Source organism: Herpailurus yagouaroundi, unplaced genomic scaffold, assembly GCF_014898765.1.
Source record: "Herpailurus yagouaroundi ecotype Mexico unplaced genomic scaffold, PumYag 141, whole genome shotgun sequence".
NCBI lineage: Eukaryota > Metazoa > Chordata > Mammalia > Carnivora > Felidae > Herpailurus > Herpailurus yagouaroundi.
Window position 1 is genome coordinate 26,600,284 of NW_024412396.1, and position 69,672 is coordinate 26,669,955.

General features: G+C 40.1%; 6 protein-coding genes and 1 non-coding gene across 13 annotated transcripts in view; 2 read left to right on the top strand and 5 right to left on the bottom strand.

Moving 5' to 3' along the window:
* Window positions 1–4,442: 4,442 nt before the first annotated feature.
* Window positions 4,443–6,257, bottom strand: RPS29 (ribosomal protein S29). The gene is made up of 3 exons (XM_040477060.1): window positions 6,122–6,257; window positions 5,787–5,886; window positions 4,443–4,578 (listed from the first exon to the last, which is right to left on the bottom strand). The coding sequence occupies exons 1-3, from the start codon at window positions 6,181–6,183 to the stop codon at window positions 4,570–4,572; spliced, it is 171 nt and encodes a 56-aa protein (XP_040332994.1). The 5' UTR covers window positions 6,184–6,257; the 3' UTR covers window positions 4,443–4,569.
* Window positions 6,258–14,221: 7,964 nt separating this feature from the next.
* On the top strand, window positions 14,222–23,647 carry LRR1 (leucine rich repeat protein 1). 2 transcript variants are annotated; one of them, XM_040477061.1, is made up of 4 exons: window positions 14,227–14,877; window positions 18,201–18,299; window positions 20,735–21,456; window positions 23,211–23,647. In XM_040477061.1, the coding sequence occupies exons 1-4, from the start codon at window positions 14,575–14,577 to the stop codon at window positions 23,449–23,451; spliced, it is 1,365 nt and encodes a 454-aa protein (XP_040332995.1). In that variant the 5' UTR covers window positions 14,227–14,574; the 3' UTR covers window positions 23,452–23,647. The 2 variants fall into 2 exon arrangements, with proteins under 2 accessions (XP_040332996.1, XP_040332995.1); XM_040477062.1 differs by lacking the exon at window positions 18,201–18,299 and having other exon boundaries at window positions 14,222–14,877.
* A 2,913-nt stretch (window positions 23,648–26,560) lies between these two features.
* Window positions 26,561–27,833, bottom strand: RPL36AL (ribosomal protein L36a like). Its single transcript, XM_040477071.1, has 2 exons — window positions 27,732–27,833; window positions 26,561–26,992 (listed from the first exon to the last, which is right to left on the bottom strand). Exon 2 carries the CDS (start codon window positions 26,959–26,961, stop codon window positions 26,641–26,643), a length of 321 nt encoding a protein of 106 aa, XP_040333005.1. The 5' UTR covers window positions 26,962–26,992; window positions 27,732–27,833; the 3' UTR covers window positions 26,561–26,640.
* Window positions 27,834–27,915: 82 nt separating this feature from the next.
* MGAT2 (alpha-1,6-mannosyl-glycoprotein 2-beta-N-acetylglucosaminyltransferase) lies at window positions 27,916–30,650 on the top strand. Its single transcript, XM_040477070.1, has 2 exons — window positions 27,916–28,087; window positions 28,378–30,650. The coding sequence occupies exon 2, from the start codon at window positions 28,432–28,434 to the stop codon at window positions 29,770–29,772; it is 1,341 nt and encodes a 446-aa protein (XP_040333004.1). The 5' UTR covers window positions 27,916–28,087; window positions 28,378–28,431; the 3' UTR covers window positions 29,773–30,650.
* Window positions 30,651–32,073: 1,423 nt separating this feature from the next.
* On the bottom strand, window positions 32,074–39,051 carry DNAAF2 (dynein axonemal assembly factor 2). Of its 3 annotated transcripts, none has more exons than XM_040477063.1 (3): window positions 37,222–39,051; window positions 34,148–34,291; window positions 32,074–32,920 (listed from the first exon to the last, which is right to left on the bottom strand). In XM_040477063.1, the coding sequence occupies exons 1-3, from the start codon at window positions 39,049–39,051 to the stop codon at window positions 32,417–32,419; spliced, it is 2,478 nt and encodes an 825-aa protein (XP_040332997.1). In that variant the 3' UTR covers window positions 32,074–32,416. The 3 variants fall into 3 exon arrangements, with proteins under 3 accessions (XP_040332997.1, XP_040332999.1, XP_040332998.1); XM_040477065.1 differs by having other exon boundaries at window positions 38,489–38,589; XM_040477064.1 differs by having other exon boundaries at window positions 37,327–38,473.
* Window positions 39,052–44,899: 5,848 nt separating this feature from the next.
* POLE2 (DNA polymerase epsilon 2, accessory subunit) overlaps window positions 44,900–69,672 on the bottom strand; it is a 30,982-nt gene continuing 6,209 nt past the window's right edge. For 2 of the 4 annotated variants that reach the window (XM_040477066.1, XM_040477068.1), the window contains exons 4-19: window positions 68,462–68,539; window positions 68,234–68,327; window positions 64,669–64,743; window positions 61,493–61,576; window positions 60,837–60,893; window positions 60,122–60,170; window positions 59,418–59,490; window positions 56,315–56,487; window positions 55,132–55,221; window positions 54,902–54,956; window positions 54,055–54,114; window positions 53,890–53,967; window positions 51,989–52,097; window positions 50,769–50,945; window positions 49,000–49,067; window positions 44,900–45,023 (exon numbers count right to left, since the gene is read on the bottom strand). In XM_040477066.1, the coding sequence (XP_040333000.1) occupies window positions 45,005–45,023; window positions 49,000–49,067; window positions 50,769–50,945; window positions 51,989–52,097; window positions 53,890–53,967; window positions 54,055–54,114; window positions 54,902–54,956; window positions 55,132–55,221; window positions 56,315–56,487; window positions 59,418–59,490; window positions 60,122–60,170; window positions 60,837–60,893; window positions 61,493–61,576; window positions 64,669–64,743; window positions 68,234–68,327; window positions 68,462–68,539 (1,339 nt within the window). In that variant the 3' untranslated portion in view covers window positions 44,900–45,004. The remainder of the gene's footprint in view (window positions 45,024–48,999; window positions 49,068–50,768; window positions 50,946–51,988; window positions 52,098–53,889; window positions 53,968–54,054; window positions 54,115–54,901; window positions 54,957–55,131; window positions 55,222–56,314; window positions 56,488–59,417; window positions 59,491–60,121; window positions 60,171–60,836; window positions 60,894–61,492; window positions 61,577–64,668; window positions 64,744–68,233; window positions 68,328–68,461; window positions 68,540–69,672) is intronic. The other 2 variants (XM_040477067.1, XM_040477069.1) reach the window with 2 other exon arrangements.
* Window positions 48,115–48,276, bottom strand: LOC121032503 (U1 spliceosomal RNA). The gene has a single exon (XR_005791326.1). It is a non-coding gene; the product is annotated as a U1 spliceosomal RNA (small nuclear RNA).

The following is a 69,672-nucleotide window of genomic DNA, read 5'->3' on the forward strand; positions in this document are numbered from 1 at the left end:
GGGGGGGGCAGTGATGAACAGAAAAGGAGGGCACTGTGGTCCTACAGGCCTTCAATACGTCTGTCAGGGAATCCAGCATTTGTTTATAGGAATCAGAAGGTCCAGTCTGGAAGCAGCTCAAGGGAATGGTCACCATTGACATACATAATGGGCTAAATTTAACAAAGGATTTTCAGTAAACACAAAAGTCAGTCCTGGTTTCTTTAAATTGTTTTCTAATTAACCAAATGACTCTAAATTGAGATACCAAATGATAGTTAGCCCATCTAGATTAAGCTTGTCACTTCCAATCTGAATTCTTTTAAAGCTTTGAAAGACAAAGGACACCTAGCACTAGCACAGGTAATAATCTAGTCCAATCTTTGGCTCCTATATAGCTTTGATTCCCGTATACACATATATTCAGTGATATCAACAAATTGAGCCTTTAATTTTCTAAATTAACCCTTGAGAAACACCTATTAGCTCAGCCTTCTCTTCCTTTTTCCTGTTTTCAACTTCTGTGGATATTAAAGAAATTTAAACACCTTGTTAAGCCCTTCTTAATTATACCACTAGAGGGGCGCCTGGGTGGCTCAGTTGGTTGACCGTCCGACTTCAGCTCAGGTCACCATCTCGTGGTCTATGAGTTTGAGCCCTGCGTTGGGCTCTGGGCTGATGGCTCAGAGCCTGGAGCCTGTTTCCGATTCTGTGTCTCCCTCTCTCTCTGCCCCTCCCCCATTCATGCTCTGTCTCTCTCTGTCTCAAAAATAAATAAATGTTAAAAAAAAAATTTAATTATACCACTAGAAGAGCTTTGTTTTGCCCACCTAAAAGTCCAAATCTCTAAGGCGCTAAGGCTTAAGGATAGTTTTCAAAACGAACTATGTCCTAGGCAGAAGTTATGCAAAGCAGACCATTTTAAAACTGTCAAGGGCATTAGCCATGCAGGTAGTTGTCCAAGCATATGGTCTCTGGTCTCTCTGTAATGGTAAAAAAAAAAAAGCGCCCATAAAAAGTAAAGACACACTGATACCCAACCAAATTACAGTCGTTACCAAACCTGCTCATTCACTGATTCATTCAACAAATTTTTACTGCATGCCTGCCCTGTGAAATGTGCCATGTCAGGCACTGTCAGGATCTAGAGGGAGTGGAATTAATTCAGAGAAAACCAGAGATGGCTTAAATTATGTCCTATGAGGGACAGTTGAAATAATCACAAATTAACCTAAAATAAAAAGATTCTGGGAGAACATAAGAGCTCCCATGCTGAACTTTTTTTTTTCTTGCAGAAAAGAGATTAGACTTGTTTTGCACAGCACCACATAGAATTAATATCAATGGGTGGAAATCAATGGAACCAATCATAGCAAAGCTAAGAAAGAACTTGCCACCACAGCAATCTAAAAATAGAATGAACTGTTTGGGAAGGGGCAGGAGCCTCACTGGCAATATTGGTACCTGGGGCACTATATACTGCAGTAGTCACTGGATTCTCCCCCCTTAAATAAATCTTAAATCTGAATGCTTCAAATCAAATCACCCAAAGGCAATCACTGCTAATATGCTGGTATGTTTCCTTCCTTTTTTTCTGGGCATTTTTTAACATATTGAAATCGTACCACATATATAATTTCCCACTTTGTATTGAAAATTATTTCTCTGGGCTATTTTGGTAAGCTAAAATTTACCAAAGCTTTTCATAATTGTTGGACATTTAGAATTTAATGATTAGAGCAGTTCTGGAGATACTCTACTTGGTTTGAACCTCACTTACTGACTATACTATCTTGGTAAATTTACTTATTCTTTTTGCCTCAGTTGCCTTATTTGCAAAATAGGGATTATACCTCACATTGTATTAAAGCAGCTAATTCCAATAAAGCACTAAGAACAGAGCCTGGCACAAAACATGAACTTGAAAATTTTACCAATTATAGGTAAAAATCTGTAGAGAAAAACTGTGAAAGATTTTGACATGGACCAAAAGTTTGTTGGGTGTCTTTCAAGGAAATTAAAGCTTTTGTCTAGCACAGTCTTGGAGTGAGGGATTCTGAGCCTTTGTGTTCAAGCTATTCCACAACTTTCAAAGTTGTATATAAATTATACTTGCCCATAGACAAGTTCTAATATTGTTTGATGGATAGTTGACTTCCTCTCATTAAAAAAAGCCAGTTTTACATTTTTTTGTAAGTTTATTTCAACACCCACTAGTGATGTTTTGAATTCTTTGAATGTGCTGAAACAGTTTACTGGTTTCAGTAATGAGCTAAGTAAAATCCTTGACAGGTTCTTTGACAGGTCCCATTTAGATCTAAATTAGTAAGTCAAGGGACTCAAACCTAAAAATACATTCTGTACGCTCCATTGGTTGTTTGGACCTCTCTCATAGGATCTATATTTTGCCATTGACATTATTGAGCTTTTACTAGGTTATTTCTTCAGTTAAAGACCTACTATTAATATATAAGGCACCTGTTACATGCTGTGGTAAATATGGAAATAGTCCCTGCCTTTCTGTAATGGTCTCTGGGGAAGAGTATGTAGTGGGCATTGAGAGAATTAGCTTTGACATCAAACAGCCTCAAGTTCTAGTCCAGTTCTCATCCCTTTCTTACTTCGGGAGACTTAGGGAAAATTACTTTCCTAAGCCGGTTTCCTCAGCTGTGTAATGGGCACATGCATGAAAAAGTAGACACTTGAGAAAAATAGCACACATAAGGCACTTCACACGTCTGGCACATACATTTAAATCTTAAAACAGTAAGTTATCCAACCTCTAGCAGAGGAACCTGACTACCTGTTCACACCAAGCCTTCCCACTCACTCCCACCACATACACATGGCCAGGAACGTCTAGGGTATGTTCCCTTAGCCAATGCTACGTACATGAGAATTTACACAGTGCCATCCTACTAGACTGGAGTTTAGTTCACCCAGGAGTCTCATAATCAAACTCTTCTCACCACCTCATTTGCCTAAATCACTAGATGTAGGAGCCTATCTCATCTTCACCTCAAATTTTTACATTTGCTCAGCTAACACAGGTCCTCACCCACCGTCGTTAACACCAGCTCCATTCCATTACCAGAAACTTTCCTACATCTTCAAGCTCTTCTCCCAATATTCTACCTCCTTGATGTTTAACATCTGGCTCTTCCCTAGACATTTGATCTGCAGTAACTGCAGTTTAGCTCATACTTCTAGGCCTCAAAGGCTAGGGGTAGAGATGGATTTCCTATAAAGCTCATGAAAGTTAAGCTTCAGTTGTCCCCAACTTCCATGACTCCCTACAACAGCATGGTTGTCATACTTTGAAAATTAATTAAGATGCTTTTTCCACTCATTTCTAGTCACATTTCCCCTCCTGTGAGAGGATGTTAACTGGTTAATCAGAAGCACTTAGCTGATCACTCCCTCCTTGTCTTCTAGTATGCCACTATCTAGGTTCTCCTTCAGTCTGCTTTACTCATCTTCCCACCTGTCCCTAGAGTAACCCATAACAGTCCTCTTCACAGATTTATTCCCTAGACTTTAGGAATTGATCTTTCACTAACAAAGATCCCAAAATAGTAGCTATTATTCACACCCTGGGGACAACAGAAGCTGTATTACCAGTCCCAAGTAGTCATGGATTCCAGAGGAATGTGTACAAATAAATGCCTACCTCCTTGGGAGCTCCATATGGATATCTAAGAAGCACTCAACTTAACCATGCCCCAAACTTAACTTTCCCAAACTTGTTTTTTCAGTCCTCGCCTAGTAGCAACTATAACCTTCCAGTTGCTCAGGCCAAAGCTCTTGGAGTCATTCTTTATTTTGTATCCCCCACATCCATTCCTTCAACAAATCCTATCATCTTCCTCTTCAGAGGCCATTTGTTTGTAGACTACCTCAACCACACTCCCTTTTATCCTAGCCCTAGCTAAGATCCTTGCCTAAACTATTCCAACAGACAGGCTTCCCTCCTTCCACCCTTGCCCCACTAAAGTATTTTGCTCACAAGACCCATTTGGTGAACTTTTAAACACTGGTCCCTTCCACATACAAATATTTGAGAAATTTACAAACTTTTATCCATGAAATTTCTCCAAAAGCTAAGACTGCCACCTCTCCACCTCCAGGAAATTCCTAGAACAGGGTTTTCCTCAAAAACATATTTCAACACTTTTACTTCTACTGCCCTAGCTCACTATAGCAAATCAATTACTTCTGAGACAGTTGCCCAGGTTACATGTTGAATGCTCCTACATATAGAAGTCGCTTTATGTAACAAAAAGTTTTCTGAAGTGTAAAAACAACACTGGAATTTTTTCCCAGATTTCAGCATGGGTACTTTTACATAACTGAGGGAAATTAAGCCACATATTTTGAAGATGAACACATTGAGATACATTTTAAAATAGGGCATTTTAAATAGCACACTTTAAAAAGACTTCTATAATCAATTGACCATTCCGTTCACATTAAAACACTCATAATTGAAGTATTTTTATTTTATGTACAATGAGTTGGCATTAAGATAGGTTATCTTGGATATCTTCAGTTACGGTAGGGATCTTGGATGACCCATTCAAGGAAGTTTACTTAATCCAACTGAAAAAAAAAAAAAAAAAGGAAATTAATTCAAAATGTTTAAGTATCCTATTTTATTCTGGCAAACACCAGCTCATTTTAGAAAAATGAGGTTTAAGCTGGATATGACCCACCCAAACTAGTTACCAAGATCGCAGTATTTACTGAATGCCCACAAGCCGTTCCACAAACCACAACAATTATATATTTTAGACTGTAAACTTCAGTATTAGTATCCTCACTTCTTCCCTCAGTTTCCCACTAGGAAAATACTAATACATAAAATGATCTTTACCAAAACCTCTCGATGGTTATTAAGTAGGGAACTAATTATACAGCTAACGTTTTGGTACTGTATGCCAGAAACTACTGTAGGAGGCATTCATACACTCATTTAATCTTAACCTGAGAAACTGAGGACACAGAGTTAGCTTCAAGGTCTGAGTCCATTCTCACCAGGGACACACTCACCACCTCCCACTAAGTAAGACATAAACTTCCACACTGTAACAGCAAGCATATACTTGCTCTTTGGTCAAAATTAAAAGTCTGAGCTTAAGATACTTTGTGTCTGCCAGAGATCACACATTAATGCCAATGACTGTTAACGTATCCCAGAGACAATGAAGTAGTTTTCCCCATGGGAGGGGAGGGGGACACTAGCACGAACAATCAAGACAGCTCCATATAAACATATACAAATTTTGCAACAACCTTGCCGTTTATTTTTCTCAGGCAGACACTGAACTTCATGACCCTGGACCAATGTCATAGGACTATTAAAAAGCAGCCTTCTGTCTGAATCCTAACAAAATTTATCTGGCCCCAATCCTCAAGCTCATTCCATTACATTATACTATTCAACATTTCAGGGCAGGAGGCAACACATGTATTTTGCTGGAAAAAAAAAATGTCTGGGTAAGACTAAAGAGATCTAAAACTAAAGAGAACTAAAACCACTTTCAGTGGTTTCTGAAAAAGCAAGTAATTTCATCCACTATAATGCATGGCACTGGTCAATCGGAGTCAGACCGTTTATAAAGTCTACATGGTCCTATCCCATTGACCTAACTACTACAACTATTTTAGCAGGGTCATCCGTCACCAAAAAAAGCCCGGCTCACAGCCAAGACAAAGAGGAAAACGGTGTTGATCGCAAGCTCACTGTAAGGAAATATGTGAACGTTCTCCGCTCACAAAACACCAGTATGGCATCCGCGGCCGCGTACCTTAATGAAGCCTATATCCTTCGCGTACTGACGGAAACACTGGCGGCACATGTTGAGGCCGTATTTCCGGATCAGACCGTGCCGGTTTGAGCAGACGCGGCTGTAAGAAAAGAGATGGCGCTACTGGAGGCCACAGAAATAAAAGGATTCCGCACTCTGGGGCCACCACCCGCACCGCCCGTCTTCCCCGACCCGTCAGAGGCCCGTAATGGCGGCAGGCACAGCTCTAGAGTCGCTCTGCCCTCCCGCGCCGCCTGCAGGCTCCTCTACATTAGAGTTCTGGCCGCGTCACATGCCAGCGCCAACCCTTCCTAACATCACATTCTGTTTCTCACCAAGAACGAGAACCCTGGCCAAATTTCCTCGGATGGCTCCAGTAGAGCTGCTGGTGACCCATCTTACTCTCCCGGACGCAACGAGGCAAAAGGAAAGAGCTCGCAAACGCATGCGCTCTTCAAATGTTTGAGACAGTTTACCCAGAATGCAGTGCTGACAAATGACGCGAATGCTATGCGGCCACGCTGTTAACAGAAAGGTCTTGGAAACAATCCAAGGCAGGCACAGCTGATGACGTCACCGCACCTCAACCTCTAGTATCATTTTGCGCTGCCTCTGAGCGCCGGGCGCGGTGGCGCGCGCCTGTAGTCCCAGCTACTCGGGAGGCTGAGGCAGGAGGATCGCTTGAGCCCAGGAGTTCTGGGCTGTAGTGCGCTATGCCGATCGGGTGTCCGCACTAAGTTCGGCATCAATATGGTGACCTCCCGGGAGCGGGGGACCACCAGGTTGCCTAAGGAGGGGTGAACCGGCCCAGGTCGGAAACGGAGCAGGTCAAAACTCCCGTGCTGATCAGTAGTGGGATCGCGCCTGTGAATAGCCACTGCACTCCAGCCTGGGCAACATAGCGAGACCCCGTCTCTTTTGAGGCCCCTGAGGAATGAATTTTAAACTCTAAAAATGTGGACAGTTTCATAATCCGAACATCTTTTCATCGCCCGAGCTACTTACATCTCAAAAATTAAAATTTTACCCTTGGAAACACGATTTTTGCCTCAACTCAGCACTGACACCTACTGGCACAAATTAATAAAATAACTTAAAGTCAGCTGTAATAATTAAGAGTCAACAGTAGGAGTTTCTGTTTTGTTGAACAGAATACGTTTTCAAAGCGATTTCTTATTTTTTAATTGACACACCCTAGTTTTTTAATGGACACATCTACACCAGCTCAGAAAAATGATGAAAGCCTTGGTGTGTTTGATATTTAAATGTAGTTAAATTTAAAGTGAGAAGTAAATGCACAATGTATGTTACTTTGACCAGATGATTTGGTTACAACTACAAAAAAAAAAAAAAATGCCCTCTGAAAATCTGCTGGAAGATGTCTAAATTCCACAGGGACATTTATAATGTCTCTAGATAAAACTTAACTGTATATGGCTCTGAAAGCTTTGATTTATAAAATGTACCACAGGGTGAAATAATCTAACAACATTTTACACATGAACTTTTATACTGAAAGTGAAAAATACAATGCTTCTCCAAGGCATGGTATGTCAAGATTCTGGTAGGGCACCCCACCCAATCATTAAATTAGGTACTTTGGTACATGATGAAGGAAGAGACAAATCCAAGATTTAAAAACCAGATGTGACTTGATTCCTGCCCTTAAAACTTGCAGATGTAGGGAGGAAAACAGGATTATCTCAAAGAGCCCTTCCTTACATTTTCAGATTGTGTGACTCAGTGACCTGTGTACAACTAAGTAAGCAGAACTTTCTGTATCCAATGGTGGGTATGCTTGTGGTGTACAAGAGGAGCAAAGAAGAGAGAAATTAATTCTAGCTTGAAGTATATTTAAGAGGCCTTTGATGTAAGCCTTGAAGAGTGGGATTTATACAGGCAGCACTAGATGGAAGGGAATGCCTAGTGAGAAGAGTTTGAGCCAAAGAATGGAGTTGGGGAAGGTAAACAACCTTGTGTAACTGGAGTTGAGGATGCACAAAAAACCTAGTGATAGGTAACATAGAAAAGGTATTTTGTCATAAAGCCTGATTGAAAAGGGCCCAATGTCAAACTTCTATGATTTTCCTAGAGTTTATATCAATCACTGATGTGTAGTTTCCAAAATCACAGGCTTCTCGAAAATTAATTGAACATTGCCCCAACTATAGCTTTCCCAGACATTTCCTAGCTGGTCTACATAATTTTTAAATGATTAAAATGCCTCAGAGATCAATTCCATAAATATTCAACACTTTGGTATAGAATCCTTTGGGCCTAAAGAAGTGTGAACTCATTTAAAAGCAAAAAGGAAAGGATAAATAAGCAAGAAACAATTAGTTACACTTGAACAGTCTGCTATACTATCTTGATACTCAAGTAGTTCTTAATGTTGAAGCCGGTGCTCACTGGCCACTCCAAAAATCATAGAGCCCTCAAGAATTATGCTAAATCTACCCTGCCTGCGCTCTACAAATGGCATGACAAAGCCTGTATGACAGCACAACAATTTATAACATGGCTTACTGAATATTTTAAGCCCACAATTGAGACCTCTGCTCAGAAAAAAGGATTCCTTTCAAAACATGACTGCTCATTGACAATGCCCCTGTTCATCCAAGAGCTCTGATGGAGATGTACAATGAGATTAATAGTTGTTTTCATGGCTGATAACACAGCATTCATCCTGCAGCCGTGGATCAAGGAATCATTCCAAATTTCAAGTCTTTTTATTTAAGAAATCCATTTTGTAAGGTATGGCTACCATACATAATGATTCCTCCATTGGATCTGGAGAAAGTGAATTGAAACCTCTTGGAAAGGTTCGCCATTCTAGACGCCATTAAGAACATTTGTGATTCATGGGAAGAGGTCAAAATATCAACATGAACAGGAGTTTGGAAGAAGTTGATTCCAACCTTCATGGATGATTTTGAGGGTCCAATACTTGAGTGGAGGATGTTACTGCAGATGTGTTTGAAATAACAAGAGAGCTAGAATTAGAAGTGGAGCCTGAATATGGGACTGAATTGCTGCAATCTCATGAGAAAACTTGAACAGATGAGGAATTGCTTCTTATAGATGAGTAAAGAAAGTGGTTCCTTAGGATGGAATCTACTCCTATTAGAAATGCTGTGAAGAAACAAAACAAGAGAATATATGGCAAAGGGAGGGGGTAGAGAAGAGAGGGAAATAAACCACAAGAGACTCTTAATGATAGAAAACAAACTATAGATTGATGGAGGGAGGTGGGTGGGAGATGGGCTAGATATGTGTTGGATATTAAGGAGGGCACTTTTGATGAGCACTGGGTGTTGTATGTAAATGATGAGTCACTTAAACCAATATTGCACTATATGTTAAGCAAAATTTAAATTTAAAAAATTTTTTAAAAGATACTGTGAAGATTGTGTAAATGACAACAAAGGATTTAGAATGTTATATAACCTAAGTTAATAAAGCAGCAGAAGGGTTTGAGAGGATTGACTCCAGTTTTGGAAGAAGTTCTACCGTGGGTAAGACTCTATCAAACGGTATCACATGCCACAGAGAAATTTTTCATGAAAAAAAGAATCAAATGATGTGGTAGATTTCACTGTGGTCTTATTGTTAAAAATTGCCACAGTCACCCCAACCTTTAGCAGCCACCAACCACCCTGATCAGTCAGCAACCACCAACACTGAGGTAAAAACTTCCAAAAGCAAGCATCCCTGAGTGGCTCAGTCTGTTAAGTGCCTGACCTTGGCTTGGGTTATGATCTCACAGTTTGTGGGTTTGAGCCCTGCATCAGGCTCTGTGCTGACAACTTGGAGCCTGCTTTGGAGTCTGTGTCTCCTTCTCTCTCTGCCTCTCCCCCAATTGTGCTCTGTCAAAAATAAATAAATGTAAAAAAAGAAATTTTTTTAAAAAGGAACTTCCAAAAGCAAAAAGATTACAACTCACTGAAAGCTCAGGTGATGGGTAGCAGTTTTTCTTTGCTATAAAGTATTTTTTTAATTATGTACATTTTTTGGACATAATGCCATTGCACACTTAATAGACTACAGGATAGTGTAAACATGACTTTTATATGCACTGGGAAACCAAAAAATTCCTTTGACTCTCTTTATTGTGGTATTCGCTTTATGTCAGTGGTCTGGAACTTAACCCTCAATATTAACAAGGAATACCTCTATCTGTTTCCCCACAATCTTCCTACAATGTATATTAGCAAACTTCTTTATGTTTGTCCTTCTGCTAGCCTAAAAATGGTAAGTATTGCTTCAGTCTGAATTTTGATGAGGCAGAGCATGTTTTCCTATGTTTATAAGCCAGTTATGTGTATTTGGGAATTTCTCCTTTGAGCCCACAGGCCACTTTCTTAAAGTATTGCTGATCTGTAGTTTATATATATTAGTAAAGCTTATGCAGAAGAAAATGAGCACTTTGACCTTCATATTAGTTGCAAAGTTATTTTATATTGACCATAACCCCAGATTCTTAGTAATTACTTTGTTTCTGGTATATCCTTCCATGCAGAACATTTACATTTTATGTATTAAAATTTGTCAACTTGGGGTTATGTGGGTGGCTCAGTCAGTTGAGTGTCTGACTTCAGCTGAGGTCCTGATTTCGTGGTTTGTGAAAACCCGCATCGGGCCCTGTGCTGACAGCTCAGAGCCTGAAGCCGGTTTCAGATTCTGTGTCTCCCTCTCTCTCTGCCCCTCCCCCTTTCACACTCTGTCTCTGAAAAATAAATAAACGTTAAAAAAACTGTTTTAATTTGTCAACTTGTTACATTACTTTTTTTAGGTAGTGTCAAAATTCTAAAAAACTTCTGTGTTTTCATGTAGCACTTTTACATTTTCAGTGTTTAAGTCTTGGATCCACCTAAAATTTATTTCACTGTTCTCTAGGAGTGAAAGAGAAAGCAAGCTTCCTTCCCTTCCAAATGGCTAGTTCCTTTCTCTAACACAAACCATGGTAATTGAATGCACATTAGTCTGTGAGCTTGCTCTATTTTAGCACAATGCCAGCTCTCATAAATATTTGTTACATGAATAAGTGAATAGCATATTTTCATTTACATATTCATTCTTTCTACAAATATGCACTGAGTACTTACTATATGTGAACACTATGCTAGGTCTTGCATGTAACAGTAATGACTCAGAACCCAAGGAGCTTGTAGTCTAGAGGTGAGGATAGGCATTAAATAAGTAATCATATAGCAATATTTTGGACAAGATAATCTAAGATTCTTCTTGAACTGAACACCCAAAAGTGCTAGATGAAATATCATGTATTCCAAAATGCTGAGTTGAGTTTCCAGGAATCCCAAAGAGCTGGTGCTAAGCAGGAACTGAAAACCACAGAAACTGCCCTGGGGAGATTTGTCCAGCTAAGTAATAGGGACTAGATTCCAAAGGGAACAAGAAACAAGCCTTTGCACAACTGTATTTAATTAAATTGCAAAGAGTGGAAATCCATTAAGGTTTGCAGGGAGAATTAAGTACAGGATAGGCGACAAGTCCTAGCACTAACACTCTCTAGAGGTAGTGAGCAAATCCCTTTACTCTTTTCAGCCTCTATTCCTTTTGTGTAAAATAAGAGAATTGAATTAGAATATGTGTAAAGTATGTCTCAGCTGTAAAAGTTTAGGATTCTGTGATAGGAGACCCCCTAAAATAATTTAATTCGGCAGTAGTGTAGATGGTGGATTATTGCATTAGCCTTTCAACTGATCCCTGCCTCTAGGCTTGCTCTACCTCCTAAGTAATCTCTTTAGTGACCACAGTAACCTTTTCTAAACGGTGTGAATTTTATCCCCTGTTGAAAATGTTCAAGTTTCCCAGAACCTTCAGGCTAAAGTTCAAAGGTCTTGGTTTAGCAAACAAATTCTTTTCATCATCTGGCTACTTTATACGCCTCTAATGTCTTACATGTATCCAATTGTGGTACAATTGTTGGTTTGCTTGTCTCTCCTAAACACTGTAAAATCATCTCTGCCTTCTAAACATCTAACATAGGTACTGGCATACAGCAAGAACACCATAAATATTAAATAAAGGAATACATTTTGAAGCCAGAAGACCTGGTAAGTTTAGGAATATCTCTGGAGGGAAGTAAAGCAGCTTTCAACTGACATGGTACCACTAACAAGGGAAAAATGGGTAGTAATTAGGAGATCATAGTGGAAACACAACTTATAAGATGTAATTACAGAGCATCAACAGGGACAAGGTAGCACTATACAGGTCTAATGCTTAAGTGTATATTTGTTAACTATTTAGCTTTATTTAATTTAGTTGAAGTTTATGGTTAAAAAACCAACTCGAAGATCTGGTCCCAATGTGCCAGGACAGCCAAGTCTACACTGTCCACAGATGGTGACCTCATTGTTTAATAGTATGATATGACTATGATTTACCAGTTTGAACCTAAATGAGCCATAAACCTAAGGGAGTAAAGTTTACTACGGGTACAAATGAAGGGGAAAGTCCGAGATTCAATTAATTAATTGTTGAATGCTTGTTATGCACTGGAAACTCAGTGAAATAAAAGAAATGAAACGTAAGTTTAAGTGCAATTGAATTTTCAGACTCCAAAAAAGGAGAGCAAGATGTTAGAGACAGCCAGTGGAAACTGAACAGGGTTTTGAAAGATTAATAGGGTTAATTAGTATGAACAAAACAAAAAGGAGAGAATGAGTGTAGTATGTAGGCCAGGCAGAAAAGGAATCAATTTCACAGAAGAAAATTGATCTAGATGTTATTTCTCTGATTCCTTTTGTCAAAAACTGTAGCCCACTTTAAAATGCCTTGTATTTCCATGTTCAGTCAGTCTGCAATTCAAACTAGCTTGAGCTAATTAAAGGTAGAGGAGGTCAACAGGCAGATTCTATTTGTATGGTGGTAAAGACAGAAGTGTGGATAGGTAATCAAAGAATCTTTCCTATTTTTTTTAAGACTTTAAGTAATCTCTACACCCAACAGAGTTCAAACTTACAACACTGAGATCAAGAGTCACTCGCTCCACGAACCGAGCCGGCCAGGCACCCCTAAGAATATTTTGCTTGGTAAACAGTCCAAGAAGACCAAACTAAACACCAGATCCGAGTATTTCAGCTATTAAAAATGAGGGAACTAAGGTGAAGATGTTGGGGGGAGGTGGAGGTGGGAGTTAAGATCCCAAAAACTGATATATGTTTATTTTACTTTCAAGCCACTATTATTTTATGTAATCTTATTTAATAAGATAATCTTATTTAAATATTTAGGGAAGCACATGCCATATTTGAGAATCTGGCAATTAGGAAGATACGTTTTTGGCAATACAAAACATTGTCCTACTTTGAAATCACCTTGGAACTGTTAAGTAACTTTCATATATTTAGATTATTTAACATTTGCTGAATTCACTGAATCCGTGTTTCAACAACCCAGGTAACACCAAATAGAGGGTTGAGGCTTTGTTGTTGTAGTCTTGTTTTTTGTACATTTCTATTCTAATCAAAATTACATTGGTTTATACATGTAAGATTTCCCCACCTCCCAACTGTTCTTGGAAGTTCAGAGTATATTTATCGTACGTGTAATGCTTTAGGCTGGCGTTTTATTATTTTCTTCTATATTATTATCCGCTCATAGAACAAAAGTGGGTAATTCTTGAAGTCTGTCTTTGAAAACTCTAAGGTGTGTTTGGCTTATTGTATGTTTTCACTGGCCACATGATTAACTGTTGCTAAATGAGGAGCCGTGTTTTCATGCTCTCCATGCAAGAATACTAAATAGAAAAAAAAAAAGAAACGTAATGTTTTATTCATTACTAATTTTTAGGAACCAGTTACGTTTTTCAGAATGAGAATCAACAGATAACACTTCAGGTTCAGCACCTTGTAAACAGGGACTCGCAGCTAATTAGGGATAAATCATTATGTTGTCATAATTGAATTGAAAATCCGTATTTCTGTAAGCCATTTCACATTTGCAAAAGTACCGCTCAAACAAAATCAATGTTTGATAAAAGACTGGGATTAGGATGAGGCGAGAGAGGCGTCGAGGGCACAAAATTTAAGGAGAAAGGACTGTGCTCTCAGGGAAGCACACGCCATTTTTGAGAGCGCCTCCTTAAATAAGATGTGCGCCCCGGGCGCCTCCCTCCACCAAGAAATGTAGAGCCGGAGGTGTTTATAGGGTCTGGATAGTCTCTCCCAGTGTCAGATGTTAAACCAGTCACTCTATCCAACCTAATAGCGGTTACAAAGAGGGAACCTGTTCAACAGAAATTGCCAAGTCAAATATTGTCCTATCAAATTCCGTTCTGACGTGGCAGGTGTTGCCTCCGGGGGGGAGCCACCCAAACCAAAACAAACACCAGCCCCTCAGCACCGGGACATGCTGGCCCCGGCTGGCATTGGGCAACTCCCCAGTTCCGAAGGTATATAGGTAAGCGGACTTTCCCTTTTAACACAGGGATGCCGGTTTAGCGACCCAACAGGTGCAGGAAACGCGTTCAGTTGAACCGCGGAAAACAGAGCTCCGCCCCCAACAATAACCACCTGTGCCTCCAGCCGCAAGCGTTCCCGGGAAAGGACGTTGCGGCCTCGCCAGTCGCCGGCTCGGAAGATGCGAGCCAAGTCCTCAAGGGGCCGGTATCCGCGCTCCACCGACCCGCAACCACAGTGAGGACTCGGCCCTGCAAGTGAAAGGGGAGGCCGTCCTCCCCGCAGACCCATAGAGCCACTGTACTGAGAAAACCCGAGCTGTTGGTACTCCGAGCAGGCAGGCATATCCGGGGACAGCCCGCATGCTCGAGGACCCCGGCGGCGGCGCTGCGCGGCGGGAAGGGGGCAGTTTCAAAGCCGAGTTGTGGAGCTCTTGCCGCGGCTGGCTCAAAATGAAGCTGCACTGCGAAGTCGAGGTAGTCAGTCGGCACTTGCCGGCTTTGGGAATGAGGAACCGGGGCAAGGGCATCCGGGCGGTGTTGAGCCTCTGTCAGCAGACGCCCGGGAGTCGGCCGCGGCCTCGGGCTGGAGGCGAGCGAGGCGGCCCGCTCCCTACCTGCCTGGTCATCTGCACCCTGAGGGACAAGCGCGGGACCCGCTATGAGGTGCGTGGACCGAACAGGCCCTGCCTCGGGAGTCAGCCCCGAGCTCTTCCCCTTCGAGCCTCGCGCGTTCCAGAGGCTGGAGCCTGTCTGTGGGTTACCAGCGCCCCATCACCACCCCCAGTCCTGGGCGTCTCCCTGTGGACCCGAAAGAGGAAAGCTTTTGAGAGCGCACCTTCTCCTTATTTTTCTTTCCCGTTCCTTTGGCTTCAAATTGACAGCGTTTCTGTTTAGCAGTACGTGGCATCCCTGCTGTCTTAAAGCCTCTGGAAATTCGGCCTGCATGAAACTAATCTTTAAATGGAATAGCAATCCACTTTGGGGGAACAGTAAAATAATTGCACTTTTGTTCAATAAATTATTTTCTCCCATGGTATATTCGCTAGCTTTTTTTTTTTTTTTTTAAGGCTTTAAGTGATGAAGGATAGTATCCAGGATCGCTAGACCAGATTAGTACAGTAGTAAAGCAGTAGTGCTTTGGGTTGCATCTTGATATTTATACTAATGTTATTGCTCACTGCATCTTTCTTTTCCTTTCCTTTTCCTTCCTTCCTTCAAATGTTTTATTTCCTAAGACTTGACTTTCTAGGACCAGGGCTTTTTCTCATCTGTCTAGCAGTAGTAAACTCTAGAAGCTGTTGAAAGTTGAAATAGAATTTCCAAAGCACAGGTTTTATAAAATCCTTTTTCCCTCATTTCACCAGGTACTATGTTATTTTGTCAGAATGACTGAAATACCCTTGTGTCTACTGTAAATAAAGTCGAGGGGGCAAGTCATCTCCCACCCTTGCATCTGACTCTTCACTGGACTTTATACAGTTTCTAGAATTATTTCCCTTAGTGTCGTATTCCACAGTGTATACTCAGAGGTTGAGGAGAGGGGGCATTACCATCTCATTCAGAGACACTTAACATTTGATATAAGCAGTTGAAAGTGTAATTTCCCCCTCTTCGTGGAATCAACTCCTATAAAATTTTCAACTTGAAAGGACTTTAGCAATTACCCAATATTCTATAGGTTAGAAAACTGTAAGGTGACAAGCAAGCTCATAGCAAGAATTGGGTCTCCCTTTTTTTTTCTTCCATTGTCTTCCCCAAACCCTTTTTCATGATCAGTTCAGGTTCTATTTTAAGTCTGTAATGATGGCCCTTAAAACTTCTGCATTAATAATTGCAGGTGGTAACCTTAATCAGAATTTTATTGTGAACAGTGAGTTGAAGACTTGATTTGGTCACTGTCCTTCCAACACTAGAAAGGAAACAGAAACCAGTGCTTACATTACAAGGTGGACTATGTAAGTGCTATAATAAAGGTAGAAGTAGAGCAGAATCAAAAAACGAAATGAATTCTGATTATAGGGGCTTGAGAAAGTTTTGTAGAAGAGGTGGTGCCACAGGGTTTGGGATATAGTAGGTGCCCAATAAACATTTCTTGGATGAATTAAAGTGGTGTTGGTACTGGGCCTTGAAGACTAGGTATTAGTGCTAAGTGTGGGAAGTACGTTGGGGATCTTTCTTATACCAACTTTTCTGCCCCATGATTCAGCTGCTGCCTATCTCACTGTGATTTGCAAATCTGTATCTTTAGCTAGTCCTCTCCCTTAACTTGCAACTTGAATCTTAGTTGGAAATCTTCACTTGGATGTGTTGTAGCATTTCAAACTCAAAATATCTAAAAGTTAATTTTCTTTGCCACCCCGAAACCTACTTTTCTGATCATGTTCTGCAACTCATTAAATATTCTGCTCTATCCAGAAACCTTAAGGTTTTTGCATCCCCATGTAATATATTTTTGAATCCTTAAAATTCTACCTCCTAGGACCCTTTCAGATTTTCATACCTCCTTCCATCCCAGCTGCAGTCTAAACCACCAGAATCCCTTGTCTGGCTAGTCTCTTAAAAGATGCATCCTCACATGTAATATATTATTGAATCCTTACAATTCTACTTCCTAGGATTCTTTCAGATTTTCATACCTCCTTCCATCCCAGCTGCAGTCGAAACCACCAGAATCCCTTGTCTGGCTAGGTCTCTTAAAAGATATCCCTATGTCTCTACCAACCTCATCCCATTCTCCCCTCTCCCAAAGTTCATTCTTACACTGTGGTTAAAGGGAACTTCCCAAATCCCAGATCTAGGATGCCTGGGTGGCCCAGTAGGTTAAGCATCCAACTCTTGATTTTGGCTCAGGGGATGATCTCATGGTTTGTGAGACCAAGCCCCACCAAGCTGATAGCACAGAGCCAGCTTGGGATTTCCCCCCACCCCTCTCTCTCAAAGTAAATAAAGATTTTTTTTTTTTTTTTAAATGTAGGTGTAACTATGTTCCCAGCTTCAAGTCACTCAGTAGATATCATTTTCAGAATAAAATCCAAAATTCTTGACATGGTCTGCAAAATTTTTCACCATGCAATCCCTGTTTGCCTTTCCTGACTCACCTGCCTCTTTTTCCTGGATCCTTCACCATACTTCTTTCACCTCCTTGGAGCTGCCAAGCCCTCTTGCCTTGAAGGCTTTGCACACATTTTTCTTTATTGGTATGCTATTCTCTCTCTCTTCTCCCACTATCTTCATTTGCCCACATCTCCTAATCCTTCAGTTCTCATCCTTAAGGTCACTTTCATATTCCTTTGCTACATAAGATCTGAGAGCAGTCTATACTTCCCTTATCTTAACATTTGTTATGCTTGTAACTACCTACTTAATAATTGTCTCTCATTAGACTGACAACTTTATAAACATAATTACTATGTTGGTCTTATTCAAAACTATTGTTTCAAGCCCCCTATCATAGTACATGGTACAGAGTGGCTTCTCAATAATACATTGTTGTTGAAGTCTAAAACAGAAACATCAGTCATTAAAAATTTTTGAGCACCTATTATGTGTCAGTCACTGTTGTAGCTCCGTGATTACAATAGTGAACAAAGGAGACATGATTCCTGCTTTCATGGCGTTTATAGTCTTGTGGGAGGTGTGTCCACCTAAGACTAATGGACTGAAGTTAAGAAGGCAAGTAACTACTATTGACAACTTCTACAGCCACAGAGTTAGAATGGGAGAAGAGGAGTATTCTCCCAAATGGGAGTCACAGGAAAGAGTTACTGGACTGATCTAACAGCAATATCTACCAGAAGCTAGATAAGAAATGTAGCTACCCAAATGCTAAAAAAGCCCACAGAAATAAAAACTAAAACTTAAAACAACAAAACATGCAGACTTAAGGAGTAAAAGCCTGGGAAAGTGACTGGCATATTCTAATTGTAATAAATATTACTGAATAACAATACCAGATTTTGTCCTTTTTTCTCATTGGTTTTAAGCAGCTAAAGGAGAACATTGAGCAATTCTTCACCAAATTTATGGATGAGGGGAAAGCTACTGTTCGGTTAAAGGAGCCTCCTGTGGATATCTGTTTAAGTAAGGTATGGTATTACAAACACGATTAAAGGGGCAACTGGGCAGCTCAGTTAAGCATCTGACTCTTGATTTCGGTTCAGTCTTGATCTCACAGTTTGTGAGTTTGAGCCCCTGATTGGGCTCTGTGCTGAAAGTGAAGAGGCTACTTGGGATTCTGTCTCCCTCTCTCTCTGTCCCTCCCCTAATTGCTCTCTATCTCTCTCTAAATAAATAAATGTAAATATGTATAAATAATAAATGAAAATAAACTTAAAAGATTGTTTAAAAAACATAGCAATTAGGTTGGTTGGCTGTATTTTCTTTAAAGAAGAGACTATTTGAGGATCCTCAATATCCCACACAACTGAATAGGGATGTACACTTGGCAGGTGTGTTTGAAGAAGCCGTGGCAGGTCTGTGGTGGAATTCAAAAACTCACCAGACACATACACAGTTTCTCTGGTATGCTGGCATGGCTCTAACAGTGTAGAGTCAGCCTGCTAAGGCGACAGGATTAGGAGGAAGGAAAATGGCTTACTTCCGTGCTCCAGATGGACCCTAAGGGTGTTCCTAGAATAGAATTCTATAAAGCCAGTGGCACACGGCTACATTTGCCAGCAAAGTCACCCATTACAGATCAAATTTGGTGTAAAAAAAAAAAAAATGCAATTAGAACCATTTGAGGGGTATTTTTTTTTTTTTTAATGTTTATTTATTTTGAGAGAGACAAACAATCTGAAGCAGGCTCTTTGCTGTCAGTGCAGAGCATGAGGTGGGGCTCGAACTCAAAACCATGAGACTGCGACCTGAGCCAGTCAGACGCACAGCTGACTAAGCCATTCAGGCCCCTCCATTCTGGGGGTATTTTATTTATTATAATTTTTAAAAATACTTAAACCATTAAAATAAAACTTTACTGTGCCCTATCCCCTTTTCCTCTCCCCACCCCCTCACAGAGAGTAGAAGCAATGTCTTATTCAGCCTTTCATTATCCTTAATCCAAAGCAAAGTGGTTTGTAAACAATAGAGTTTAATGACTATTTAAGGTATTTGTATTGAATGGAAACATTTTGTTCTACTTCCTCCTGTTCTTATAGTTTTTCATTTTCTCTTGATATTCAGCTTCTCCTACTAACTTTTCCTTCTACCTAAAAAAAGCTGAGGTCTAACCAATCAAAATAGAATAGACAAATTTCCCAAAGACAAGGTTAAATCCATTGCCTCCACATACTGCCTTTTGACCTTTGTTTTCAGTGGTTTATCAAAACTGTCTCAGAGATCACTGGTCTCCTTCCTTTTTTTCAATCACATTGCCATTATTTTGAGGTCTGTAGATTTCGACACTGATGACCACTCCCTTTATAAAACTTTCCTTTCTTGGCATCTGGCAGGACACTATCTTGGTTTACTCTTGGTTTTCTTAGCCACTCCTTTGTTTCCTATCTCTGGTATCTTTTTTTTCTATCCCCAGTTAAAGGCTTTATTCTAATCTTCTGCCTATTCTTTACCATACCTGCTTTCCATTCTCGTAATTCAGTCTTTATTTATATAAACTCCCAAATCTTTAAGCTGGTACCCTGTACCAGACCTACTTGACCCAGGTCTCCAGACTTCACTCACACTACTTCACTGTGTATATTGCTGCTGAAATAATATTTAGCTTTTCTCATGTAATTCTCCTGTTCCAAGTTCTTAAAAGATTTCCACAGCCTGATCATTCCATCCTCCTCATCATGGTATCAGGTTCATCTATACCATCTCCACACTGCATTTCTAGTCTTTTACACCTCTACAAAGCTCCCACATTCCAACTAAATAGGATCACGTACTATTCCTCAAACTTGCTGCAAGTTACCAGTCCTTCACATGTAAACTTTAGGAAACTTCTGAAATGTCCTGCAAGCATTAGATATTTCTGTTGAGAACTTAGTTCCCATACCACTTTAATAGTGATTTTTCTGTCCAGCTGGAAGCAATCTGTCTTGCTCTTGATGTTTTCCAGCACTTCTTACAGTGCCATTTGGCCCTGCTTTTGAGAGGACCATTGCTTTTCATAATTCCAAGTCTTTGTGAATGGCAGCCTTGGGTATTTTGCAGTGCACAGCACCATCTCAATCTATGTCAGAGGCACTGGAGATTTGCCTCAGTTCATGATAAACCCAAGTCTTAAGTGGAATCTTTTCATGTATTCCTGTCTTATTTTATACTCTTTTGATTCCCTTTTGAATGGTTTAAATTTAGAGTATGTCTCTCAACATATTTTTTCAAAAACTTTCAAATTGTTTTGTGTCTATATTGAAATTTATCAAAATAGTAAAAAATTTATTTTTACGGCCATTTTCAAGAAATGAGTCCATCATTTGCATGTATAACTTTATAGAATTTGTTATAGGGTAAATTAGCATGCATGTATTATCTAAAATGGAATTTATAATTGTACAACTTATTTTTATTTATTCAGGCCAATTCCAGCAGCTTAAAGAGTTTCCTGTCAGCTGTGAGACTCGCTCACAGAGGTTGTAATATTGAGGTACCACTTTCAACCTTCACACCAGTGAAGACTTCAGAATTCGAAAAATTTAAAACTAAAATGGTTATCACATCCAAAAAGGACTATCCTCTAAGCAAGAACTTCCCATATTCTCTGGAACATCTTCAGACTTCTTACTGTGGGCTTGTCCGAGTTGATATGCGTATGCTTTGCTTAAAAAACCTTAGGAAATTAGACTTGAGTCACAACCATATAAAAAAGCTTCCAGCTACAATTGGAGACCTCATCCATCTTCAAGAACTTAACTTGAGTGACAATCACTTGGAATCATTTAGTGTAGCTTTGTGTCAGTCTACACTCCAGAAGTCACTTCGGAGTTTGGATCTCAGCAAGAACAAAATTAAGGCACTCCCTGTGCAGTTTTGTCAGCTCCGAGAACTTACAGATTTAAAACTTGATGATAATGAATTGATTCGATTTCCTTTCAAGATGGGACAATTGACAAACCTGCGTTTTTTGTCAGCTGCTCGAAATAAGCTTCCATTTTTGCCTAGTGAATTTCAAAATTTATCCCTTGAGTACTTGGATCTTTTTGGAAATACTTTTGAACAACCAAAAGCCCTCCCAGTTATAATGCTGCAAACGCCATTAACTTTATTGGAATCCTCTGCACGAGCCATGTTATATAATAGGTAAGACTTTTTAATAGTCATAAAATGCAGTACCTCTGATAAGAGTCTGGTATTCTCATCATCCTCATTGTAATAGTCATAGGCTTTAACATAGTTTATACAGTGCTGTGCACAGTCTGACATCTTGCTCCAGTGGCCTTCTTGCTGCTCCTTACCTCTACTTGGAATGCCTTTCTTCCAGAAAGTTCCATAGCTCACTTTCTCACTTCATTTAGTTCTTTAACCAAGTGACACCTAGAAAGGCCTTTCCTGACCGCCCTATCTAAAGTTTTATCTCCACCCCCTTTCATTGCTTGACTTTTTGGTTATAGGATTTATTATCTGGCATTAATTTTTTTTTAATGTTTATTTTTGAGACAGACAGAGTGTGAGTGGAGGAGGGGCAGAGAGAGGGAGACACAGGATCTGAAACAGGCTGGAGGCTCTGAGTTGTCAGCACAGACAGAGCCTGACATGGGGCTCGAACCCATGAACCGTGAGATCATGACCTGAGCCAAAGTCGAGCACTTAACCGACTGAGCCACCCAGGCGCCCCTTTACTTCTTTCTATCTATCCCGTCACTTGTATTTATCAAGTGTTTTCAGCCCACTTGTTATAAAAAGGATACAGATCCAAAGCTATGAGAATAATGCCTATTATCTAGCCTTTGGTAACTTGTCTTCACTACTGGTTACAAACATAAACTTATGGTCTATTAGAAAAATATGTGGGAATTTAAATTATGTTAGATAGAAAATACAGTTCTTAACAGTATTACACTATTACCTCTTTCCTTAGGGTATAACTAGTAGCTTGAAACAGGTTAATATACACATGTGGTAGACACTTCTTAGTTTTTTAAAAAATTGTTATTTATAGAAGGAACAAACTGGTACATGTGAAAAAAAATGAATTGCCAACAAGACCAGTCCCAAATCCCTATGAAATCAAACTTTTTTATTTGATATGTATCTTTTCAGACTTTTCCTGATAGGGTTTTGAACTCCAGTTTAAATTATAGAGTAGGTTTTATTTATTTGTTGAAAAAATATGAACACCTATTATGTGCCAGCCTAGGCTAGGGACTAGAGAACAAAGAAAAGACTGGAAGACAGACAAAGTGACTTGGGGCATGGTTGAGTCAGGAGTTGGGCAGTGGGCAGGCAAAACAGTGTCTTGGAGATGAGGGTAAAAGAGTTTGACTTTTTCGGGTTTTTGAGTTTGACTTGATTTTAATAGCAAGTAAGTGATTTAAGCAAGGTGAGGTCAGCACTTGCTCAACCAGTAAAGTAAAAATACCTGAAACAATATATATTTTAAATCTGTTTCACAGTTTAAAATTCCCTTTTAAACAGTTGATGCCTAGGAGAGTATTTGGATTTATTTAAATAAATGTTTCTTCACAGATAGAACTCAGTAATTCTCCCATTGCCATTATGAGAATTGTATACTAGAGCTGTAGCTTTAAATGATCATGTTATACTGATAATACAATGTAGATTTCTTCTATTCCATGGGTTATGGTATTAGGTGACAGTGCTAAAAGATACTTTATGGAGTAGTATAGATAGTCTTAGGTTTACAATATGCCATATGGTGTTTTCCCCATTCTTAACAGTTTGGAAGAAAGAACAATATACTGAGTCACTTAATAGAGTAATCTTATTTTTCCATGGTTATAATTCAGTATCCGGTAATTCATGACCCAATACATGAAGTTCTGAATCTAGTAACATGCTAAATATTTTTTCAACTTTTTTTTTTTTTCTAATAGGATTCCATATGGCTCTCATATCATTCCTTTTCATCTTTGCCAAGATTTGGATACTGCTAAAACCTGTGTCTGTGGAAGATTCTGTCTAAGCTGTTTTATTCAGGGAACTACTACCATGAATCTACACTCTGTTGCTCACACTGTGGTCTTAGTGGATAATATGGGTGGTACTGAAGCACCTATTATCTCTTACTTCTGTTCTCTAGCCTGTTACGTAAATTCCTGTGATATGTTAAAGTAACTGGTGATAACACAAAAACAAATTCCATTTAGTTACAGATCACCTTGGGATTCATTTATGGTTTAATAGTATCAAATTAGAGAAAGGGAAGCTTTTTGTATACTTACTTGAGGGCAGGAATGTTACTCTAACATTTTCAATCATTTGACTGTAAAACCTTAATTTCATTAAAACCTATAATTTTACTGTGAAAGTAGACTTTTTTCAGTTTATTTCACTTGTGTTGATATCAGCCTAGTGTTTCCAGAATGGGTTGTAGGGCTATCTTTTAATGTTAAACAGATATTGATCCCTATCACTCTGGTCATAGAATTTTCTTACCAGTTTCCTTCTTGAATTTCAATTAAAGAAATTGACTTTCTGTATACAGAAAATATATGATGGAGGACTAATAGAGTCTAAGTTTTAGTGAAAACTTGTTTGCTGTGAAACTTTGTTTTTCAGGTGTATTATTCTACATCTGGAATTCTATATTCACCAAGCATAAAGTTGGAGTTGCTTTGGGATAAGCAGGCTTCAGCTTTTATAAGTTTTATAATGTTAATCACATAATCTTTGTTGTGACTTTTGTAACTTTTAGAGTTGGAACAGGATTTAGGGTTGGGTAGGAAGAACATAAAATTGCTTTTTACTGATTACATCCTATATTTGAGGGTTGTTCGTTTTCTGATTATTATTTTAGTTAATATTTTCAAGTTAAAAAAATATTTTTTTAATGTTTGTTTATTTTTGAGAGAGAGAGAGAGAGACAGAGCATAAGTGGGGGAGGAGCAGAGAGAGAGGGAGACACAGAATCCAAAGCAGGTCCAGGATCTGAGCTGTCAGCACAGATGCAGGGCTCGAACCCATAAACCGTGAGATTAGGACCTGAGCCGAAGTCAGATGCTTAACCGACTGAGCCACCCAGGTGCCCCAATATTTTCAAGTTTTTACTTTAAAAAGTGGTGGCGATACACCAGCTGAACTATGATCAGAATTTTAACTAGGTTAGAGGAAATATAAAATGTAGCTGCTTGAAAGAGACGTGGAAAATGGAATTAGTAGAACTCCATTCTATACATTTGCACTGCCCTTTTTCAAATCAGCCTCATAACTGGTTTCTGGGAACAAAAGAGGTGAAAGAGTAAAAGTTACTGGAGAAGACCCTCCCTAGTGTTAGCATATCATTTTTGTTCTAGGCCTGGAGTTACAGGTTGAGTCTGTGTAAGACTGTTTCTTATGGCTTTAGGTAACTATTTCCTCTGTCTTCCTAAAATATTTATTTGGAGCATCTTACTCTTTTTTGAAAATACAAGCATTGAGTAAATACTGTTTTAAATGTTACAATATTTTTAAGGAATTTTTAAAAAATGTTTACCTTTGAGAGAGAGGGGGACACAATCCAAAGCAGCTCCAGGCTCCAAGCTGTCAGCAGAGAGCCTCACACTGGGACCAAACTCATGGACCGTGAGATATGACCTGAGCCAAAGTCAGATCCTTAACTGACTGAGCTACTACCCAGGCACCCCTAAATATTAGATTTTTATTAAAGCTTTATGTATATGATCACCAAAATATGGTTTCTTCTCAGAGCAGATTCTTTGGTCCAGAGCCATAATTCTTTGGGTGACCTTAAATTTGTATTGCTTGTGGTCAATTAAATTCTTCCTGCAAAAATTTCTGTATTCTGGTTTTTGATTTTAAAAAATCATATATATAATGCAAACATGGCTTACATAAAAAGAGCTGCCATTTAGCAGAGTATTTGTCACAAGTGTTTTACATAATTTTATTTAATCCTCACAAATTACCCTAGGAGGTCAGTATCATAAACCCAGATCAGATTTTAAGTCCAGGCTTTATACTGCCTTCTAAAGTTAATTCACTTTTGCTTTTTAAAACCAAGAATTCTTTAAGTATAAGATCTTAGTTTTTTCTGAACAAAACGGCGAGGAATTACCCAGGTTATGTAACTACTTTAAAACATAGTTCTTTAAAAAATGTATTGTGACATATTTAACTTATATCTGATTTTTACATGTTCTTGAAGAAAAAGTTCCTTCAATAACAAATGGAGATGTGTCTGTGTTGGGACTAAGTGCTAGCCATCCGTTACTCCTACACCCTAGCCCTTTGTCTTTGCATCTTTACTCATCTAAAAGCCATCCCATGCAACTAACTTGGCCAACTTAAAATTCTTGTACAGAATGCAGGATTTGTCTTCTCATAACCCATACCCTTTGTCAGTTTATTTCTCCTTTTGATACTTTTTTTTTTTTTTTTTTGCTTTTCATGGGTTATAAGGTTCACTTGATTGTTTCAGCCTTCCATTCTATTTTCAGTAGTAACTGCTTGCTTCCTCATACCTCCCAATAACCAAGTTGTAACATTTGAGTACCTCCCAGAGTAGCTTCTAAAAGATTCAAAAAGCAGTCCATGCTATTATGGACTCATGGTTCTTCACTAGCTTCAGAACATTTTGCAGTTAGAAGTCAGTTTTTAACTCCTGCCTTACATTCAGGACCAGTCTAAAAACCATGCCATCCAAAAAAACCGTAATGGAAATGTTCTGTATCTTTGTTGTCCAATAGAGTAGTCACTCAGCACATGTGGCTATTGAGCACTAAATGTAGCTGCTAGTGTTAACTGAGGAACTGCTTTTTAATTTAAATATCTATATGACTAGTGGTCCTTACTGGACACTAATTTGCAAAAAGTCGGCTCTTTTTATCCCTCATCTTTGATACTCTGCCCCACTGAGTCTGCTATACACAGGCTTAATTTACCCTCCTCATTTACTTTTGAAAATCTGATTTGACTTTTCCCAGGAGCTCTTCAATCATGATTATGAATTTGCCTAACATATTTGAAATTGACCAGAAAAGGTAAAGAAGGTCTGAGTTTTTTTCCCTGATAGAGTTCCATAACCTAGTTGTAAAGTTGGATGTGGTACTCCTGTCTTTTTATATGTGTGTGTATGAGAGACACATAAACAATATTCCAATTCTTATGAAACTAAAATAAATTTGAGAAGAGGATAAATCTTAGTTCAACAAATTTGCTGTTATTTCCTTAATTTTGAATCACATTAAATATGTCATTCTATTTGTATTTCAAAAAACACAGAATATTTGAGCAAAAATATTACTGCATTTATTTTCATACAGATAACGTTGCTACAAGCGTCAACGAAACGAAGAATCCCAAAGCTTAGAACTGGATCACTTGGCCCTTTCTCTTCTTATCTCCTCCCAGTTCAAAATGCTTGCATCTTTTAATGGCCAGCATCCTCTTGGACCTGCAGTTAGGTTCGACACATTCAAGCCTCAGCACAATCTTCTTTGTGGTTTTAGCCTTCTTCCGGAAAATTGGCTTCGTCTGCCCACCATAGCCACTCTGCTTCCGATCGTAGCGCCTCTTTCCCTGGGCATACAGGGAATCCTTGCCCTTCTTATACTGGGTCACTTTGTGAGGCTGATGCTTTCCACACTTCTTACAGAAAGTCCTTCGGGTTTTCGGAACATTGACCATCTTTGCAGCAGGGCTGTCAGCACGATTCAAACTGGTAAAACATTTAAAATTACAGTGGCAGACGTTAAACATTTTGAATAAAACGTTTTAAAAATTCGGGAAAACATTACAGCATTACATGTATCACTAAGGTATAGACCCACCAAGTACTCATTTCATATAAGAATAAATTACACAGAAAAGTGCACACCTTTTGGAATGCTTAAATTATCAGAGCATGTATAGAATGAGCCTCAATAAAAATTAGCATGCAATGCAGCAGCACAGGGGGCTCAGGAGCCAGTTTCCCCGTACAAAGCGAGTTCCTCTGGAGTTTAATTTACTGTGGCTACCCCAAAAGAAAAGAAGTGGTGTCTATATAATTTTCTTTCGCAGAGAGGGCCAAAGCTAGAGCCTCCGGCTCTTCCTCGCACCGTCTTCCCCCACGTTCTAGCGCTCGGGCATTCCCGGTTCAGCGCGCGATACAGTGGCTACGGCTACGGCCCGCCTACGCTCCTTCTCCGGGAACCAAATCAGTCTGGTTTCACTTTTCCTCTCAGAAGCACAGCCACCCGTCAGAGCAGCCCTGAAGGCTGACGTGTCCTTAATATGTGCCTCCCGGCCCACTAGCCGCCATTCCTGAGACCCTTTCCAAAGGGAGAAGCCAGTTCTTTAGCTGTAGCAAACCAGGCAGCGGGTCTCGCCCTCCAGTTCCCACAAGGGCCTCGTCCATCCCGGGTTCCCAGCACTGGAGGCTCCTGCTGAGACGGTACACTACCGTCTTAGCTCACCGGCAAATTCGGCGTCCGCGATCCTCGCCTCGCCTCGCCTCGCCTCGCTCGCGCCTAACAGGAAAGGGAGGAACGAGGCGGAAGCAGGAACTGTGCGTGAGCGACAGTACTAAAGGCCAATAGGCAGCAGGCAGCGGAGGCCTGGCGCCCCGGACGCGTCCGGGAAGCTCCAACCAGGGGCCCAAGGGGCGGGACGGAGGGGTGTGGGCCGGAGGGCCGCGGCGCTCCGCGGGCCAGTCGCGGGTTGTCAGAACGGTCGCCGCCGGAGTGGGGCGAGGCTGCGTCGCTCGGTCTTGGCGGTGTAGGGCCCGTGTAAGGATGAGAGCGCAGAGGACGCAGGGCCGCTGGAGGCGCAGGTAACCAAACGGGAGTGCGGTGGGGCCGCTGCGGGGCTTCTTCCGGGACCCTTGCTGAATGGAGAGGACCGAGGCGATGCCGAGCCGCGGCTCCTAGCCGCGGGGCCGCTGCCCGAGCTGCAGCTGCCAGGCGAGGATGTGTGGAGCCCGGGCGGCGCGGGGGAGCTGAGACCCTTAGGGCCCCAGGACCCCCGGGGCCCGGGATGAGTTAGCTAGGACAGCCGCGGGGTCCAGTTCCGACTGCCTCAGGCCAAGGCGACGGCCGCCACCCGCCCGCCCCTTCTGTGCAGAAGCCGCTAGCTCCTTTTCGCGCCCGCCCGCCAGCGCTCCCGGCCCTGGAGACCATGAGGTTCCGCATCTACAAGCGGAAGGTACTGATCCTGACGCTCGTGGTGGCCGCCTGCGGCTTCGTCCTCTGGAGCAGCAATGGGCGACAAAGGAAAAACGAGGCCCTCGCCCCGCCGCTGCTGGACGCCGAGCCCGCGCGAGGTGCGGGCGGCCGGGGCGGGGACCATTCGGCTGTGTCCGTGGGCATCCGCCGGGTCTCCAACGAGTCGGCGGCTCCGCTGGTCCCCGCGGCCCCGCAGCCCGAGGCGGACAACCTGACGCTGCGGTACAGGTCCCTGGTGTACCAGCTGAACTTCGACCAGACGCTGAGGAATGTAGATAAGGCCGGCTCCTGGACCCCTCGAGAGCTGGTGCTGGTGGTCCAGGTGCATAACCGGCCCGATTACCTCAGACTGCTGCTGGACTCCCTCCGGAAAGCCCAGGGCATCGACAGCGTCCTCGTCATCTTTAGCCATGACTTCTGGTCGACAGAAATCAATCAACTGATTGCTGGGGTGGATTTCTGTCCGGTTCTGCAGGTGTTCTTTCCTTTCAGCATTCAATTGTACCCCAACGAGTTTCCAGGCAGCGACCCCAGAGATTGCCCCCGAGACCTGGAGAAGAATGCAGCTTTGAAGATGGGATGCATTAATGCTGAGTATCCCGACTCCTTTGGCCATTATAGAGAGGCCAAGTTCTCCCAAACCAAACACCATTGGTGGTGGAAGCTGCATTTTGTATGGGAAAGGGTCAAAGTTCTTCGAGACTATGCTGGCCTCATACTTTTCCTAGAGGAGGATCACTACTTAGCCCCAGACTTTTACCATGTCTTCAAAAAGATGTGGAAGTTAAAGCAGCAAGAGTGTCCTGAGTGTGATGTTCTCTCCCTGGGGACCTATACGGCCAGTCGCAGTTTCCATGGCATTGCTGACAAGGTAGACGTGAAAACTTGGAAATCCACAGAGCACAATATGGGTCTAGCCTTGACCCGGGATGCGTATCAGAAGTTGATTGAGTGCACAGACACTTTCTGTACTTACGATGATTATAACTGGGACTGGACTCTTCAATATTTAACTGTATCCTGTCTTCCAAAATTCTGGAAAGTGCTGGTTCCTCAAGTTCCTAGGATATTTCATGCTGGAGACTGTGGTATGCACCACAAGAAAACCTGTAGACCATCCACCCAGAGTGCCCAAATTGAGTCACTCTTAAATAATAACAAACAGTACTTGTTTCCAGACACTCTAACTATCAGTGAGAAGTTTGTGGCAGCCATTTCCCCACCTAGGAAAAATGGAGGGTGGGGAGATATTAGGGACCATGAACTCTGTAAAAGTTATAGAAGACTGCAGTGAAAAATCACAATTACAAAAGCAAAAGTGACAGTCTTCTATTTTTGATATTTGTCCAAACAGGATAAACAATTGAATAAAAAGGGTTTAGGAACTGGTTTCTGCTTTAATACAAAAAAACAAAAACAAAAAAACAATTCTTGTAAAAGATGTCCAAATATAGTAATCTTTTCCTTCTCTGTCTGACAAAAATTTAAACAGAAGTTTTCATTTCAGGAGTTGGGTTTTAAAGTTCAATCTGTATCAGCTAAAGGTAATCATTGTTAACTGGTAAAAGAAAAGAGAAATTTTATTTAAATTGCATCTCTTAATCTTTTTATCTGGAACTTTGTACACTTTTCCACTTTCAAAACTTATTTTAAGTACAGCAAACTTTATTTAAAATTGTCATAACAGTAAAAAGTATTACAATAGAATCATTAGAGTATTAATGGAGCAAGCCCAATTTCACTCGACACGGTTACTAGGAAGGGTTTGCTTCGCTGATTTTATAATTCAAAAGTTATGTTTGTTAAACACCCTATCAGAACAGACATTTTCAGTATTACAGATTCCTGTATTATTGTGTTAAGATTTGCCTGTGCTTTGGAACCTTCATAGAACACACTTTCTTTTGGAATGTATTTGATAAGAAAGTTGAAACACTGTTTTCACCTCAATGTAGAAATACAGTGGGTTTTTTTTTCTTTTAGTGCTGCCAAAATAAAATAACTCATTTTTGCATAAAAAAGTCCTAATCATTTTGTAGAAGAAATTTTGTTTACTCTTTACACCAAAATTCAGTAAAGGCATTCTAGAAGTTTTATAGTTTGCATTATATCTTCGTATGAACCCTTTGTACATCATACAACTGAATTTGAATTAAAGAAAACCCCACTCTTGACAATGCATTCCCTTTGGAAGAAACTGGCTTTCAAATTAGCCAAGCATAGCCAATGAACAATAAAAAGCTGCCTTGTAAGTGAAATACAGCCTAAATTGTTTTCGAGAACCAGCAATGATAGAAAGTTCAGTCATGCTACAGTGAAACATGTTCTAGTGCCGGCTTTAACTGAAATCATACTTTTTAAAAAGGCACACACAATAATAGGAAACAGGCTTAAAATTATTCTATATTTAATGTCAAAGTTTCTCTTAACAGTATATAATTGCATTCAACCAGAAATTACTCAAAGATTAATTTCTGTGTAGATATGACATTTCAACCCCAGGGAAATTATTAAATGGACAGTTTTGAAATGATTTCATCAAATTAAGTCATTATGGCGGAAAAATGTGTACGGTCATTTTAGGTGGACCAAATAGTTATCTTACTTTATGTGCTACCTTTATATTACCCTCATAGCCCAATCTGGTTCCAGATTTTAGAGGGGTTATAAGTATAAATCAGGATGAATTGCCAGGTTTTGTACTACCTTTTGGTGCTCTGATCTGACTTTCCCCAGTTCAAAGGACTAAAGAGATTAGGTAATTTCCAGGACTAAGGTAGGGCCAGACTTTTGAATTAGTATCTTTTTTTGAAACATAGATAAATCAGCTTATGGCCTTGGTGTCAGCAATTAGATCAACAAATCCTTTCTGCATTCATGCTGTATTAAAAATTTTTGTGAGAAAAAATTCGGATTTTCTCCTGGCCTCCAATAAAAATATTATTCCACAAAGCTAATAATTTAAGATACATTATCTGCTACCCTTTTTGAGATATTGCAAGAAAAACTAACTAGAAACCACTGGCTGTTTTGTTTCCATGTAATACAGCAAAGACAGTTTTCCTATGGGAACAAATTCCCAGATTTTTTATTCTAATATTAGTAAATGTAGGCTGGCTGGTTGGCTGCATCAGTTGGAGTATGTGACTCTCAATATCGGGGTTATCAATTCAAGCCCCACGGTTTGGGTGTAGGGATTACCTAAAAGCTTTTAAAAATATTCATAAATGTATTCTGTAAGACCAAGAAATGTCTTAATACTGCAATAGTAACTTCCAAAAACACCTTTTAAGAAGTTCAGTTTTCAAAAGTATCACTATATCACCTGTATTTTGTGTGTGACAGACATGAGAAGAGTAAAATACAGAGTTGAAGCAAAAATACTAAATTTCATTCAGTGTATTTGTATTGTAATTGTTTGGATCATTAATATTGGTTGGTAAACTTCTAAGAATCTCTGTTTCAAACATAAATATGTTCTATTTAGTGAAACTTATAAATGCATAGTTTTGAGATTCTATCCCACCACACACACATACTGATTAATTTCCAGTTAATTGCATTCTTGAGAATTTTTGTAACAGACACAACTTAGTGAATATTTACTTTAAAACTTTATTAAAATTATGGTAAAGAAAAGAAGCCAAAAACAAACAGAAGCAAATATATACAGGTTGTATTAAAACTATATGTTTAATAACCCTCCATTAGAAAAAGTATACATCTATCAGAGGAATCACAAAAATCACCATAATTAAGGAAACTCTGTATAAATTATACGTGCAAAAAATATGGCCAGTTTCCCCATTAGAATCAAAATTGAAAATTTTAATTTTATACTTTCTTAAGTACTTTGTTTTACAATAATAGTTAACAGAAAAATAATCTAAGTCCAAAAAACTTTACTCTTAACTTTTAAATTCTAAAATTATATAGAATTAATCCAAGTCATACAGCAAAGAATTATGAAAACTGAATGCACATTGAGTCACATGATCTTTAATAAACTGCACACTACCATCCTGCATATTGGTTTCTTTTATGTTGTCAAGACCAGGTAAATTGTGAACTGTTGTTTTGTTTAGTAATGATTGACGGTCTCCATGTAATTCTTTCTCTTCTGTTAGCACTGGTTCTTTTAAATTATCTTTTTCCTCATTTGAGTAAACGGGACTTTCTTCTTTTATAAATTCAGGTTCCATTTTTGACTCAGGTTGCTGAGACTTTCCAAATAGCATGTGAGAAACATCAAGAGACTCTTGTTGCAAGCATACAACTGAACCACAACCGTCTGTTTCTAGTACTTTAACTGCCACAGATGAATCAGAATCAGTTGTTGAGGCGGTAGGATGTTCTATATTTTCTTTTTCAGTTACAGGACTTCCTTCATTGACTTTTTCTTCCTTTTCATGAAGCTGCTCAGAGTTACTACATTCTTGCAACTAGGTCAAGAGAAACAATAAATTAAGAATTCTTTGAAACAAATAGAAAATTAAATTGTAGTACTCTCTGGGTATAGATTTTTTTTTTAATTGTGAGGGAACAACCCTTGCAGAACTGCGGATTTCCAGGCTTCCCCCTCAAAGTCATCTTCCGAATGCTGCCAGTTATTTTTTAATAATGCAGACAATGCAAACCTGGCATTAATTCTTGATTAATTCCTTCCAGTGACTCCTCATCTCCTTCAAGATAAAATAATCCTGGCCTGCCAACCCTTTAGTAGTCTTTCTAATAAGGTCATTCTTGAATTTCTTGAGTTTTCTTGAATTTCTGTGATTCTTTAGATCCACTCCCTCCCCACATTCATATATAAATTAACTGTGCTAGTTACTAAATTATCTGTGTCCAATATTGAAGACTAAAAATAACCAAACTAGGAGTACGTGGGTGGCTCAGTGGGTTAAACGTGGGCTCAGGTCATGATTCCACAGCCTAGAGTCATGGGATAAAGCCACACATCAGGCTCCACCCTGAGCAGACGGCCTGCTTAAGATTGTCTCTCCCAGGACAGCTGGGTGGCTCAGTCGGTTGAGCATCCAACTCTTGATTTGGGCTTAGGTCATGATCTCACAGTTCGTGAGATCAAGCCTCGCATTGGGCTCTACACAGTGTGGTGCCTGCTTGGGATTCCGGCTCTTCCTCTCTCTCTCTGCCCCTCCCCCAACTGTGCAGGCATGTGCATGCAATCTCTCTCAAAATAAATAAACTTAAAAAAAAAAAAAAGATGCTTTCTCCCTTGCCCCTCTCCCCCATGCTCGCTCTCTCCCTTTCTAAAATATAATTAATTAACTAATTAATTTTACAAAATAACCAAACTTATGGTTCAACTAGAAATAACGAACAAACAATGACACAGCTCCTTCCCACGGTTTGAGAGTCAAAAAGGCTTGTTTGTCCCTGGACTGGTACTCAAACTTCCTAAATGTTAGTCTCACTCTATTCCTCAATGGAGAGTTACTTTGGGATGAAATGAGATCTGTGTGAAAATAAATCACAAAGTGCATGGCACACAGTAAAATACATACAAAGAGGTCTTTACTCCTAAGTCTTCCCAGATACTATGTACATTTGATTTAAAGTTATGACATCAAGAAATCAAAAATTAAGATATTGGTCAGGCTTTAACCTGGTCCTAAATCAGTACTCTACAAAGGCCACCAAATCCTTACCTTTGCGTGAATCTGAATCTTACTATCAGTAACCTGAAGAACTTCAATTAATGGTGGGGTTAAGGACATTGTCTGTTTAAATGGAGAGCTCAGGACCTCTTCAAGTACCTCATTAACATTTTCTTCATTGACAAACAGCTTTTCCTAAAATAAGAGAAAAAAAATTCTGCCTCATAAGTTATTCTTGACACATTTGATCTAAGAACAGCTCGTAAAAGTTCTTAACACAGTTCAGGATTATACTTTTAAATGTTTAATGTTACTCCTATGCTGTTTTGGCAGAAGAAAACAGTATTGAGTAGTTAAGAGTAGCAAGAGTATATACATATAACGGCAAAGGCGCTAAAAGAAAAGTCTTTAAAAAATCCTAGTTCCTTTTCTAAGTCTCTGTTAACAATCTGAGATAATCTTACTTATAAATGATATTTTTATTTCTTTTTTCTCAATATTGTATAAGAATAACATCACCACTAGGTCTATAAATGCAGTCACAGCTATAAAATGTAATTTAATTTTAGAATACTTCCTAATGAGTCAGCTAAGAAAAATACATGACAGGATTTATTCAAATTTTGTGTGACCAGTTTGTGTTTTAATTCTTGGCCAGGTAACAGCCAAATATAATATTTTACTTGAGAAGTATATTCTAATTTTACACATTGAGATAATCCAGTGTGACACTAGCATATAGCTATTTATAAGAATGAAACAGATTTCGAGAGACATAGGAAAGATTTCCAAACTACTGTTAGGAAATGCATAAATCACTTTTAGCAGACTCTCAAACACAAAGCAGTTTGTGCATATTCATGTGAAATGAATATAGGTATATAGTTAGGGTGTTGAAGGGATAACCATATTTAAAATTCATAAAATCAGTTTATTGTTGCCTGAAATAAAATACTTACATAAAAACAAATTTCCAAATAAACACAGTTCATTATTTGGTCCAAATAGGAGCGCAAAATCAGAAAGAGACAAGTTTCAAGTTCCCTTATTTTATACAGTATCTACATTTGTGAATGCCTACCAAAGTGAACCTTGGGTACAGAAAAATCTTACCCAAAAATTTGGAGTAATTTCATTCCTATTATTTTAAGTTCCAGAATAACTGATGATAGAAACATTCCCCAATTAAAAGCATTTCTAAGGTTCCTGTCTCTGGAAAAACACATTAATTGCACAAAAATACACCAAATACTTTAGTCTTTACTAAACCCAAGGAAAAGTAATATTTATAATGGAAATGGTTATGATTAAAATATAGAGGATTTGCATAAGCTTGCCTTATTCTAATGGCTGATTTTACTCTAATAAAAGATATTCAATTTAGTGGTCCTATATCTCTAGGAAAATTTCCAGTGGATATTTAAGGCTTTTATAAATAATATTGTACTTATGTGTAAAGTAACAATTCTGACCTTCACCATCACAATCCAGTCTCTTTATAATTATTTCCATATAATGCATATAACATAATCATTATATATTCTATGTCTACCCACCTATTACTCTTGTGATTTTAAAATAATTTCACTTTAATACTTAGAGCCTAGTCCAGTGAAGTGTAAAGAAGAATAATTGAGTATTATGGTTCCATCAGCCTTAGCAAATGTGATGACTAATGAAGTAATTATAAATCTATTTGAGGCATCAAAGATGTAACACACAGTTGTACTAATCCCATTTTGGTCTAATTTCCTTGCTAAAATAATGTTAGCTTTCTAGAAAATTAGTTTATAATATATTCTTTAGTATTCTCTCAACTGCTTATCCATAAAGCCTTCTTCCCAGTTTTAAGTTATTTTTACATTTATTAAAACAATTACAGGGGCACCTGGCTGGCTCATTCAGAAGGGCATACGACTCATGATCTCAGATTGTGAGTTCAAGGCCCACGTTAGGTGTAGAGATTACTTAAATAAACTTTAAAAATAAGTAAAGAAATAAAACAATTACAGGAAACAACTGCCCTTTCCTAAATGTCCCCCTTCTGATGATATAAACAGATAGTCAATTTCATATTATATTCTCACAAAGTATTTTACCTAGTCCTGGCTTATTTACTATTTTGGGATGGTTTCAAATTAACCACTTCTCCCAGAAGATGCCCCTCATAAAATATAACTTATTAGCAAATATCTAGGAAAATAACAGGAAGAAGTGAAAATTTCTGGCAAGTTAAAGCCCAAGACCAGCAAGTTAATTTTCAATATATACTCTGCAACAAGTTTTATTTCTGGGAATTAGTACTTTGGTACTATTAATTTTTAAAAAAAAACTGTAAAATTTGAAGTTCTAAGGAACTTTTTAAACTCATAAATTAACAACTGGTGGTTTGCATTGAGGTATTCATCTGTTACATGTAATTTTTTTTTAGCTTTTAACAAATTCAAGGGTTAGAATCTGAAATTCAAGAACCTCAATAACCTTGAAAGTGTAGTAGCAACTACAATAGAACATACTATTCATGAAAACTGTTTCCTGAGTAAACTAGATAATGCTCAGCCCCAAGTTCTAGAGTACCCGCCCATAAGAGGTGTAGTTGATCTTGATGTTCAGTTTAACAATATTCAGTTAATTCTTCAACAAGGGTGGCGGGGTGGGGGTGTTGGGGCGCCCCCCATCCCACGGTTGAAAACTCCACCTACAACTTTTGACTGCCCTAATGCTTAACTACTAATAGCCTACTGCAGATTGGAAGCCTTACTGATAACATAAACAGTCCATTAACACATATTTTGCATTTATACTATGTCCTTATAATGTAAACTAGAGAAAACAAAATGTTATTAATAAAATCATAAAAGAAAATACATTTAGGGGCACCTGGCTGGCTCAGTCAATGGAGCCTGATGTTGATCTCTGGTGGTGATTTCGAGCCCCAGGTGGGGTATAGAGATCACTTGAAAATAAAATCTTAACAAAATACACTTAAAGCTTTTCAAAAAAGATCTGCTTGTAAGTGGATCCAGGCAGTTCCAACTTCTGTTGTTCAAGGGCCAGTTTTAATAGTAAATTTTAAAAGTGGGATGGAATATTTCAAATATTAAGAATCTAGAAAGAACTGTTACCTCCAAAGAATCTTTGTTTAAACCATAATACCACTCTCTCCAATGTCCATGGCATTCTGGAGATTTGGCCAGTTCTATCACTGCATTGTTTGAAGAAATACTAACCACAGGTTCTTTGGTATTCAATTTATTCTCTGGAGCGAATTGCAAAAAGAAAGAATAATAAACTAAGTCTTGGGTGGAGAAGCACAATTTGTACCGGAAGGGGCTCACATCCCCTTGAAGGCTTTGCGGTTGGATCCGAGGCACTTGAATTAGCAGAGTCAGGGATTCTTCATCCTGATTACACTGCAAAGGAGGACACAATGGTTCCCTGCTGCCCGTCCCGGGACGACCCATGGCTCGATCAGATGGAACACCTTCCCCGATCACGCGCGTCTCAACACTGAGATCTCCCCGCGCACTCCCTCTTCCTGCAGAAGACCCCCTGTCAAGGTCCCCAGATGAAGTACAAGGGGAGCCTCCTCCACCGTCCCCAGGTGAGCTCCCTGCTACGGAAGGCGGCTCCTCCTCGATGCCCGTTGTCCACACAGCTTGCCCGTCCAAGTCCCGCTCCTCGCGCTGGGAGACAAGCTCCTCCCCAGCGGCGGCCGGACTAGTGCTCTGTAAATCCGCAGCGCCAGGGAGCCTGGGTTCCGGGCCGCCAATCCCGGCACAACCCCCTGCCGGGCCCACCTCCCCCTCGCGAGCGGAAGGGCACGCCGCGCCGTCAGTTCCGGGTGTGTAGACGGGGTCTTCCGGCTCCGCCGTGGGTTTCTGGCGCGCTGGGGGTAGTGCCACGGGAAGCGTGACCACCAGCTGTCGCCGGGCCTTGTTGAACTGGGCCTTGCCGCGGCTGTCGTCCACCGGGTACGGGAGCGAGAGCCGCAGCCGGTAGTCGGGCTTCCTTGAATCAAGGCACAGCCGCTTTCCCGTCACCTCCAGCGCCGCCTGCTCGGCCGAGCGCAACAGCGGCAGCTCGATGGTGACCACCAGCTCCCGGGGCACCGGACTGGGGGCCGAATCCCGGGAACAGCGGTAATCCTGGAGGTCCACGTGGTGGCGCTGCACCACGCTGTAGCGAGGTTCTGTGGGGGCGGGCTGCAGGACCGCCTCCGGAGGGGAGGGCACCTGGGTCTGGGGGACCACAGAGTTCCCGGCCACCGCCGGGCACCGGTAGGGGTAGGGGAAATCGGGGAGAGGGCTCTCCGGCTCCCCTTCGGGCCGGGCCGGGCCACCCCCGGGCAGGGGTGTGCGCAGGACGGCGGCCTCCGGAGTCCCCTTGTACCTGATCTTCAGAGTCTTGGCATTCCTGCGGTCTAACTTCACGCCGAACTGCTTCTCGATGGCCTCCAGGGCCGTGGTGTCCAGCATCTGGCGGAAGCTCTCGTGGCGCCGTGCTAGCGTGAGCGCGTTTGGGTGGAAGACTACGTCGTAGACAGTGTAGCGGGTGCCTCGGCCCCCCGCGTACTCGCGGCCGGGAGCCAGGCTGTAGGGCAGGGACCACTGGCTGCCGGTCGCCGCGCCCCCAGGGCCGGGTTGGCCGCTGGGCGCGCCCACCAGTGCGTTGCTGCACACGTTCACGAAGCAGCGCTGCGCCCCGTCGAGGCTAGTGCGCAGCACGTGGCCAGGTTGCGGGTGTACGAACCGCACATCCACTCCACGTTCACGCTCTAGCGCGGTGATTTCCTCCTCGTAGCGCCGCCGGTTCTCGGGGTCTGTGAGCTCTTCTGCGTACTCGGAGAACATTCGCCGGAACTCCGGGTCCTGGAAGGCGGAGGTGAGCCGCTGGACCTCTTCTCCGCTCAGGTCCAAGTCCTCCAGCGACGAAGAGGTTCCCGCCTTGGCCATCCTGCCCCGTGGCTCCTGGCCTTCGAGCCAGGGGAGATTTACCCGAGACCAGGTGGTCGGGACGCGCGGTGCAGTCGCAGGTCTGCGGAGAGTGGGGTGGTGGCGGAGTTCGGTAACCGCCAGAGAACGGAGCCTACGGCAGCGGCAGCGGCAGCGCGTGGTCGTTGCCATAGTGACACTACCAGCACCCGGGAGGAGGGGCAGAAATTGGAGTGGGATGGTGGAAATGCCGCAAATAGTCTCTTAGTTTCTTCAAATCAGTCAGTTACTCTACATACTGCATTTTTAGATTCCTGTGCCATGGTGCAATTGCTTATGCAGAATAACTGTCATAATAATTGTTGTAATTTCCAGTATTTATGTAAGTTATTGTTCACAACACTTCAAGGTAGACCTGATCACCATTTCACAAAGACTATGGGACCTGAGAAGTTACCTGACCAAGGTCACTTAGCTAGTATACTGGCAAGCTGTAATTCAGTTTAAGCTTATCTACATTTTTTTAAGTTTATTTATTTATTTTGAGAGATAGAGCAAGTGGGGGAAGTGCAGAAAGGGAGGGAGAGAATCCCAAGCAGGCTCTGTGCTGTCATCGTGGACCCCACTGGGGGGCTGGAACCCATCAACCCTGAGATCATGATCTGAGCCGAAACCAAGAGTCCCACTATAACAGACTGAGCCACCCAGGTACCCTTAAGCTTATCTACATTTTTTTTTTTTTTTTACTTTACACCAACATTTCAGATTTCTGGATATGTCACCAGTTTGCCCTATAAACAACTCACATTTGGGACAAGAGATATGTGCAGGCTATTCGTATATGACCAATGAGCAATAAACATGCAGGACAGCTTAAGTTGATTGATTGATTGATTGATTGTAATCTCTACACACCCAGGGTGGGGCTGGAACTCACAACCCCAAGATCAAGAGTCACCTGCTCCTCCAGCTGAGCCAGCCAGGTGCCCCAGGACCTTAATAACAAAAATGCAACTGTAAGATCCCATATATCACTGATCAAAATGGCAAAGGAAGTTTTTGCAATTACTGTGTTTCCTTGGGGTGGTATAGAATTTAATAAAACCTTTCTAGAGAGTAGTTTGGTAGCTATATCAAAAGCCTTGAGAAGATACATACTCTTTTCATGTAGCAATTTCAAATCTAAGAGTGTGGTCAAGGCAACATTACCCATAATTGTCGAGGTTTGGGAAGAATCTAAGAATTCCAACAATGAGACTGGGTGAGCAGATTTAGCTACTACCATACAATGGGATTCTGTGCAGTCATTCACAGTGATGTTTTAGAAGAATATTTACTAAGGTAGTTATTAATTGGTAGTTATTAAATCCAGTGATTGTTAGTTTCTGTTCTCATTTTTTTGAAACTGTCCTCAGCATTTAACACAGTTAATGTTGGCATTACCTCAGTGGCAACACACTTTCAAAGTCTCTCTCCTACCTTGTGAGACACTTGACTCTGTATCATGTTTTGTAAATGTTTGCCTCTGTTCCGCTTTGCAGTAGAAATGCCTCTGGGCTGGAACCCTGTCTCTTCTCCATTTACATTCTCTCCTTCACAAATACATTTACACTCACAAATACCAGGCTTATATATCAGGTTCTAAACACCGGACTCCTATATCCGGTTATCTATATGAGGTCTCAATGTGAATGATTTAATGCTTAAGTCCCTCAGGTTTGAAATGACCAAAAATCTAACTCCTTTCCCAGCCTCTGCCCCCATCTTACAATCTCTTGGCAGCATTCAAAAACAGTGGACTGCCCCCTCCTTGAAACCTACTTTACTCTTGAAGAACTTCATGCTCTCCCATTTTCCTCCTCTGCTTGTTCTCTCCTGCCCGGTCTCTAACTGTAGGAGTCACCCAAAGTTTGTTCATCAGCCCTGTTATCTAATTGAATTTTTAGGGGACGCCTGGATGGCTCAGTCAGTTAAGTGTCCGACCCTTGGTCTCGGCTCAGGTCATCGTCTCCCAGTTCATGAGATCGATCTCCATGTCAGGCTCTGCACTGACAGCATGGAACCTGCTTGGGATTCTCTCTGCCTCTCCCTGGCTCATGATCTCCCCGCCCCCCCTCAAAAATAAATAAACATTAAAAAAAAATTGTATTTCTTTCCAGATGATTTTTTTTTTTTTTTTTTTTTTTTTTTTTTGAGAGAAAGAGGGCCAGAGAGCAGCAGAGAGAGAATCCCAATCAGGCTCTGCACTGTCAGCATGGATCCCGATGCAGGGCTCATACTCATGAACTGTGAGGTCATGACCTGAACTGAAACCAGGAGTTGGTCACTTAACTGACCGCCATCCAAGTGTCCCTCTTCACAGATGATCTTAATCAAGGCCACAGCTTTAAATGCCATGTAAGTTCAGATTCATTTTTTGAACAGATATTTAGTGCACAGTTGCTGCACCTACTGCTTAGATGGCTTAGGCACTGGAACAAAACAAAATCATTGTGCTCCAAGGATGTGAAGCAACTGACACTCTAGTATGCTGGAAGTATCTTTTGGATTAATCACTTTGGAAAATTTCTGTTGACTGTAATGTATATCTCATGACTAGGAAGTTCTACTTCCATGTATATATCCAACAGAAACATATCTCTATCAAAAGACATACACTAGAATGTGCATATTTATAATAGCAATATTCATAATAGACAAACAGTAGAAACTACCCAAATTCTCATCAGTACTAGAATGGACAAATAAAATGTGTATATCCACACAATGGACATGAATGAATAATGTGGATAAATGTTATTAACAAGGTTGTGTGAAAGAACCAGATGCAAAATAATACATATCATATGATCCCGTTGTACAATAGGCAGAGCTTGGCAAGATAAATCTTCCTGTTAGAAATCAAGCTAGTGATTGTCCTTTTGGGAGGAGTAGGGTGTTGGCCTGATATCCACTAAAGCAAGTGAGACAGCTCTGACAACATGCCAACTCCTGACTGGCACATGATTGAAACAATAGTATCATGCAACAATACTTAACACCTTAGAATTCTCTATTCTGCTGTGACCTTTTTATTTTAACCCACTGATGAGCTCAACCTTCAATTTAAAACACAGCTCTAGATAGATGATCCTGTATAACTTCTGAAGTGTGGAGTAAAAATTACTGTTTAGTAAGGGAGTAGAAGGGAAACAATACACGATGGAGTGAACTTGTCTCTGACCTTTACCAGCTGTGTGACCTTGGCAACTTATTTAATCTCCCTGTTCCTGTCTGTTCACTTACAAATTAAAGGTAATAGTGACCTTACGGAGCCTAAATAGCACAGTAAGCACTTAGCTTAGTGTCTAGCATGGTAAACATTTAACAATGTATTAAAGAATTAGAGTGGCAGTTTCCTACCCCTTTCCAAGCCCGACCACCTTTTTTATTCAGGCTTGTCTAAAAATAAAGCCCAAAGTATAAGAACAATAAAGCTTTACTGGTTGAATATGGTAGGAGGGGGCCTACGCTCCATGGAAAACACACGAATGTGCACAGGGTCAGAACTGAAACATTCCATTTTAATTTTACCCTGCCTGTGGCCCCCTCACTCTACAAAAGCACAGCAGATTCCACAATAGATTTTAGTGATTGAATGATTGGGACCCAACTCATCTTACTTAATAGGTGTATTTTATAGAACACAAGATTACAATTTCTGTGCTTGTAAGGCAGAGAAAGCAATTCACGGGCATAAGCCAGTCTGTAATCATGTCGTCTTTGGTGCAAACTTTGGTGATTTCAATTAGTCACCAGTGCTTGAACACTCGGGATGCTTTTCCTGACAGTACGGATTTCTCCAAAATGGCAGACTGGTCTAGGCTTCCCGTGTGGCCATGACTGGCTGATGGCAGAACAACAGCAGGTGCCGTCCTTAGGTGGGCCTGCGCGCTCCAGTCTGCACTTCCTGTGGTTTCCCCACTCACGACCAAGTGTTCGCTTTTCTCAAAGAAGAGAAATCTTACCCACTCCCGTCTTGTGAACTACCTGGCCCCTGCTTGAAGGCACACCTTCCTATGACAGGGCCTTATACCCAGATTTCTGCAGTGAGGTGGGCCATGCTCCAGCTGAGTAAGCACCAAGTCGGGGAGCACAACACCCCTCTGATTTGCCCCAAAGCAGCCCAGGATGCCCTGAGTGCTCCTCCTCTACTGCTCCATCTTTCAGACTTCTGCTTTATGTTTCTGGACAACACTGATTCCCACCTGGTCCTAGTTACTATCTTATTCTTTGTTGCCTGGTTTTGGCAACTTCTCTGCTCATAGTTAACTACCCTGCTTCATTTCACTTCACCTTGCTAACTCCTAAATGCACCTTGTCTTTCTAGCCGTTAAATGTAAAAATCTCAAAAAGTCCATTTTATAGAAACAATTATTTGTTAAATGAAGGAGTTAATGAATGAGGGAACACGTTGTATCAATTTCCATTTATAATTTTCGACCCATCATCTTTCATAGGTAGCTCTCGTTCTCGTAACTGGACCAACAACCTTACAGTGTTTATTTCGCTACCACTTTTAAGGCCCAAATTGTATATTTTCCAAGCAATATATATATAGCATTTGACCTTATACCTTGATTTCTTCTTTAACTTTTTCTAGGTTATTCTTTTTTTTTTTTTTAATGTTTATTTTTTGAGAAATAGAGTGTGGGCAGGGGAGGGGCAGAGAGGGAGTCAGGGGATCTGCAGAGAGCTCTGTGTTGACAGCAAGGAGCCCGATGCTGGGCTGGAACTCAAGGGCCATGAGATCATGACCTCAGCCGAAGTTGGACAGTTAACTGACTGAGCCACCTAGGCACCCCTCTCTAGGTTATTCTTGAAATTAAAGCTAAAATCTTGCTCTTCTAACATCAGGCCTCTACTAATGCTCTCCCCAAATTTTCCATCTTCAAACCACTTCTTAAGTTGCCACTTCACTCTTAACTACTAATTCACTTATCACTATGTTCAGATTAAATTTCCTTGAGGAATTTTCCTTTCAGTATGTCATTTTTATTTTTTATCAGTCTCTATTCTCCCAAAAGCTAATTTTCTTTCAAAGAAATGTCTTCCATTCCAGGCTCTTTGTAATATCAAGATACTCTTACATTTGAGAAATTCTTTGTGCCTCTAACAACTTCCTGTCATTCAGATTCATTTCTAGGCTATTATTGCAATGCCATAAACTAAAAGGTAAGTGAGGGGATGGTATTAAAATAAACACTGTGTCTTCTAAATGTAAAATCTAGGGGGACTATGTGTTTTTAAATTTCCAGTGCCAGAAGATAATTATGAAATTATCATAGTAATATCCTGACACAAAGGTTTTCACTATTAGAATAAATTCTGTGACTTGAAATTTAAACAGTTTGAAAATTGCTGAATATACCATTAGGACTCTTATGGTGATAAAAACCTAAGTTAGACTAAAACAAGGGTTCAGAAAATTTTTAATATTTGTACTTTTCTTAAAATGAATATTGGTATATGGCTAGACAATAAATAATTAAACCTTAAAAAAATTTTTTTTTAATGTTTATTTTTGAGAGAGGGAGACACAGAATCTGAAGCAGGCTCCAAGCTTTCAGCACAGAGCCCAAAGCGGGGCCTGAACTCAGGAACTGCGAGATCATGACCTGAGCCGAAGTCAGACGCTCAACCACCTGGGCCACCCCGGTGCCCCAAAACTTCAGTTTTTAACCATAAATGTATAATCAGATTATATCTTCATACATACTTTCACATGTTTCTTAAGACTATGCAGAAAATATTTTTGCTATAAAACCTTGGAAAGTGTACCATGTTTATTATAACTTAATAACAAAATTCCATAAAATACAAATTTAAGAACATTCTAAGTTTATCATAATTTTATTGTAACTTATCAAAATTACATAGATACAAAATTAAGCAGAAACTGATGAATTTTCTGTCTTTAGATGGTCTTAGAATCTCAGAAACCTTGAAGTTTGCTGAAAATAGAAATTCATAAAATTAAATAGTTTGGAAACCTAATTTATTATACATTTCTTAATATTTAATTGTAGTTCATTTTATTTTATTTTTTTAAATTTTTTTCAACGTTTTTATTTATTTATGGGACAGACAGAGACAGAGCATGAACGGGGGAGGGGCAGAGAGAGAGGGAGACACAGAATCGGAAACAGGCTCCAGGCTTCGAGCCATCAGCCCAGAGCCTGACGCGGGGCTCGAACTCACGGACCGTGAGATCGTGACCTGGACCGACTGCGCCACCCAGGCGCCCCAGTAGTTCATTTTAAAAATAGGTCATTACATGAACATTGTTCCAAATTTAGAAGGGGACACAGTGAAAAATCAGTCAGTCTCACACTCCGTCTCTGCTCCCAGAAGCAATTATTTGTCCTTATAAAGATAATGTAATTATATGTAAGCATGTATTGTGAGGGTATATGCTTTAAAAACACTTAAGTGGTAGAATACAATAAGCACTATTCTACACCTTTTTTCAATTAGTAACAAGTATATTTATAATTTTTAACCTAATCCCTTCCTTTAAGGCTTTGGAATTTAAATTCAAAAAGTTCTGAAGAAGCACGCACATTTAAATGGATACACGTTTACACTGTTTTGCTATTACAAAACCTACAGTAAAGTGCCAGTACCTACTTTTATTTTATTTTTTTAATATTTATTTTTTTTATTTTTTTTTAAACATTTATTTATTTTTGAGACAGAGAGAGACAGAGCATGAGCAGGGGAGGGTCAGGGGGAGAGGGAGACACAGAATCCGAAACAGGCTCCAGGCTCTGAGCTGTCAGCCCAGAGCCTGATGCGGGGCTCGAACTCATGGACCTCAAGATCATGACCTGAGCCGAAGTCGGACGCCCAACCGACTGAGCCACCCAGGCACCCCTTAATGTTTATTTTTGAGAGAGAGAGACAGCATGAGCAGGGGAGGGGAGGAGAGAGAGGGAGACACAGAATCTGAAGCAGCCTCCAGGCTCAGAGCCTGATATGAGGCTCGAACTCACGAACAGTGAGATCATGACCTGAGCTAAATTCGGACGCTTAACTGACTGAGCCACCCAGGCACCACACCAGTACCTACTTTTAAACATAAACCTAAGTATACCTGGAGGATAAATTCCTAAAAATGGAATCGCTGGTATATATAGTCTAGGTGTTAAGAAATCCTGTCAAATTCCCTTCCATAAAAGTTTTTACCACTTTTTATTCTGGCCAACTATGTGTGAAAATGGGTATTTATTTCTCCACTACATCACCAATACTGTGTTTTAAAATAAACAACTGTATTTGAGAGTACATATGGAAACAGGGTTAACCTTATCTACTTTGACTACAGTTTCTGTGATTAAGTCTACAGTATGATTTCACAAATAATCTACTAAACGATTTCTTCTAAGGAGAAACTAAATAGCAGGAAGACCAAATTATTCCACTGTATCTTCAAATTGTCTTCTGTTCTCTTGAAAATAAATGTACATCAACCCGTTTGAGCCAGCACTGAAAAGATTCCTTCAATTATTACTACTAAATTGTAGTTTGGAAATCATGTCAAAACTTTTCAGCAGCTGAGTCCATAGAAGATAAAGGAGCCAACTATTTCAACTCAACCAACAGTGAGCGTTAACTGCAAGTCAAAGGCTATGCTAGAAGCTTTTAAGGAAGACGGGTACACACATGACTTCTAACACAATAATGTCAGGAACTGTCAAAGAGTTCTGCAAAAAGTGCTTAGAACGCAAACAATTCTGCATGTCAATCGGGCAACGTTACCAGAAACAGCTGAAGTCTTTGCCATCATAATTAATACATCAGTTCATTTCCTGTTGTGATTTACTTACCTGTATCCTGACTCATTTTTTAAGAAAAGAGTATAAAATGGCTTGCAGAGATGTCATAAAAAGATAAATGAGGAAATTCAAGGGCAAAATACAGGGGAGAGAAGATGAAGCCAGAGCTGCACCCAAAATTTATGCTAGTAATTCCTCTGCTGCTATCAAAGTGGGCTACACATCTGGGTTGTACTTCCTAGCAGCTAAAGCAAAGAGAGCTTCTCAGAAGATTCACAGTCTCCCCTAAGATAAACAGTTGCTTGGGACAGACACAGAATTCTCTTGCCCTGAGACCTACTGAAAGTTCCCGGTACTGGTTTTCACAGCAGAGTAAGTTTCATATCAAATCGCAGTTCAGTAAAAGTCATCCTGAAGGTGGACAAAATATGCTCCTGGCAGACACCCCTCAGAGGTGACTTAATCCTGGGATCACAAAATCAGATGCCCTCAGGGGCACCCAGGTGTGACAATAGGGAGCCAGGAGACTGGAGACAGGTGCTTCCTCTAATTAAGGGCATTCCCAATCAGGGGGGGGGGGGGGGCAGTTTAGGATTCAGTGCGGGCTAGGTAGAGTCAAACATTTGTTGGGCTTATAGAATAGACTAAAATATCTGCGACCTTAACGAGTATCTGTCTGGTTGTATTTATTCCACAAATTAAGCAGTGTCTGGAATGCCGTAAGAGTCAAATATGTGTCAAGTGAGTGAATCCGAGAATAAAATTTACAGTATCTCAAAGAGAATGGACTTAAATCCTCCATGAGTTATTGAGCAGCAAGAACAATGTGCTTTTTTTTTCAAGAAATATGTAAGAAACTTAATCACGGTTTCAGGGTTAGGAAGCATATGTATTTTTCCTTTCCAATTTTATACTTTTAAACATCGAAATTTTTATAATGTACTCATGTTTGTTTTTATTTGAGTAAATATGTTAATTGCCCCCCAAAAATGAAAGACAACTGGGCTGTGTGTTCAAGATTATATGCTCTGACAAGAACCCAGAAGGCAGTTACTTGCTCACTTGTTCTTATCTGAATGTGGGAGCATTTTCAAAATATGATTAACTGAGAAATCGCATGTTAGGATGCCCGAATCCAAGAGAAATAGGGTCAATAATGGATATTCTTGGGCCCTAAACTAGAGACATTTGATAGGTCTGGAGCAGAATCCTGGAACTTAACAGGACTAAATTCCAGCTTAATCCTGGATTAAGTTCCCGCCTCCAGCAGGGAACACAAAAGCAGTTCCCCACTGCCACAAATTATGCAGCCGGGCTTCCCACATTCAGGGACATCGCAGGGGTTGGCACACCCGGAGTGCAATGGATAAGCCTTGCCCTGGGAAAACCACTTTCATGACCATGGTATCTCCTGGGCCAGGGTAAGAAACTTTTTTGTTTTGTTTTTAAGTGTTAATTTATTTTGGGAGACAGAGAATCCCAATCAGGCTCTGCGATGTCAGCACAGAGCCCAATGCAGGGCTCAAACCCCCGAACCCTCAGATCATGACCTGAGCTGAAATCAAGAATTGGTCACTTAAACCAACTGGGCCACCTATGCTCCACACCCCAGAAACATAACATTTTTAACAAGGATTCCAGAAGATTTGGATGAGAGTGGTCTATAGATCACCCTTTGAAAACCACTGCCCTCCCAGGTCATTATTCTTTTTTCCCAAGACAGCCTCCCAACCCCAACCCCTCACCATCACCACACACACATCCAGTCCCTGCCCACCCCCCCCACACACACTTGTTTGCTGCCAATTTAAGGCAGATTACCTAGGTTTTGAGAATCAACCATGTGGAGGGTGGGACTGACCTCTCTGAATAATGATGTCATCAGAAGTCAGCCTATAAAAGAACTAACCCAGCTCCAGAGCTGTTCTGAGATATTCCTCAGAAAACAGTTCTTAATCTGTTTTATCACAAATGTGCCATCAAGTACATACAATTCTATGTCCCACAGCATGACCAGAAATTCAGCCTAGAACGTTCCAAAAGACAATTACAGATATTTTTAAAAACCTCAGCACACCTACAGGACTTGTGATTTTCAGCAATACACTACTAAAAGACACCTCCTTCTTGCTGTTTCTGGGGGTACACTTACCTGTCTTCTACTATCTTACTGGATGGATAAAAAACTTTGAATGAAAATCCACTTCTTGGAAAAGATCCCTTTGGGAGAAAAAAATGCCTGTAAGTGAACACTCAACTGTCCTAAAAAGAATTCCTACTTTTAAAATCAAACTCCTTGCTCATGACTTAAAAAGAAAGTTGTAAGATGTGACTATAAAGTAATAAGGCAGATGTTCCCCCCCATCTTTGCTGAGAGAAGATATTACTATAAAATGGCTCCACCTGAAGCAAAAGTCTTTCAAGTTGGCTAGACTGTCGTCTACTAACATGTATCTGGAAATGCTTAGGGTGGCTCTACCTAGCCTAAGAAATGCTGTACTGTGCAATGCTACATACACCTATAAGACACGTAAACATCATGTTGAAGAAAGTTTTCCTGCCCCTCTCTCCCTCCAGTGAAAAATCTAGGTTGATGCCCCTCTCAGGTGCCCCCAAAGCAACTGAGCAGTAATCCCACAATGCGTCCAGTACTAAACTCTAGGGCAGAGATGGTCTTTTTGTTTCAGTCTCCGTGTGCCTGCCACCAACTCAGTGTCTGGCCCGTTGCAGGCATCCGTTAGTGGAAGTGTCAAGAAGGGATGGAGCAATGTCAAAGGCAAGTTTGGGGCTTGCCCAAAAGGTATAAATAAGGTAAAAAAGGACAGAGTGATGGTGTAGAGAGGGCTGTTTACTGGCCTACTGGATGAGAAAGTGGAAAAATTCAGAAATAAGGTGTTATCAAATAAAGCATTAACTATGAGAACACCCAAAGAGTAAAATTTAAATAAGAAATAGCCTCATTGTGAAAGAATATTGGAAAAGTGAATAAAGGTTCTAAAAAAATCAGGCCACAAATTTCAAACAATGAAACCAAATTGTTGACTGTGCCCCTCCTCAGAGCAGTTCTCAACCACAGAAAATTGTGTCCCCCAAGGGGACATTTGGCAAATATCCTGAGGCATTTCCCACTGTTAATAACTGGGGGCTGCTACTGGCATCTAGTGGGGAGAGGTCAAGGATGCTGCTAAGTACCCTTCTGACGCACAGGACAGTGCTCCCCAAGAAAAAATTCTTTGGTTCAAAATGTCAACAGTTGCATGGTTAAGAAACCCTGTCTTAGAGGAAGCTGGACAAAATAAATGAGTGTTTGAGGAAAGCAGCAAGCAATAGTAAGTCATGATGTTTCTAGAAATGGCCTAGACAAAACAAAAAAGTATTAAAATAGGTCTAACATTCATAAGAATCAATGAAGAATACAAAATAAAAATCACTACTGAAGATAGTTTGTATCACATCAACGATGTTTATGCAATAATTCCCCAAATACGAAAAGGCAATTCTACTTCTGTAGAAATTGTGTCCAAGTAAGAATTCCCACATTCATCCAGCTTAGGTTTCTGGGACTTGCACAAATTTCCAAAAGTCAAAATCATCCACAAAGGACATTAAAATATTTAAAGAGAATGAGATACAGGCTCTGAAAGCAATTCCCAGAAAGGAATCCTAAGGTAAGTTACCTTGAAGGGGAAAAATACTCATTTGGATTTATAAGCTTTGGTGTATTCTTTTTTTTAAGTTACATTACTTTACAGTCACATGCTATCCTGAAAGTTGAAGAACTTTCTGTGTGTACCACATTAATTAAATGTTTCCCTAATAGCATATTTTTACTAACAGTGATTTTACTAAATTTTTTAATTTAAAGAAATAACACTCCAATCTTGATGAACTATGCCCATATAAGGTTGATGACATTCTTACCGGGTTCATACAGAGGCATTCTGTATTGGTCACAGTGAAAGGATCGTATTTGTCTGCAATGACCAGGAGATCAGGCACAGGGTACACTCTCAGAGCATAGTCATATGCCCAGTACACTGGGCAGACATAGAGGGGGAGAGGGGTCAGGTGTCCTTGGGATAAGATCGTCTTTACAAACTACAAAAGAATGATATAAAACAAACTTCAGCTCATTTGTAAAAGTTAAAATTGCTAACAAATAACTTTACATTAAATGCCAATTACCAGAAGGACTTAGAAAATTTGAGAAACAATTAGGAGAAGTTTAAATCACAGAACTTTGAGAAACACTGATATGAAATGAAATAAGCTATCCTGTATTTTAGGAAAAAATCTGTAAGTTTTCATTTAACACCACTTATCATAAAAGCTACTCCCCCAAAGTAGTCACACTGGAACAGTTGTACTTTTAACTGTATAATAAACTCAGTTATTAATTATGTTCATCTAAAAATAATTCCACAGCTTGAGTAATGCCAAGAATAGATACGTAGCCTACATAAACTTTAAATATTATAAAATAAATACTAAAAATGCTCTGTAAGATGTACCTCCACATTTCCAAAATGGTATATGGGGATCCATGTACCACTTCAGGGAACCCTGAAGCTACAAGATAAACATTACATACCCTCCCGATATGGACAGATCATATAAAATAATGAACATGATGAGGTAAACATTAAAAAAAATATTTTTTTTAATGTTTATTTTATTTTTAAGAGACAGAGAAGGAGTGGGGCAGGGTCAGAGAGAGGAGACACAGGCTCCAGGCTCCAAGCTGTCAGCACAGAGCCCGACGTGGGGCTTGAACTCATGAACCGTGAGATCACGGGCTGAGCCGAAGTCGGACGCTTAACCAACTGAGACACCCAGGTGCCCCGAGGTAAATACTTTTTAAAACAAATACATATATATTTTGAAGTACAACGTAAGATTGATGAGTTTTAAGGCAAAACAGGAAGACTCAAAGAAATTTCTGGTTCATTCTAGGCTTCCCTCTGCCCATTAGGGGATACTTCAGTGACAAAGTTGAGAAACACTGACTTAGTAACAAAAACTAACTTACTGGCAAAGTAGTTTAAACCATAAACATAAAAGGTCAAATTATTAAGTGACTTAACAGTATTTTATATAATGCAACACTTATGATAGCTTAATAAAGAAGACTCTTAACTTACATGATTAGGAATATCCAAATTGCTACTAGGGAAGCGGACACAGTTTCTGCACATTTTATTCACTAAGTCCTCACGGAAGACAATAATTTCTTGTGTACAGTACTGAATTCTGAAATGAAAGCAGTAGTTGAATTTGACTTCCTCAGCAAAAAAAAAAAAAGGAGATAGTTTAAAAGGCAAAATGTTTTATGATACAAAGCTATTCCCACTGCCCATCGTTTACCACAGCAAAAATTCAGCTGGACTCTATCCTTCCATTCATTCAACAGTAATTTACTGAGCTCTCCGTATGTGTCCAGCACTATCGTAGGGATGAGTGAACAAAACAAAAAGATCCCAGCCCTGATGCAGTTTATATTCTAATGGAGGGAGGGCAGTCAGAAAAAATATCAATAAACATGATAATTATATGGGATGTTGGGAGATGACTAAGTGTATGGGAAAAAGAAAAACAGGCTATCAGGGATCATTTGTGAGGTAAGAAGGGCTAGATGGCTGGAGGATTAAACAGGATGATGAAAATAGGTAGGGCTGATAACGGAGTCTGATTTGAGCACAGACGTGAAGGAGGTGAGAGAGTCAAGCAGATATGCAGAGGAAGAACACTGCAGGCAAAGGAGGAACACAGGACAGGCAGAGGGAGCGGCTACAGCAGAGGCCCCGAGACAGAGCATGGCTGGCATGTCTGAGGAACAGCAAGGAGGCTGTGGTGACTGGAATAAATGAGGAAGAGAGGAGCAGGAATAGGAGGCCAGATCATGCTGGGCCCTGACTACCACGGCAAGGATATGGGCTGTTACTGAATGGCAAGAGGAGCGCCCAAATTTCAGGATCAGTAAGGCGGAGGTGACATGCTTATGTGTCAGAGGATCACTCTAACACAGCGTTAAGAACAGACTACCGAGGGGCAGGGGTAGACGCTCGAGACCAACGAGGAGGCTATTACAGTAATCCAGGCTAGAGCAGATGGAAGAAGGTCACAGAGGCGGTGACAGGTGGCCAGATTCTGCATATATTTTGGTCTTCCTTCACATTTTTGAAGGACTGCCTGAAACACTACATGTGAGAGAAACCCAAAAAGTTTTGGCCTGAGTGACTGGAAGGACTAAGGTGCCATGAACTCTAATGAGGAAGGGTACAGAACAGGTTGGGAGCTGACGGGTGGGAAGTAGATGAGAAGCTCAGTGTGAGATTGTCTGCTAGACATACACGGGGGATGATGAGCAGGCATCTGGATGCATAAGTCTGGAGTTTGGGAGAAAGGTTAAATGTGGGAGTTGTCAATACACAGATGGCACTGAGAGCTTTGGGAGTAGCTAAGGTCACCAAAGGAGTGAATGCAGGCAGAAAAGAGAGAACCAAGGACTGTAACCTCTGACTATAGTAAGTGGCATGTACAGTAACACATAATCTGTTTCCCTCTTCCATTGTAGCTTTTCTTAAAGGATGTGTAATGAGAATATCGATTTTTAAATCTCCATCTGTTTTTCAGCTTCTAAATTCATTATCAGTGAATTCAATAGTGATAAAATATTTTTAATTTTATTTTTTTAAGTTTATTTATTTATTTTGAGAGAGAAAGCATGAGTCAGGGAGGGGCAGAGAGAGAAAAGCAGAGAGAATCCCGAGCAGGCTTGTCCCTGACAGCAGAGAGCCCGATGTGGGGCTCGAACCCACAAACCGTGAGATCATGACCTAAGCCAAAGTCAGAAGCTCAACTGACTGAGCCACCCACGTGCCCAGTGATAAAATATTTCTAAAGTTTTGAGAAACCTAAAATAAAGAGAAATTTTCGCTTTATATTTACCTCATAGTAGTCAAAGTTCGGAGACAAAGTTTAAGAAGCAAGTTAGTTTTGAAATGAAACGAAAAAAAGCATAACACAAAATGGTAATATTTACCTGCAAGGATTGGTAGTAAAAATTGAAAATGGTACTCTTTGTCTGAATTCATCAGTGATGCTTTCAGCAAGTGGTGGCCTATAGAAACAATTTATGTGGTGTAGGATATATTTTTAAATTTGACAAAATATTTTTAACTGTTAGAAAAATCTAAACACAACTTACCTTGGTAAGATGGAACCAAATCCAGGATCCTCTGGACCAGGAACAAACACAAAACGACTACTGTAGCAAAATTCAATATAATTCATTAAAAAAAAAAATTATTGCAACACTATCCAGTAGTCTAAAGACGAGTTACTGCCTTGAATTAAATAATAATTTTTAATATTTTTTTAAATTTCAATGCATTTTAATAAATGAACTAAGTCTCCAGACTACCACTGTCCAGCAGACCTTTCTGCAGTGATGGAAATGTTTCTGTATGCACTGTCCAGTTATTGACTGCTTGAACTGTGGCTATTGTGAGTGAATTTTTAATTATATTTAACTTTAAATAATTTAATTTTTTTTGAGAGACAGAGTGAGAGAGTGCTAGAGAGAAAGTGGGGGAGGGGTAGAGGGAAAGAGAAACTTAAGTAGGCTCCACCCCAGCGCAGAGCCACAGGGCTCAATCTCGCAGTGGTGAGATCGTGACCTGAGCCGAAATCAAGAGTCTGGACACTTAACTGACTGAGCCACCCAGGAACCTCTAAATAATTTAAATTTAAAGAGACACATGTGGCTAGTGACCATCATATTGAAGAGTACAGCTCTAGATAAAGTACTGTCACCAAGAAATTAAAAATATAGTTGAAAGTATCACTCTTTCCTTTTCAATATTTTTCACTATAAATCTCTAGTACAGTATAACATACATTATCATGATGTGAGGATAATTTTTTCTTAGCATACTAATTTTCTCAAACTTTTGTTCCATTCATTTCTTAATAATCATGGATATAAAATTTAGAATTCACTTTTTGTTTGTCTTTTAAAAAACTTTTAAAAATATAGCAATAGAAATCATTACCTTTGGTGGATATTTGGATATTCACATATTATGTCTGCCAAAGTTTTTAAGGAATCTAAAATTTTAAAGGGACATTAAATTTAATTTGCATTTAATGCACATAAAAGTCAAATTATATTTGCTTAGCTACAACTCTACATCTTTTAAATGAAATTAAAATATTATAGATCATTTCTTATCAATTTCATTTATCTAAATGTAGAAACATTTATTCAATAGACCTTCAATACCTTTCAAAGCCTGAACTTGATTTTTTCCATATGGTGCAGATGAAAAATTACCACACAGAATAAAGCAGGTTGGAGGTGCTGGTGAATAACCTAAAAATAAGAGAATAAAATGAATATCACTTTTCTAGTCTAGAAATCAGATTAAAAACCCTTTAACCATGAGGTTTTTCTTTTGTTTGTTTTGTTTCCTAAGTAAACTTTGGGCCCAACATGGGACTTGAACTAAAAACCCTGAGATCAAGAGTCACATGCTCCACTGACTGAGCCAGCCAGGAGCCCCTAACCATGAGTTTTTAATAACAAAAACTTACTAGTTTAATAATACCTTATTTTAATAACCAGTATTTTTAAACAATAGTAACAGTACTGCCCATTTATTGAACACTTACTATATGCCAGGCCCTGTAATAGCTTGATTCTCACAACATCCCTATAAACTGAGAGAGAGATTAAGTAACCTGCCCAAGGTATCAGGCTGCAATTTAAACCCAGTTCTGAGTGGCTCAATCAGTTGAACATATGATTCTTGGTTTCAGCTCAGATTATGATCTCCAGGTTCATGAGATAGAGCCCTGACTTGGGCTCTGCACTGACAGCGTGGAGCCTGCTTGGGATTCTCTACCCCCCATCCTCAAAATAAATAAATAAATAAATAAACATTAAAAAATAAATAAATAAACCCAGTTCTGTCAGACTCCAAACCCAAGCTCTTATCCATTCTTATGCTATACTTAGGACTAATTCTTAGCTCTCATGAACACACATACGCATGCACAATTATTTTTCAAATGTAAAAATTTAAGTTTTTTAAGATGGGCTCATTTAAAATATCTCACTGCTGAATCAACATTTACAGGAAAATAGACTACTCAAAAAGATACATTTGTAACAATTTAGTTTTAAGACATGAACCCTCGTTCGAGTTTAAAAATTTTTTTTTCAACGTTTATTTATTTTTGGGACAGAGAGAGACAGAGCATGAACAGGGAAGGGGCAGAGAGAGAGGGAGACACAGAATCGGAAACAGGCTCCAGGCTCTGAGCCATCAGCCCAGAGCCCGACGCGGGCTTGAACTCACGGACCGCGAGATCGTGACCTGGCTGAAGTCGGACGCTTAACCGACTGCGCCACCCAGGCGCCCCCCTCGTTCAAGTTTAAAAGGGTAGAAAAGAACAGCACCCACCAGAAAACATGGTGTGAAGTTTTCCCAACACTTCTCCTTGGTCTAACCAAACGTCAGATATAAACACAAACATGGCATCTTTATTCTCTTCTTCTAGTTGTTTTAGTTTTGCAGAAGTCTTCACAGATGTATTAGAAGGCCCTCCAAAAAAATTAATATTTCCATAGTATGCCCTAGGTAATTATGACATAATTATTAGCTTCTATCCCATATTCTGTTGGAGATGTTTTTCTTTCTTTCTTTTTCTTAAAGATTTTAAGTAATCTCTACACCCAGCATGGAGCTCAAACCCACAACCTCGAGATCAAGAGTCAGGTGCTCTACTGACTGAGCCAGCCCCATGTTGGAGATTTTTTTTTTTTTTAATTTTTTTTTCAACGTTTATTTATTTTTGGGGGGGGACAGAGAGAGACAGAGCATGAGCAGGGGAGGGGCAGAGAGAGGGAGACACAGAATCGGAAACAGGCTCCAGGCTCCGAGCCATCAGCCCAGAGCCCGACGCGGGGCTCGAACTCACGGACCGCGAGATCGTGACCTGGCTGAAGTCGGACACTTAACCGACTGCGCCACCCAGGCGCCCCTTGGAGATGTTTTTCTAATAATTTTACAAATTTAGTTTCTTTCTACCTAATGAGGTTATTTTCCCATCAGTGTAAATAGTGCCATGAAAATGTACTACTTGTAGCACTTAAAAAGCAAATAAGTTTATTTAAATGCCCTAAAATAAGAAAAACAGAAGCAGTGAATAAATACTTAATAGGCTGTTTCTGTGTCTTTTAAAACCGACTAAAGCAAACATTAAACTTCCTATGTAATTGAAAGTAGGAGGAATGCACATTTGATTTAAACAATATCTAATAAAAGTGCTCAAAATAAGTACTAACCATTTAACCGAACAATTCCATGTTTAGAAATTTGTTCTAAGGGATTAAGGAGGTCTACAGAGACTAATATACATGGCAGAATTATAAAAATTTGGATGTTACAAAGCAATGTATGTGTCCATTATTAATGTCAAAAAAAAAAAAGGATATAAACATGCATAGTCACACATAAAAAGAAACTCTCTCCTTGGATGGATGGATGGATGGATGGATGGATGATGTGGTTCCTAAGTAAATTATGTACATATATAAACATATCTCAGATTACAATCTTAAATCCTTAATAAACCTCATTTGAGGAGATTTTATTTTCTTTATTTTACAAAAGAGAAAAAAACAAGGTTCAGGAGGGTTAAGTGATTTGCCTGCGGCCCGTCCCAGTTAACAGATCAAGTGCTCAGTTTCAGACCCTGCCTGAGAGCCAGGGCCAGAGCTTCGTGCACTACTCTGCACTGCCCCCTATCGTCTCCACTGCCTGGCAGGCTCTGTATGAGGCTGAAACCGAAGGGTTACTGCTGACGGCCAGCTTCTTTGATTATACCTCTCATTCCAAAGTAGTAGTTTTGAAGCCTGTATGGAAATAAAACGTCAAAAGCGACGGAAATTTTGCTCTAAATATATCCCAAAGAAAACCTACCATGTTGTAAAAAGCCACAAACTGGCACTAAACGCATTCACTTAAAAGTGAGTTGGTTTGATGAGGGCTTGTGTCCTCATTTGCATGAACGGCACTTTCCCCTAGGTTACCTCAACAGGAAGAGAAGTTGCCCTGACAGTAACTTCCAGCCAGCAAACGTGGCCTGTATACCTTGATTTTGTACAGGTATACTAGGACTAGAATCTTAATTCTTACACTTCTTGAAATCACTTTAACCACAGACAGAATCTCAAGATTAGGAGGCAACTTTAATTCCCCCAAAGGTGGCATACTCAAATGTTCACAGGCTTCAGGAAGGGAACACTGAATAAGGAAGCAGCAACCAGCTGAGGCCTCCTAGGTATGAGCTAGGGTGCACTGACATGTCCTGCCTAAAGTGCCATCACTGCAGTAGAGTGATAGCTGGGGGAGAATTCAGGGACCATGTTGCCAGATCTGGTTGTTCAAGACGACTCAGAAATCTAGACTATTATGAGAAATCTCTTAATTTTTAAACAACGGAAACAAAAGATACCTCAAAGGGGAATACCTCAAAGGGGAAAAAAAGAAAGAAAGCTCTTCAGACTACATTCAACCCACAGGCCACCAGCTACAACTTTTACACCATCGTTTAGCCTCTGCTCAAAAACCTGAGTGACAGGGGTGCCTGAGTGGCTCAAGTCAGTTAAGCATCCGACTTCAGCTCAGGCCATGATCTCACAGCTCGTGAGTTTGAGCCCCATATCAGGTTCTGTACTGACAGCTAAGAGCCTGGAGCCCACTTTGGATTCTGTGTCTCCCTCTCTCTCTGCCACTCCCCTGCTCATACTCTGTCCCGCTTTCCTTCACAAATAAATAAACATTAAAAAAAAATTAAAAAAAACAAAAAACAAAACCCCGAGTGACAGGGAACTCTCTCTTCTCAGAGAAGGTCCTTTTGGAATGGCTCTAACATTATGATGCTTTTGCTTACATTAAAGAGCTTTTTCATCTGCCTCTTGTAACCTTTTTTTTTTTATGTTTATTTATTTTTGAGAGAGACAGAGAGACAGAGTATGAGCGGGGGAGGGGCAGAGAGAGAGGGAGGCACAGAATCTGAAGCAGGCTCCAGGCTCTGAGCTGTCAGCAGAACCCAACATGGGGCTCGAACCCACAACTGCGAGACCATAATCTGAGCTGAAATCAGCCACTTAGTTGACTGAACCACCCAGGTGCCCCTGCCTCTTGTAACTTTTAATCATTAGTAGAAAAATAAGGCTTTATATTAACATGAAAATTATATTCTTCTAAGTGTTTTCCTATCTCTTACCTCAGTTGAACTTCTAATCGACCCCATAGATAAGCGAGACAGGAAGACTGGAACATGTGCCCATAAAAGCCAAGGTAGGGAGATACGAATACAACTAACCAGGAATCAACGTGCTAGTTTTCAGATGCACATATAACCCAGTCTTCCAACTCTTTCTATTACTCTTTGCATTCTGACACAAAGCCTGAGTAACCGACAAATGATACACACTCTTAAAACCACTACTGCCAGTATTATGAAATTCCTGTAGGGCTTCAGCCAAACATTTTATACCTAGTAGTACTAGAGGGTTCAGTGGGTGGAAATCCGAAGGCATTGACATGAAACACCTGATCTTCAAACCAGCCTGAAAAAAGATAAGTAACAAGTCACTTTCATTTGTCCAATTCTTCTTGTCTGAAAGGAAGAAAGTTATGGAAGACAAAGCAGTAATGCTAAGTTGCTGTCTCATCTTCTGTCAACTAACTACAGAGGCTGCCAGTCCCACCTAGCTACAGATCCAAAGGTAGTCTCAGTTCTACATTTTTAAAAAGTCATGAAATAGAAACAGACTCAAAAGTAAAACTTTACACTTTTTAATTTCACAATACATGTTAGAGTACGGAGACATGAGGTACAAAGATTAGGAAATGTCTCACTTTATGACCCTAAGTAAAATCTGGTTTGTTTGGGGTTTTTTTCAATTTTATTAAGACATCATTCACATATCCTTACACTTCACCCTTTAAGGTATACAATTAAGTGGTTTTTAGTATATTCGCAAGTTGTATAACCATCACCACTAATTTCAGAATATTTTTATCACCCCAAAAAGAAACCCCAGGCCCATCACCAGTCTGAGTTTTTTAATGTTGTCAAAAGTATGCTCTTATAAACAATGTTCTCCCAAATGATATCATGTTAATACATTTTAACCAATGTAGAGATGGTTTTATCGTAGAACGTTGAGGAGGACAGCAAAAGGTATACTGACTTACCTTCTGCTAAGACAAAGCATGACTCTGTGTATAAACCACTATGGAACTGGTATACAGCAGTTGAGGAAAATAATTCTACTTCTATGCTTGAGGTGGTGATAAAGTCAACATAAATTCTGGGCTCAAAGGACTTCTGACTAATAAATTCAAAGACTTCACATTTGAAACTGTGAGTAGATCATAGCTTAAAACATTTTAGGTTTAAATTTCCCCATTCTTTTTTTTTTTAATTTTTTTTTTCAACGTTTATTTATTTTGGGGACAGAGAGAGACAGAGCATGAACAGGGGAGGGGCATAGAGAGAGGGAGACACAGAATCGGAAACAGGCTCCAGGCTCTGAGCCATCAGCCCAGAGCCTGACGCGGGGCTCGAACTCACGGACCGCGAGATCGTGACCTGGCTGAAGTCAGACGCTTAACCGACTGCGCCACCCAGGCGCCCCTAAATTTCCCCATTCTAAGATGTAGCTTGGTAATAATGTCAGTATAGATCATTCTTAGCATGGTATAAACTTCCTCACTGACTTGTTTGGATTCTCCAAATAAGGGAGAATTACAGTTTCTTTTGTCTCTGGCTAGAATTATGTCTCGATTCCTGCATCATCATCATCATACGTAAGTTACAATAGGAAACCAAATAGGTTAACTTAAGAATGATGTGTAATCAATATCCCCAACTCATATAACATAATTTAAAAAAATATATAAAGGATATAGCTTTACTAATATCCAGTTGTACGGTTCCCGTAGGATCTTCCAGAAAAAATTTTCCCTAAAAAAGTTAAAAGAAATATGTCCACATTTATGTAAAAATGGCTACTCTGACAAAATAATTAAAATACTGACAACTTTGACAACAGAATACAGTAGAGTACAGTAGATTTCTCAGAACTAGCAATTCCTGGCCCACGTGTTTCCATTTGCTAGCCTGGTAGCCTCAGATTAATCACTTGATGGAGACTGAGACTCCTAAGAGGGACATGGAGAATGACCTCTGCAGATCAAGAGATGGCAAGAGGGATGCTTGGTGGTGGCCGTATGGGCCTCACCAGGTGCCTCCACCTAAGAGAGCCAACAGTGTCCTCCTCTGAGGGAGCAGGATGTGGTCTGCAGCCTTGCTTGTTAGAAACTCAGTACTCTCAGAGGTCACTGAGGACTAATTTCAGGCTATGCAAACTGGCGGCCTGTCAAAGACACTCCCTGATGTCTACTCAGGAAACCAAATGCAGATGCAAAGGCTACTTGGTAACTGAGACAGGAGCCTTCAATGAAGAATACATCCCTGTACCCTCTGCAGAAATGCTATGCAGAACTGACATTTCATCAGTCCAAAGGCTGAAAACAGTTGGAGGCTTATTAAGTTTAACTTACCTCTTTTAACTGGGTTATCATTCCAAGAACAATCACATCTCCAATTTTGGTTGTACTGCCCAATAGGGTTTCTACCGTTTTAAGCTTAAAATGAGACAAAATAAATTCTTAAAGGTTGAAAATTTGTCCTTTGAAGAAACTACTCTTTTTATAAATAAGTGAATTTTTAGTGTGCATTTCAGTATTTTCACCTACTTTAGAGTAGAAAATCAGATAAAACTCAGATATAATTTATCCTATAAAAAGCTAAAATACCAACTCAGGCTCTTAGCAATGAAGTCTCATCTCATATTACAGGAGGTCCCGCCTTATCCAGTTTTGCTTTTCATAATTTCAGTTACCCTCTGTCAACCATGGTCTGGAAGCAGATGGTCTTCCTTCTGATGAATCACCAGAAGGTCAATAGTAGTCTAAAGCTATGTCATGTTTACATCATTCACCTCCCATCTCATCATGTAGCCATTTTATCATCTCACATCATCATAAGAAAGGTGAGTATAGTACAGTAAGATATTTTGACAGAGAGACCACATTCACATAACTTTTATTATAGTACATTGTTATAATTGTTTTATTTTATTATTATTGTTGTTAATCTCTCACTGTGCCTAATTTATAAATTAAGCTTTATCACAGGTATGTACATAGAGGAAAAAACATAGTATATACAGGTTTTGGTACTATCTGTGCTTTGAAGCATCCACTGGGGGTCTTGGAACATATCACCCTTGGATAAAGAGGGACTACTGTATTCTGAATAATGATAAGTACATTTACCTTTAAAATATAGAAAAGAATATAAATTTTATTTATTTGGTCAATACATCTTGCAAATTAGTAGGCTATTTAAAAAGTTATACTAGCATTTCAAAAGGTTGTCATTATTATTTATTTACATCCTCAATCTGACCATTATATTTTTATCTTTAAGTTAAAGGTAGTAACAATTGGGGCACCATTTTAAAAAATCCTTTCCGATGCTTTTCTATACACAATCTTACATATATGTTAATACATATACCATTTCTAAACACATACAGTTTTTGTTTTATTTGCAAAGATTAAACCATATTATTACTAATATTATACAACTTAACTTTTTAAATTTAATATCTCTTAGAAATCGTTTTATTTAACTATGCATAGATATACTTCTTTTTTTTTTTTTTAATTTTTTTTTTTCAACGTTTATTTATTTTTGGGACAGAGAGAGACAGAGCATGAACAGGGGAGGGGCAGAGAGAGGGAGACATAGAATCGGAAACAGGCTCCAGGCTCTGAGCCATCAGCCCAGAGCCTGACGCGGGACTCGAACTCACAGACCGCGAGATCGTGACCTGGCTGAAGCAGGACGCTTAACCGACTGCGCCACCCAGGCGCCCCTACTTCATTCTTTTTAATGGATATAGATATGTACAGTACATATACAAAAATTTATGTTACCAAGTTCCTATTAAAGGACACATAAGGTGCTCAGTTTTCTGTTGGTAAAAACAGTGCTTAATGTTTCTTGCACCTCTCTTGGCCTAGTGCATGGGTATAACTGTTGCACATACTTCTACAAATTCCAGAAACAGAATTGCTGAATGAAAGGGTGTATAATGTTTCATTCTTATAGGAATTACCAAGTGAAGCTTCTTTTTGTCTGTAAAATTTTTTTTATTACAAATACTGCCTGTTTACTACTCAAAAATTTTAAAAATATAGAGAAGGAAAAATAAAGTCAGATATAATCACATTAACCCATAACATTTTTTTTAATGTCTATTTATTTTTGAGAGAGAGAGAGACAGAGTGTGAGTGAGGGAGGGGCAGAGAGAAAGGGGGACACAGAATCTGAAGCAGGCTCCAGGCTGTAAGCTATCAGGACAGAGCCCGATGCAGGGCTCAAACTCACGAACTGTGAGATCATGACCTGAGCCAAAGTCAGACACTTAACCAACTGAGCCACCCAGGTCTCCCAAATAATTTAGCTAAGTCTTAAAGTTAGTTTGGGAAAAAGGAGAGGAGAAATAATGCTTCTGGGCTGTGGGCAACTAAGTTGCCACAGGAAACCTAATATATATAAGAAAACATATAGATGGTCTTTGGTAGGGAAATATAAGTAATGTCAATTTCCAAAAGTGAATACAATTTTTTCTCTCATAAAAGTTAAAAGCAGAAACTGTCAAACACTATAAATGTTTTCTCCTATGTTGCTACCATCGAACCTTAATTTGTGCATTGTGTAGTATTATATTTTAGTATCAGACTACTCATCATGACTTCTGATCTGTCATGGCAGAGAATGTAATGAACCTTAAAAGAGGCTGGGCCTCTTCAGAATCCATACGGAACCTCAGAGAACTGGCAGGGCCTAGAAGTAGCAAAGGACTGTCTCCCGGCAGGACTCTGTGTGCTAAGAGAGGAATAAAGCCACAGCCGGGCTGACAGTGACTAGGTGTGTGGCTGGAACAAGTAAACAAAGGGCATAGGAGTACAAAAGTGGAAGGAGCCCATGTGACAGAAAACATTCTCCCTCCCACCTCTTCCTCAGGCCCCAGCAACCCTGTGGCCTGTCTGTGCTGTCTCATTTATCCTATAAATGTTATTTCCTTAGTGCCTTAAGTAAACTTTTTACTCCAACGGACAAAGCACATTTTAGATGAGTAAGTGTGTGGGCTAGACAAGGACCACGATTTTGGAGTTTGAGTCAGAGCAGGAAGGGTAATGTTGAGAGTTGGTCAGAAAGCCAGTGTCGTATCCAGCAAATGGACCAGAAGGACCAGGGATCTGTGTTGGTGGCCAGTGATGGTCTGGGGGCTACCGTAGTCTCAGGGCCTTCCTTCCCTGCTGCTTTTTTTTTTTAAGTAAGCTTCATACCCAGTGCAGAGCCCAATGCAGGGCCTGAACTCATGACCCTGAGATCAAGACCTGAGCTGAGATCAAGAGTCGAACACTTAACTGACCAAGCCAGTCAGGTGTCTCAGGGCCTGTCCCAAAGAAGGAAGTGGTAGCTTCTATTAGAGATTTGCAGGGCCCAGGACACAGACAATGGTCTTTCTCAACAGTGAGGATGCACAGGTCAATTAGCTAGCTAAACAGTTACCAGCGGTCCATTCTCATTTAAATTTCAATAAGTAAGAATTAAGCAATAAATATTTAACTTGTACACTTACGCCTCCTAAATAACTAACCTGGAATTTGCTTCCGGTTTCATCAGGATGAGAACCTATCACTGGAGGAGTAAATAATTCATGTCTGTGTGTCCTCTATAAAAAAGACAGATTCACATGAATTACTGAATCAGACATTTTAAACTAAAATTCATTAAAACAGTACTCTGACAAAATCTTGTCCTTAAATGAATGTTAATATTGCCTATTCTCAATAAATTTGAAAGCCCACATGTTTTAATATACAAATACCCAGAAGTGTAATTTGGAAAATAAAAAAATTATTTCAAAGAATTTTTTTTAAAGAAAAAGCTCTATCGTATAGCTGCCAGCAGCACACTCTGGACTGAGTGTCAGTATGAAGTATGTATGAAGACAACAAACCAAGGGTCACCCTCAAAGCACAGGGGTTTGTGAGACAGGAAAGTAGAGGGCCACCCTACTACGAAGGACCCCAGGCAAAAGGGGGCATTTAACGAGATCCTAAGTGATAAATAAGACTTTGCTAGTGAGAAACCATATGAGGCTGAGACAAGACATTTCAGGCAGAGGACGGGATATGTCACAAGAAAGACTTACAAGAGTAAAGGAGTGTTTGGGAAGTGACGCAAAGTGTAGTATAGTTGGAATCTGAGGTACACAAAGCAGAATGTCAGACAAGGCAAGAGATTAGCTGGAGCCTCTATTTGGGGAACCATATCCCCTGCCCCACTGTGGTCCATGTGGTTTAGGCAAGGCTGGTGTCTCTTCCTCCTTCTATAAATAGGCCTAGTGAATAAGTACCCCACCTCTTGGCCAGTGAATGGTCCAGGCTCAAGCTAAGAGCCACTGAGAGACCTTTGCTAGAACTACCAGAAGAGAGGAACTTTCTCCAAGTGCAGCTGAGGCTACTAGGGGCCTCTGTCATCTCGTAGGGAGAACCTGTTTGAAAGTAAAATCAATTTTTATAAAATTGCCAAGAGATGGAGACAGGTAGATGCCTCAAGACGTGGGATATCCTGGATCCAGCCATGCTTGAAACTGGTGGACCTCCAGACCTCTCCACAAGTCAATAAATGCCTCTTTCTGTTTTAGTCAGTTTGAATTTCTGTAACCTCCAATAAAAGAGCCCTGACGATACCGACTTTACATGCTAAGTCAGGAAATTTATCTGGTAGACAATAGAAAACAAAGATATTGAAATAGGATAAAAATAACATCAGATTTGCTTATAGGAAGATAACTGTGATAAAATGTGAATGGACGAAAATGCAACGCTTCCATTTCACAGATAAGAAAAAATGAGGCTCAGAAGGGTTACGTGACACACCCAAAATAATATGATAGGCTTTAAAATCTAATTTTTAAAAAGAAAGAAAAAAGAAATGTGGTATTTACTTGGGCATCTTCTCTGTGAACAGCATTGTGCCAAGCAAGTGTGGCAGGGGAAATACACAAGGAGCACCTCATAACGGGGATAAGCACCCCGAAGGCAAGGCGGGGCCAACTCCAGTAAATGATGCACAAGACAGACTGACATAGTCAGTGCTTTAAGGCAGAAGGAGATTGCATCCAACTCATCAAGAAGAGTTTCAGAAAAGAGGAGGAATTTGAGAAGGTTAGGAGGGTTTCAATAGCAGAGAAAAGTGGGAAGGGAAGAGCAGCCCAGAGAGTGAAGAATAAAAGCAAAGTTACAGAAGAAGGAGAAGAAATGAACAATAGTTATGTTTCATTTTTGGCTCTAGTATGGTACAATTAGAGGAAAAGTAGAGATTTTGGCCAAAAAGGTGCGATGGAAGATCTCAAACGCTAAGTATATATAGTTTGTATTTAATTCAATAGGCAGTAAACCTCCTTGAAAGACTGTGCAAAATCATACCAATATCAGAGCTACACATCAAGGAAGACTGATCTGGCAACATTACGCAGGTGATGGAAGGAGAGGACAGGCATCCTCAGGGTTCACTCTCTTCATCCTTTTTCAGAGCTTACTCGCACTGACCATCCTGTCCTTAAAACCTTCTCCCGTATACCACCACCCTGGCCTGGCCCCCACATTCTCCTTTCTTCCCTTCTCTCCCCACCGCCCCATAGGGTCTCACCCATCCCTGCAGTTCCATCCACTCCTCTGGGCAGATGCCCCCTAAATCTGTCTTCCCACATCTCTTTCTTTAGCTCCATATGTACTCTTCACCTGATTTCCCACTGACAACCTTAATTCAAAAATGTTTAAGACAGTACCTGTGTCATCTGAATCATCTTCCCCAAACATTCCCTTTTTCTTATTTGTTACCATGTTATTCTACTGTCCTACTCTCTGACTCAAAACCTTAATCATCTCTGAGTCTTTACTCTCTGCCTTCCCCTTCACATCCACTCTGTCACCATGAATGATGGCTTCCACTGCTCCAGTGCGGTCCCCTGTCTACAACCGTTGCCACTTCCTTCCCCCCAGCTATCATTTATGGCAGGACTAATAACAGACTCCTCTAAGGCTTCTCTTCCATTCTTTGTTGTTGTTTTATTTTTAATGTTTATTTCTTTTTGAGAGAGAGAGACAGAGCATGAGCAAGGGAGGGGCAGAGAGAGAGAAGGAAACACAGGATGTGAAGCAGGCTCCAGGTTCTGAGCTGTCAGCACAGAGCCTGACACACGGCTCAAACTCACGAACTGTGAGATCATGACCCGAGCTGAAGTCGGGTGCTTAACCGACTGAGCCACCCAGGCGCCCCTTCTCTCATATTTTTAACCCATCCCCAAATCTGCTGGTAGAGAAGGGCTCAAAAAACCCAGCTGTGATGGAGTCTCTCTGGTATTCCAAGGCTCCTTGTACCAAGAAAACAGAGTCCCAAACGCCAAGAGTGGCATCCACAGCACTCTGACCACCTGGCTCCCGCTTGCCTTTCCAAACCAATCCCATGCCACTCTTCTTCACGAGCCCTCCTCTACACACAAAAATGGACCCACTGCTTATCATTTCCTGCAGAGTTCACTCTTTCCCTTTGCTGTGTCTTTGTTCACACTGTTACCACTACCTTTTCCCCATTTCACAAGATCAAAGCAACCAAGGCCCTGATTTTCCCAATGAATACATTCTGTTTATGTCTCTTTCACAGCACATAAAACTCTACTTTATATCTTGTTTGTGCAAATGTCTTTAACTTCATAGACTGTAAACTGCACAAAGCTAGCATAGTGTAGTAGGTAAAGGCCGGACTCCAGAGTCAGACGAACTGGGTTCAAATCCTGTCTGTACTTACTATATGTGATCTTTGGTAAATTTCCTAAATTTATCTAGGTATCAGTTTCCTCATCTGTAAAATGAGGATAATAGCTTTTATACCTACACTGATGTTGTGATGATTAAATGAGGTAAGTAAGGTCTGTAACATACTGGACACAGTGCTCAGCATGTTAAAAACCGGTAAGAAATGTTAGCTATTTTTATCATCACAGTTGTTAATTGTTAATTGTATCCTCCATCTGGTCTCAAACACAGGCCAATAATAGTCTATTGAACAAGCTTTGGACCACAAAATTCCATCCTTTAAATTAACTCTGAGTGTTACCTAATCTTAAACAGTCTCATTTTCTACCCTCAGCTTACCTGGTGCAAAATAGTATATCGTTCACGAAACAGCTCTGCTTTATCTCTTGCTGTTCCAAATAAATTTGGTGCAGGGTGGTTGGTCATTAATAGACTAGAAAAAAAAAAAAGGAATGCTTATTTATAACTATCACAGTACACAAAGGTAGGCCAAAAATGAATCATGGGCTGTATGCCTTCTGAAAGAAATGTCCATCTGAAAAATTAGCTTAAAATCAATATACTTACGGAAGAAATTTTTTTCTTTCTGAACTGTATACAAAGCGTGGAATATCAAATGCTCCTATGATATTGAAAATATGTTCCCTGAAAAACATCCCACAAAAACACAGATCTGATTTACTAACACATACGAATTCTAGGTGAGCACAAAAACTTGTATTACAATCTTATGGCATATAAATTAAATACACTTTCCACAGGTCATATACACAATTTCTTTTTTTTTTTTTAAGTTTATTTATTAAGTTTGAGAGAGAAAGCGAGTGAGAGAGTGGGGGAGGAGCAGAGAGAGAGGGAGAGAGAGAAAATCCCAAGCAGGCTCCACCGTGTCCGTGCAGAGCCCGACATGGGGCTCGATCCCACGAACTATGAGATCATGACCTGAGCTGGCACCAAGAGCTGGATGCTCAACCAACTGAGACACCCAGGCACCCTCACAATTTCTTATAGTGTCATAATATGGGGGTAAAATTTTCCTTTCAGAGACAAGAAAGCATTGCCAATACTCTCAAAAAAAAAAAAATCAAGCTAACTTTTTTTTTAATTTTGAGAGAGAGCACAAGAGCACACACAAGTGGGGGAGGGATACAGAGGCAGAGTGGGGGAGAGGGGGACAGTGAGTGAGAGAGAGAGAGAGAGAAAAAGAGAATATGAATCTTAAGCAGGCTCCAAGCTTAGTGCAGAGCCCCACTCGGGCTCAATTCCACAACCCGAGGACCATGACCTGAGCCAAAATCTAGAGTCAGAATGCTGAACCAACTGAGCTATCCAGGCGTCCCTAATCAAGTTAACTTCTTTTTCTTTCTTTCTTTTTTTTTTTTTTAGTTTTCTTTGATTTCCAAATCTCTTTCTTTTGCTTTCGTTCTTTTTCAAAACATTTTTATTTATTTTTTAATTTACATGCAAGTTAGTTAGCATATGGTAAAATAATGATTTCAGGAGTAGAATCCAGTGATTCATCCCCTATGTATAACACCCAGTGCTCATCCCAACAAGTGTCTTCCTTAGTGCCCCTTACCCATTTAGCCGACCCCCCACCTACAGCCCCTCCAGCAACCCTCAGTTTGTTCTCTATATTTAAGCGTCTCTTATGCTTTGTCCCCCTCCCTGTTTTTACATTATTTTTGCTTCCCTTCCCTCATGTTCATCTATTTCATGTCTTAAATCTCACATATAAATGAAGTCATACATTTGTCTTTCTTTGACTAATTTCACTT

Excerpts from the sequence above, each read along its gene's own strand:
- RPS29 (XM_040477060.1), bottom strand. The coding sequence starts at position 6,183 with ATGGGTCACCAGCAGCTCTACTGGAGCCATCCGAGGAAATTTGGCCAG. Across the intron at positions 5,887-6,121 it reads GGCCAGGGTTCTCGTTCTTG|CCGCGTCTGCTCAAACCGGC; the intron begins GTGAGAAACAGA and ends CTTTTCTTACAG.
- LRR1 (XM_040477061.1), top strand. The coding sequence starts at position 14,575 with ATGCTCGAGGACCCCGGCGGCGGCGCTGCGCGGCGGGAAGGGGGCAGT. Across the intron at positions 14,878-18,200 it reads AGCGCGGGACCCGCTATGAG|CTAAAGGAGAACATTGAGCA; the intron begins GTGCGTGGACCG and ends GGTTTTAAGCAG. Across the intron at positions 21,457-23,210 it reads CGAGCCATGTTATATAATAG|GATTCCATATGGCTCTCATA; the intron begins GTAAGACTTTTT and ends TTTTTCTAATAG.
- RPL36AL (XM_040477071.1), bottom strand. The coding sequence starts at position 26,961 with ATGGTCAATGTTCCGAAAACCCGAAGGACTTTCTGTAAGAAGTGTGGA.
- MGAT2 (XM_040477070.1), top strand. The coding sequence starts at position 28,432 with ATGAGGTTCCGCATCTACAAGCGGAAGGTACTGATCCTGACGCTCGTG.
- DNAAF2 (XM_040477063.1), bottom strand. The coding sequence starts at position 39,051 with ATGGCCAAGGCGGGAACCTCTTCGTCGCTGGAGGACTTGGACCTGAGC. Across the intron at positions 34,292-37,221 it reads TAAACAAAGATTCTTTGGAG|GAAAAGCTGTTTGTCAATGA; the intron begins GTAACAGTTCTT and ends CTCTTATTTTAG. Across the intron at positions 32,921-34,147 it reads AGATTCAGATTCACGCAAAG|TTGCAAGAATGTAGTAACTC; the intron begins GTAAGGATTTGG and ends CTCTTGACCTAG.